Source organism: Coffea arabica, chromosome 6c (genome assembly GCF_036785885.1).
Source record: "Coffea arabica cultivar ET-39 chromosome 6c, Coffea Arabica ET-39 HiFi, whole genome shotgun sequence".
NCBI classification, from domain to species: Eukaryota; Viridiplantae; Streptophyta; class Magnoliopsida; order Gentianales; family Rubiaceae; genus Coffea; species Coffea arabica.
In genome coordinates this window covers 24,503,198-24,572,242 of record NC_092320.1, presented here as the reverse complement: position 1 = coordinate 24,572,242, position 69,045 = coordinate 24,503,198, and the positions used below count along the sequence as shown (strand labels likewise).

Sequence of the window (69,045 nt, the reverse complement as noted above, 5' to 3'; positions counted from 1 at the left end):
GCACGCTAGTTCTCCTTTCTAATCAAAGGGAAAATTAAAGTCACAAAGTTAGGACTCCCCGTTCCCGTTTTGATTGCATTCCTTTAGGGTTCATGCATTTCATTTATTCACTATCCTATACACTTCTACTTTATATTCTATCCCTTTTTCCACATTCTCACTTCACACTACTTTTGGACGTTTTCACTTAACTTTTCACACTTTATACCATATCACTAGCACACATGAACTTTACGTTATTTTTACATCATCATTCTTTACTCACCTTACCTTGTAAATACATTTGCACACCTCCACTTAATCCTATTATTTTTATTATTTTTCTCACTTCACACAAACTCACATTTTCACATGACATGCATTCCACTCATTCGTACGTCATTTAGGATTATGTGTGACCTCTCCAAAGGATCATTATTGGGCTTCACAATTAATGTGATTGGCACCACTCAACCTTTGAAGAGAAATTTCCCCCAATCCCTCTAGGTCTAGGGTTTGCATTCATGTAGTACATCCAAATGTAATAAATTCTTTGGTTAAAACAAGAAAATCTTTGATTAAATCACGCAACTAGCCTTGGCTAGGTCGAAGGGGTGCCTTGGATTTTTATCCTTGCCTTCCCCTTCGTCAAATGTGACTCCCGAACCTTTTTCGTTGGTTTACGTGGACTAGGAGTCGTTTAAAAGGGGTTTCTTACTACTTTTTCCTATTTTTCTTTAAAAATTCATTTTTAGGTGACTTGGTACACCTTAACTCATTACCAAGTGGCGACTCCGATTTTTTATTTCAAAAACCCTTTTTAAACTATAATTTTGGGTCAAATCGTCGCATTCTCAAACCCTATTTAGACCCATTTTTCTTTTTAAATCACAATTCATTTTTCAATCACAAATTGAATCAAAAAATACATTTTTAAACCTATTTATTTATTTATTCAAAAAATGGGACGCGACAACAGTACCTTCCAGGTTTTCACCTACCTAAGCAAAGCTGAGCAATATGGTGGCAATCTGGAAAGCCATATTTTCACTTCCATCTTCAACTCCTCAGCTAAAAGTTGACATGTACCAAGAATTTCACAACTTAGTCCAGTGACAAACTCCAACTCAAGTACTTCATAGATAGAATAAACGACATATACAATACCATGTACAACTTCTGATATGGATGATAAAGCAACTGTTGATTTCTTAACTGAGACAGTAATAAGATGGAATAACCCCTGTATTAACTACTTCTATAAGAATATTGCTAACATTGAAAATGTAGCAAAATGCCTAGGTACACCACTGTGGTCTATGATCAAGCACTTCCTGTAGGCTTTAGACCATTAGTTTTCTGCAGCCTGTGTATAAACTTGGCATTTTACCGTCTGTAACTCCATCCTTCACTGGATCATTATCTCCAAGAGGATATTAACATGATCTATATCTTCTTCTTTCTTTAAGTTCTTTATTGACTGGATGGTACAAAAGCAAAGAATGAGAATCTTACAAATTGATTGCCTATTTTCTTCGCAATTTTGACTTACTAGCAATTGTGATAGAGTAAAACAAAAGCATGCATGTTCTTAAGTTAATGCAATCAGCAATAGGTATGTTCCTCCCTTGCTCCAGAACTGTAAGGCCAATCCTTCATTAGGTACTTCCCACTCCAAAAAATACAAAGCAAATGGACTCCAAATGCAGAAGAGAGTACCCACGTTAAAGAATATAAAGGAAAGCACAGAAGTACCTAAAGCAGAAACAATCATCAAAAGGTTTGCAAAAGTTCCACCTTGCCCTTCCTTTCGCTGGCACAATTCCATCATTTACTGAATACTTCCTCTCCTATTCTCAGTCTCAAGAAGAAAAGCTGAATTAGATAACTAGTAGTATGGAGAAACAAGTTTCTATTTCTTGAATTAAGCTGAATTAGATAAGACAGAAACATAAGCACAAACAGGATGTCCCACTGATAGACTCATTTCTCAAGGTCCCAACCTTTAACAGGCTCACAGGAAATATGTTAACAATTCATGTAAAATGTTACAATTATAGACCTTTTTTAATCCAATCTTGAGAAAGAAGCCTAGTAAGCAAATAGTCATAAAGGAAAATTTTGTTTCTACAGATATGATATATTGACACAAAGGTGATTGTGGCAACAGTCAAGTGAAAGAAATTCTCCAAATGCAAACCAATGCAACCCAAAAAAAAGGTGCTATCAAGTATAAAACCATCTATTTCCAAGAATATAAGCTTCAAAACAATATGTCCAGCGCGCCCAGAACTGGAAAACAATCCTATTTATAAATACAGTTTGCCACAATGAATTGACCCAAACAAAGAAGCAAAAGTTCGCATTTTCAGCAATTTGATCAGTGATAGTTCCAAAGTTCAGTCTAAATATCTCGCTCCAAGACATGAATGTAACAAATTGTCTTTTATCTGGCACTGCTACTGTCATAGAACACAATAATTAGTTTTCAGTTCAAAAATTAAGTTGAAGTTTCATCAAATCCTAAACCTCAGGTATATCGACTGAAGAAAATGCAGAAGACAAACTTGCATGCCAATGGAAAAGGTTGGACCATTGCAATCTTTAAAGCAAACATACTTTGCCTGAGGTAATGCAACACAATCATAGTCTGAAATGATAAGGAAGCCGGCCAGATCCGCTTTGCAGTCGCAAAATCTCTCTAGCAAATTCTTGATTACCTGTAAGCAAAAGCCCATTCAGAATGCGGTTGAAAGTAAACCTTCAAGGCAGAAATCCTCTGTCAATCATTTCTATCAACAACTTTCCTGCTACCACCAAATCATCGGATTTCTTTCTGACAAACATTGCACTGATCAAGATGTTATAAGTATCTAAGTTAGGTAAGCAATGCCCACTACCCATTTTCTCAAACAATTCGAAGGCCTTCTCAAATTCTCCATCATCACAATAATATCGAATTACAAGATTGTATGTCTGAACATTAGGCTCACACTCATCTTCTTTCATCTTGTCCATATACTCAACTGCCCTGTCCATTTTACCGACACGAAACAAACCTCTAATGAACACATTATAAGTAGTGACATTAGGTAAATAGCCCCTCCGCAACATCTCATCAAACACCAAAATTGCATTTTCCACATTGTCTTTCTTACATAAAACTTGAATAAGAGCATTGTAAGTTGCTACTGAGGGAAGCACTCCAGCTCCAACCATCTCATCAAACAGCTTACGGGACCTCTCAACCTCACCTGCAACACCAAAACCGTGAACCATAGTAGTATAAGTCACCACATCAATCTCACATTTTCTCCTCTTCATTTGCAAGAAAAACTCCCAAGCTTCCTTCGTTTGCCCTGCTCTAAAGAAACCTTTAAGAATTATATTATAAGTCATCACATTTGGCTCCAATCCTCTCTCCACCATTTCCTTCAAATTTTCCAATGCCTTTGGCGTTCGCTTCATTATACAATACCCATTAGCGAGAATGTTATAACTAATCATATCAACTCTAAACTTCCTCCTAAACACCTTAAACAGATTATAGGCTATTTCAGCCTGCTTCGCCTTACAGAGCACATCAAGAAAAGAATTGAATGAAGTCAAATCCTAAGGACAACCATGTTTATGCATTGACAAGGAAAGGTCAACCGCCTTATCAGCTTTTCCAGAAGCCACATACCTTTCGAGGATGATGGCGAAGGTTTTCGGGCCAGGACCGAGCTTTATAGCCCGTATTTGAGCCACAAGGGCCCATAGGGTCTTGCAATCCCGCATTCTGGCAGCAATGTCGATTGCGTCGTCGAATTTGGTGGCGGAGTGGGTGTAAGAGAGATGGGAGTCGAGGGCTTTGAAGAACTGGAGAGCTTTCGGGCCATGGTTCCACAGGCGTTTGAGAATCGTGTGGACAAGCTCAGGGGCCCATTGCACAAGGGTGGGCCAATTTTGAGTCAAAATTTCTGGGTTTGTCTTGAGAACGAGGTTGGTTATGGAGGTAACGTCCACCTTCGCCGCTGCTGGTGGTGGCGGAGGGGCTATGTGCGGTTTCAGAGGGGTTTTTGCAAAGGAGAAATCGGGGAACTTGGGGCCTATCGCTGTTTTGTGTAGTTTTGACATAATTTAAATAAGCAAGATGGTGGCAGAAGAGACCGCAAAACCCCACCGTTCTATCATGCTGCTAAAGGAAATGGACGACGGTGGCGACACTGGCCGGTGGTGGCAAGCGGGGAGCTTCCGCGGGGCTTCAAATTCTCTCTCCCAAATAGTCTTTGTGCCTCTGTCCGTTATTTGTACAGCTGGCACATGTCTTTTAACCTTTTGGTTAACCTAAACTCAAATAAACCGATAATAATCGGTTGATAAGTTTAGTCAAAATCAATTAAAATAGATAATTCAAAACTTTTTTTTATTTTCATTTTAACAAAAAAAAGTCTTGTTGATCATAAACATAGAAATCAACTGAAACTCTTTTTTATTTTGTTTGAGTTTGGATTGACAAAATTTGTAAACCGATTATTATCGATTTATTTGAGTTTGGGTTAACAAAAAGGCTAAAGACACGTGACAGTTGTACAAATAAGGAACAGAGGAGACATAGACTACTTTGGGGACAGAAGATTTGAAACCCTTCCACTGGTGGCAGAAGATATAAACATAAAATGAAGAGCGGAAAAGAAGCAAGAAAATGGAAAAAAGTATTGGAAAGATTTCATACAAAGTCCTTCACATTTTCAAATTATCCATGTTTAGCCCTTATATTTTGAAAGTAGTGCATTTCAATCCCCGAGCTGCATATATTTTTTCACACGATAACAATTTATTTGTTGAAAAGGAAAATGATCAACATAAATTTTGAATTTCAACACAAGCATTTCATCAAACATCAGCAGCCCGCGCTTCACTTTCCCCCCAAACCCACCTACCCTTCCTCCGCCACCCTTCGCCCCTCATGTGAGAATCTGAAATTTTTTTATTTTTACCTTATTTTACTAGTTTATTTAATTATTTATTCAACCGTTTTCCTCGAATAATTTATTTCAACCATTTTAAATTCATTTACATGAAACAATGTCTTACTCATATTTTTAAAACGTCCCGTTAGCAAAATTAATTTTCTGCGACTCATTTAGTAAAAGAATAGTGAATACACGTTTTTCGAGATAATATTCGATCCGAGAGTACAATTACCATAAAGAATAAAGGATGGTCAATAGTAGACTAAGAAAATTTAATTGAGAATTAGAGGTGAGTGAGTTCAAATTTTCGCTTTATCGCGCGCGTGTCGCAAATTTCTCGAAAGTCACACCACGCGACTAATTAGATATTTGAGAAATTAATATTAGACTAGTAAGAGTGAATAATTATAGTGTTAAAGGAAGTACCTTGGAGAATTAGTGCATGAGTGTATCAAACCCGAGAGAAAACGGTGATACGAAACCCTCGCGCGACAACTATTCAAAGTTGACTTTTTGCACTCAATATACTAGGAGGCACAAACGCGCTTCGCGCGATGGAAATCGAAAATGCCCTGGCCAGTTTTATATTGACCAAAAAACATAATATATGAGGTATTAAAAATAGTAATTTATCTAGAAATCATTATTTGGCTGTAGTTTAACACATAAACCACTAATTGCAAGTCAAGATTTTGGCTGTTACAAATGATCACCCACAAAACAGATTAACATAGAATGCAAAAAAAAAAAAAATTGTACATAAATACTTATAAAAAATTAAGCCACGTACAAACTAAAATGGCATTTGAGCCATATTAATCAACAACCTAACTACTACAAAATATTTGTGGTTGAATTCTTTATAAGAATGATATCTACACATTAACTAAAAACATCTACTAAACTGTTCTCTAGAAAAAGACTAAACAGATTAAAAAATTACAATAATCAATTTAACATTGAGTCGCACTCCTAATCAGACTACATGAATGCCTAACACAGCACAACAGATTCCTCCTTCTTAGCTGCTCTACCATATGATCCCGCACTTCAACATTCTGAAGCAAAAAATCACAAGGATAATCATAAACAGCATAAGAAGAAATAGCCAATATACCCAACAATGTAAATTAGTCCCTCGACTCCATTGCAAAAGATCAGCCCCACAATGTAAGGTATGCATAAGATCATGACAACCATTAAGAACGTCATTTTTAATGATCCAAATTCTATTCCTTCAATAGAAAAATAGACACACAAAGAATTTCAGTTTCATACAAAATCAATAGACAACAAGCACAAAATTTCCTCCATATGTCACAATGTCAAATACCAAAAGCAATTCAACTCAAATATTTGAGGTACAAACTCAAACAAAATTCAAAACTGCATTGAAAATTGGATTCTTATCAACAAGAACTTATTTTATTGAAAATCTGGTTTTTTTCTCAAGGACGAAGTTCAAACATACTCAAAACATTGACCGTGATTTTAGAAAAAATTTCATTATTTATAGCCATATGAAAACACAACCATTAACCTTTGACAGTTAACTTTCTTTGAATCTAGGGAAAAAATTGCATTTTTGTTGGCAATATATATATTCTATCAGTTTCCACAAGATCAACCAAATTAAACTAAAATTCATGAGAAAACAGAAGATTTAAGGCTGTCAGCAGGTGCAACTTCACTAGTAATAATCGCAACACACCAAACATCTAAAACAAAGCAAAAAAATAGACATTAGGAATGACTCAGCATGCACCCAACACAAAACTGACTGTAATTTCTCTCTTGCGATCAGTCCATTATATATAAAAAGAACAAAAGTAAGTCAAACTTTTGGCATTCCATTTGGAATGACTCAACAAGCAACCAAAACAAAGAAAACTGACTATAATTTTAATCTTGCGATTGGTCCATAATATATAAAAAAGAACAAAAGTCATTAACTTTTTGGCATTTTATTCACATTTCATGGTGGAAACTAACCTCAGCAATCATTAGTAACTATTCTCTGGCAGTTTGGCAGAGTGATTGCATGCAAATATACATCATAAGAGTAATGAATATGATGGGGAAAAAATCTGTACACAAATCATAGCATGTACTACAATATTTTCCACTCCCTAATGAGACCAATAGTTGTATATTGATATAATACCCTCCTATAACAGTTCTATCATGACATTCAAGCTACATTATAGAAGAAAAATAGTAAAAAACAAATAGAACAGGTGATAGAGGGGCTCTAATTACTCAATTGCAAATCTATGTTAATACAGGTGCTGCTTTGATATTGACCTAACAGATGATACTAACATGTTCATTGCATCAGTCTTTGGTGACTTATCAGGGATTGCCCAAATTCACTACACTTCAGGCAAGCAAATCCCGTAACATAAAAGGGCTAAACTTCGCTGCAGCACAACCTCTGTTGAGCACAGAAAAATAACCTACATAATCAACAGAAAGATGAGTATAACAATTACTGAACTTTGTGGCACAAAACAATCGCAGAATAAGCCAAAAAATAAACAAAACAAAAGAAATGGCACAAAAATTAGGAAAAGAAAACAAACACAATTAAAAGATGACTAAAACAGGTAGTTCTACATCATTTGTACCAATTGTAATCATCATTCATCCCTTGATGTACATACCATAAAGAATTCATTAGCTATGAGCAAAGGATTCATTAGCTCAAATGAATGCTGCATTTTGAGAATGCACAAGAACATACCTTGGATTTGCATATTCTGGTAAGTATTGCAATAGGAAATGAAGAGCAGTATCTCTCTACAGCAACAAAATCATAACATATTTATTAGGCATATTATTTGAAAAGCCAAAAACTCAAGGATGGGAAAAAAAAAGAAAATGTCTATTCCTTTTGGTTCCTTTGTTTCGAAAAATTATGGACACAGGGAGAGAAATATCATTATCAGAACAGTGCTTGGCCAAACAAGAGGAGGGTTTCTTTTTTCTAGGAGGTGAAAAACCTATTATGTTTACTTCTGATCTCTTCATTTCTAACTGCTAAAAATACACCAAAACAGAAAATGAGAATACAAAAAATCTGAAATTATCTATATAAAACATCAAGACAGGGGAATAGGATTCAGCTAGACCCAAAAATTATGCAAAAAGTAGCTACCATTTTGACAGTTAAGATCTTGAAGTTTTAGTTCTTCCAGTGCTAATAAAGGTGATGGCAAAATTATGGATGAGCTTTAAGGGAAGATTATTAATTTCTTGTGTCAGGCAAAGAGAGAGGCTAACCAAGCAATTGAGTTGCAAAGCTATTCCACATTAAATGGGAAAGTCTAGGAAGAAGAGTTACAGCAACATTTCCTCTTCCCCCACCCGGCAAACTGCCTCAGTCCTACCCTCTCTAATCTTGCTGTCATGGTGTAGTACTTTTGAAAGTTTATACTTGTAATCATCCTTCTAGGACCACTTATCAATTAAGTATTTTATGTTTATTGAGTGCGATTTTTACTACATGTTTGAAGCTAGATGAAACCCTTGGCAACTCAATTTCAGTTAACATACTGAAGCACATTACATATACTTTTGCACAGTACTATACTGAAGCAATGGGTAAGTTATGATCTAGGCTATCTGATCAATGAGATTATCATAGCCAACAGGTATTATGAAGGAACTTTAGTCAAAGAAAAGAAAATGGATGGTCAGCTTGTTCATTCAGACCCAAACTTTTTCGGATGAAAGAAACAAGAAATGAATAAATGTATAACTATGAGCTGGACCTTACACAAAGGTATAATTAGGCTTTCTAACTCTGGGCATCAAAATCAAAGCTTCCTTGCCACCTGAACTCTAGGCAAATCGAGCATTTTAAATCTGCAATATCAAACTTTCAAAAAATCAACTTTCAGTTTATTCACCATTAACAGGAAAAAATACAAAGAGGAAAAAAAACTAATCAAAAAAATGCATAAAAATAGTAACAAAAATCAAAGAACATAAAAATTTAAAAATATATATATAACAAGAAGAAATACAAAGAGAAAAAAACGAAGCACAAAAATACATAAAAATTGTAAGAAGACTCAAAGAACATAAAACTTTTTAAAATTACAAAAAATAAACGATACCTCTAATCCATGGCTGCAGTAACAGTTGTTGATTCTCTGAAACTAAAATTCCTAAAAAACTTAGAGATATATACAGAACACTGTGAAATTATATCGATCTATTGAATGTAAGGCTTTTCGGCAACTGCAAGCAAATCTGTGGCAGATAAAAGAGCCATAGATTTTGCAGTCCCGGAGAGCCCAAAAATTTTCTAAAATTTAAGGGAGAATCGGGGAAACATTAGCTTTGCAGTTGGTCGGAGAATGAGAGAGAAGGGACTGACAACTTCTTTTTAGAGGAGAGGGTATAAGTGGGCTTACAAACACACCAAAACCAACTATAGTCAAAGCGACGCCTCTGTGAAGCATTCCATCCAACACCTTACGGGCATCCTTTAGGTAGCTAATAGAGGATAGGGAGATGATATGGTGGCAGAGGAGGGAATGAAGAGAGTCTGAGGAGATGAAAGGCGAGGGAGTGGAGATCTAGGAAGGAAGGCAGTGAAAGATGCTGATGATGGCGAGGATTTAGTGGAGGGATTGGAAGTCCTAGAATCCCAGGGCTGGTGGGAGATGGGGTGCTTGTGATGTTGGGTGTCATAGAGGGAGATGATGTGGCGGCGAAGGAGGAGGGAACGGAGAGAGTCTGAGGAAAAAATACAGACAGGAGAGAGGAAGAGGAAGGAACGGGAAAAAAAAAGAGAAGAGAAAAGGAAGAAGAGAAGAGAGGCGGCGCACAAGCCAAACAACATACCTTTTCTAGTCCAGATAGCGGAACCACAAGACCATAAGGGAAAGACACGGTTCCCAAGCTAACCATATAATTAGCTCTCATTTTTCTCCTCCGGCACCAATAAGCACAGCAGTAACAGAGGCCTAGCTCCATCAAAATCAACAATCTACGTGAACAATCTATTGTTGCCACCAGCAGTAGTGAAACTGCATCACCGTGTGAGTAATCTGTTGGTGTTGGGATGGATTTAGCTTCTGAGGATGAGGATAAAGGTGAGGCGAAGGAGAGAAGGGGAGAAGAGAGAGCGGCGGCAACGGAGGAAATTTACGAAAACCCTAGAGAGGAAGTATATGCAGACGGCTGGCGCATTGCGCGGAAAAAAAAAGGCTGGTAACTCACATGCTTGGCACGTGAGAGGACGACGAAAACCATCCAGGTCATCAGAGCTCTTCGCTCTTTATCTACTTATGTTGAAAACTACTTTCTTTCATTCTTTCTCTCCAAGTTTCATCACACAAAACCTCATCTCTCTCACCTCATTCAGCCGACCAACCAAGAGGAAAAAGGAAGAAGAAAAACTCCATTTCTTTGGCTCCAATTCACTTGCAAATCTTCATCCAACTTTCTAGTTTCTTGGAGATTCATCCCAGCTTGGAGTAAGAAGCAATCTAGTGGAATTTCTTGGAGGAAATTTCGGTGAAAAATCTGGTTTTCTTCAAGGGTTTTAAGGGTAACCACTCCACCTCTTTTATCTTTCAAATTACAAGAAATTTAACGGTTAATCTTCATGGGTTTACAATCCTAAGCAAGAAAATAGGCTAGCAGACTTCAGGAACCAATTATTTCGCTTTAAATCATAGGCTAGCGGACTTGATGAGGTTTCTAGGTAGCTGGCTTGAGGCTTAATTGTGTGGTTGTGGTTGTTTATGTGATATATAGCTTAATTACGGTTAGAAAGTGGAGAGAAATCGAAGGAAAACTTAGAAAGCAAGCTGGCTGAAAATTCTGTGCATGTTGTTCTGATTTAGTTTTGAAACTTTGATGCTTGGTTGACTGTGAAATTAATGGTTATATGTTGTATATTGTGTGTACAAAGTGTCTTTCAAAAATCGTTTCATTTGGTTGCACAAAACTTGAGTTTTGGCAAGGTTCAAATCTGGAAAAACGTATAGTAGGGGTTCTCGAATAGTGCTCTTTGTTCGAACGTAACTCTCTGTACAAAATTCGAAATTGAGTGTCATTTGCGGCATTCAAAACTAGACATTCATAGCTTTCAAATGATATAAAATTCTCCTGCTGGTTCATTTTTAGTGAACCGCAGTGAGTCGACAAAGTTGGCTGTTCTATTTTGACTGTTCATACGAATGAAACTGGAAGCTGCACCTTGTGGCTTGATTTTGTCTCATTTGTGAAAAGATTTTCAAAATGATGTCTTCTGATAAATTGTAGCCTTTGGAACCTAGTTTCCAATGCCACTAACCATTCTCAATTTGAGTTTTGTATAGAGTTAGATATAGCTTGATTTCGAAAATGCGACAAAGCTAGAAACTGGAAACTTTTCCCTTTCTTGCTGACCGAATGGTCAAATCTATTTTGGGATGTTATATTTCAAAAATTTTTGTGTCAATTGCTTATTAAATGTTTTTGGAACTTTGGTTTCAAAATTTGAGCTAATTGGGGCTAGTTGTGTTGGATAAAACGTTTGAAAAAGAAAGAGAACTACGGTTGGCAGATTAGCCTTGAAAATTTTCCCAAATTTTGGTCGTTTCGTTAACTGCCTTCCCGTACAAGTCTTTACCTAAACTTTGCTAGAGAAATAGCCCATATATGGAAGTTTAAGTGTACCAAAGTTGGTATGATTTCAATACCATTTCGATACTTAAATAATACCCCAAAAATTGATCTTCAAATCTGGAAATTCACTGGTCAGATTACAAAAATCAACTGACTTTAAATTGTTATATCTTGATGCTCAAAACTCTGAATTTAGTTCCATTTATTGTGTTTGAAACCTTGTTTGGAACTCTTATTGTGTTACGAATTTCAAAGACTGGTTCACTTTCTATGAATTTTGTCAAATTTCCAAATATCGCCGAAACCAAGACTGGTTCTGTCTTGCTTGTTTAAATCAGCAACTTCGAGCTGAAAAAAATGAATGCTTTCCATTTAGAATCTTGGAAAGGTATCTTCTAAGAACTTCTAGTACTTCGAACCTAATTTCCGAAGGTATAAATTTTTCCATTTTTGGACATGCCAAACTCAAGATCTGATATTTCAATGATTGTCGTGCAAAATGGAAATTTTCCGAATTCTTAAGAAATGAGTTTTTGAGAACTCGTCACTCTCTCTCGATATCGATAAACCATTTTAAACTCAATTTCATGGAGGATGCAAGTTTCTCTTGTGACTTTAAATTCTGACTTTTGAATCTCGATTTTCGAGATATTAAAACTCTTTTAAGACATTGTCTTAGTATTAAACAAGTGTACATTCTTTCTTGTTTGGCAAGGAGTTTGTAAGTATTTGTGGGTGATAGTTAATCGTTATTTCTTCAGGCGCTCAAGAGGATCTTCAAGAGCATCTCAGAACGAACGCCTAAGAGCTCATTTGCTCGCTTACTCACTTTTTGTTGACCTTGGTCCCTAGCTTTTGATGAATACAAAACAAATGGATGTTGCTAACATCTCATCAAAAGCTTTTTCAGAAATGAATCAAATCAGATTCAAAGATTAAGCACATTTGAAAAAGACAGAGTATGTTGAACCTGTCGGACGCTCAAGAAGATAGTACCAGACGTCCAATAATCATTGCACAACTTCGGACACATGCTTCGGACGTCCGATAGGATCCTTCGAAGTCGACGAAACTATCGGACGCTGAATATGTCTCTATCGGACGTCCGATAGAAACAAGATAATTTCTCAAATCTCTTTGTTTGCTGTCGGACGCACAAAAAGCTTGCACCGGACGTCCGAAAGAATTGAAGAAAATCTCTTCAACTCACTGCCTGCTGTCGGACGCATAACACAGGGCTATCGGACGTCCGACACTCCAACGGCTAGCTGACTCTTCAGCTACTTTCTATCCGTTGGAAGCATTAATGAGGCACTTTCTTAATCCTATATAAATAGTGGTTGGTCAGATATTTCAAACAACTTTTGCACACTGAAGATACAAAAGATCTAGAGAGATTTTAGCGAGAAAATACTCTTCAAGGAAGATTTGTAGTCTTAGTGGTGTGAGATTCATTGTAAGCTTTTCATTTGTGAGTGAATATTTCATGAGTGTAGCTTTGTGAGGGTTGTCCTGAGGGATAGTAAAACATCTTGGCTTGATTGAGTGGAGTTCGGGGCAAGAAAGAAATGAACTTTCCTTTGTACACAAGAGTGATTGTAATTCATCAACTTGAAGTAACTTGTTTGAATTAACCTATAAGCTCAAGAGGAGTTGGGTAGTTAATTGGTTTGCTATTCTTTCCTTTTTATTTACTTATTGTTATGTTTGAAATCTGTACTTTGTTTATTTCTTCTACTCACAAGCACTTGTGCCTTCTCATCAACTGCTCCATTGTGTGGTGCCTAGAAAAGAGGGTTATTTTCGGGCCTTACAATTGGTATCAGAGCTTGGTCTCCTAGAGATTAAGTTCAATTGGCTTTGGAGTAAAGATGACAACCAACAATGTTATGTTTTTTGAAGGACATTCTGTCATTAGACCACCTATGTTTAATGGGTCAAATTATGTAAGTTGGAAAGAAAGAAAGATTATTTTTTTGCAATCTATTGATATTGAATTGTGATTTATTATTAGTGAATGTCCATATGATACCTCTCTTATAGATGAAAATACTCAGAGATTTAAACCAAAAATAAAAAGTGAACTGACTGTTGCGGATAGAGCTCATGTCACATTAAATGCAAAAGTCATGAATGTATTATATTGTGCTTTAGACTCAAATGAATCTATTAGAGTCAAAGGCTACAAGTCAGCCAAAAAAATTTGGGATAAATTGAGAGAAATTCATGAATGTAGTGAGAATGTTAGAGAACAAAAGAGGTCCATTCTAGTTACAAAGTATGAATCCTTCAAGATGCAACCTCATGAAAATATTGATGAGATGTATTGTAGATTCAATGACCTCATTAAGGATTTGGAGGTGCTGGTGAAAGAATACTCTCTAGGTGAGAATAATAGAAAAATTCTGAATGCTTTATCGAAGGATTGGGAGAGTAAAGTGACTGCCATTGAAGAAGCCAAAGATCTAAATACCTTGCCTATTGAATCTCTCATTAATTCATTGATTTCTTATGAGCTAAAACTCAAGTTCAAGGTGCCAGAAGAAGAAGATACAAAAGTGAGAAAGAATATTGCTCTGAAAGCTTCACAAGATGAAGATGATACAGCCTCCGTGAGTGAAGATGACATGGAAGGTGATGATAGTGATATTGCACTCATCACACGATACTTCAAAAGAATACTCAACAAGAGAAGATTCAGAAAAGGTGGACCTAGCAACTCCTTCCCGAATCAATCCAACAACTTGAGAAACAAAGGGAAACTAGAGTTCAACAAAAAGCAAACTGATAAGTGCTTTGAATGTGGCCAACCTGGACACTATGCAAGTGAGTGTCCAGTGATGAAGAAGAAAGAAGGAAGAAAACCAAGATTCAACAAATTTCAATTCACATGGAATGAGTGCAACTCCGATGGTGAAATTGAAGAGGATGAAGAATCTGCTCAATTGGATTTTATGGTCATTGGAGATGATGAGATAACATCTTGTAACTCTCAATTTGAAAGTGATGATGAAACTGATGATGATCTTGAATCTTTCATTATAAAATTGCATGATAGTTTGAAAGAATCATATGCTAGAAACAAGGAGTTAAAACAGAAAATTAAATTTTTTCTTCGAGATAATGTAAATCTTTTTCAACAAAATAAAATGTTGAAAGCTGAAAATGATTACTTCAAAAAGAGTGAGACTGCTTTACTCCTTGAAATTGATAGAAAAACAAAGCTTTGTGAATTGTTCAAAAAGGAACAAGGTGATTTGAAAAGAAGAATGGGTGGTATAAATGAGTTGCTTAAACACAAGAAACAAGTCTGTTTTCAAAAGAATATGTTGAATTCAAATTCCAACGAATTTGCTATTTATAAGAGAAGACAAGTAAGATTTATTAAACCTGTTCATATAAATAACTCTTTGGTTATGTGTAATTTCAGTTGTCAAAAAGGTCACATGAAAAGTGATTGTTATGTGAAAAAAAATATGAAAAAAGGCATGAAATATATGTGGATAATTAGACATGATACTAACTCTAACAAGTAGGAGATATTGGTAAGATTGATGAGATTTTTGTTCATAATGCTTTTTTTGTAATTCTCTTTTGATGTTTCTGATGTTTTGAACTGAGTTTTTATTAAATTTTTTCTGAATTTGTATGATGTCAAAAAGAGTGAAAAAAGAATAATGCTGATCTCATGATGATTTGCTGTGATTGCTGTCATTTCTCTGTTTTTATTTGAATTATTAGATTCTCTGTTATTGTTGCTGGTTTTTAGTAGCTGGTTTTTACTCTCATCTTATGATGACAAAAAGGGGGAGAAATGGATACTATGTGTAAGGGGGAGTTATTCTAAATTCATAAGTTTAGATGCATTGTGTGAGGGGAAGCTTATGCTTATATGCTCAATTTTTTTCTTTCTTCCATCCATTGTTTTGTCATCATCAAAAAGAGGGAGAATGTTGACCTTGGTCCCTAGCTTTTGATGATTACAAAACAAATGGATGTTGCTAATATCTCCTCAAAGGCTTTTTCAGAAATGAATCAAATCAGGTTCAAAGATTAAGCACATTTGAAAAAGACAGAGTATGCTGAACCTGTCGGACGCTCAAGAAGACAGTACCGGACGTTCGATAATCATTGCACAACTTCGGACGCATGTTTCGGACGTCCGATAGGATCCTTCGAAATCGATGAAACTATCGGACGCTGAATATGTCTCTATCGGACGTCCGATAGAAACAAGATAATTTCTCAAATCTCTTTGTTTGCTGTCAGACGCACAAAAAGCTTGCACCGGACGTCCGAAAGAATTGAAGAAAATCTCTTCAACTCACTGCCTGCTGTCGGACGCATAACATAGGGCTATCGGACGTCCGACACTCCAACGGCTAGCTGACTCTTCAGCTACTTTCTATCCGTTGGAAGCATTAATGAGGCACTTTCTTAATCCTATATAAATAGTGGTTGGTTAGATATTTCAAACAACTTTTGCACACTGAAGATACAAAAGATCTAGAGAGATTTTAGCGAGAAAATACTCTTCAAGGAAGATTTGTAGTCTTAGTGGTGTGAGATTCATTGTAAGCTTTTCATTTGTTAGTGAATATTTCATGAGTGTAGTTTTGTGAGGGTTGTCTTGAGGGATAGTAAAACGTCCTAGCTTGACCGAGTGAAGTTTGGGGCAAGGGGGAGGTGAACCTTCCTTTGTACACAAGAGTGATTGTAATTCATCAACTTGAAATAACTTGTTTGAATTAACCTACAAGCTCAAGAGGAGTTGGGTAGTTAATTGGTTTGCTATTCTTTCCTTTTTATTTACTTATTGTTACGTTTGAAATCTGTACTTTGTTTATCTCTTTTACTCACAAGCACTTGTGCCTTCTCATCAACTGCTCCATTGTGTGGTGCCTAGAAAAGAGGGTTATTTTCGGGCCTTACACTTTTTGAATTGGTGAGTGTCAAGTGTATGATTTGTTGTTAAGTATGTGAATTGCTTCTTGCCAATTATGTGATTTGGATCGTCGAGACGAGTGTGTACTTTATCGCACTTGTTCTCTTTCAAATAAAATTATAATCGAATTTTGTTATGTGAATCAATATTCGACTTGTGTGAAGTGTTGCTGTTGTGAATCGTATTTGAAATCATCGATTGAAGCATTGTCTCATCGACTCATATTTATATTTGGGGGACGCCCAAACTCATTGGCTAATTGTGCGAATCGAGCTAGCATGGGTTTGGTCGAGAAGCTTAGTAAACCATGAACAAATGCGAAGTTTGATTTATCGGAGAAATCTTGCTTGGCATACTCACGTAGTATTGCCACGATATACTCGAGTAATATCAAAATCTTGATGAGCGGGTCCGGTAAGGGGGTGTAATGATGACGGGAATCTGGGGAAAATGGAGATCCTACGGATTTGATACTTACTTGGTTGATAGAGTGTCAACATGAAATTTGATCAAGACCTTGACATTGCTACGTGAAATTTAGCTCTTGAGAGCTACAGTATTCTTGAATGGTTTCTGCTTACTTTTTCTACTTGAAATATTAATTACTCGAACTTTACAGTTCTACTTACTATATAAATATTGTTGTTATTTGAGCCATGTGTTTGCATATGTGTTTCTTGGCTTCCACTGAACGTTCGTTTACCCCATTAGTTTGTTTTCCTTAATAGGAGCTCGGAATGGAAAGAATTTTGGGGTAAGCCAACTTGATTACTTTTGATTAAAATCTTGGGATGTAATGGATTAGTCGACTTCTAGTGATTGTATTTTAGGAAAAGTTGATGTATATTTGGTAACTTGTGATGTAAGATTTGAATATTCATATAAGGAAGTGACTTTTCTTTAATTTGGTTTCTATTATTGGTGGTGTATTGTTAAATTTAAATTTGATTTGTATCAAGTCCTGACGAGAGTTAGGCAGGCGTTCTGCGGATACCCTTGGATTCGCTCTAGGGAGAAGTGAGGGTGTCACACCTCATCCCTTTAAAACCACCCCATCCCTATGCCAGAAGTACGTGCATTCCACACTGACTATGTGTGAGAGCATGAAAGTATAGAAACTTGTAAAAAAGATACATTGGGAAAATGGCGAGCAAAGAGACTTGTTGATAAGAGCTTCGCATAACAATCTGCCAACTCAGTGACCACTGCCTCTACTTTGCCTCCAAATAGTACCCGCATTTGCCCTCTGGGAACCCAGAAAATACTTTTATTTTCATTTAATTTCTGTGACGGGTTTTCTCATTTTTCTTATTTTCTGATAATTGTTTTCGAAATTTCAACCTTTTTAAGGGTAGCGGAGTAGTTGGTGGGGATTGAACAAGACCCAGCAAAGTACACCCCATCACATACGAGATTCTAGCACGGCAGCTCCAGCATTCGCCGGCGGTTTCGCACTGACAGCACCGGGGATGTTGTGGTAGCCTTTAACTCCACTCCCGTTGCCAGCGTGTCATTTATATTGATCCCACCAGCTTTTGAGGAGGAAAACGACGCCATGGAGAGTGATTTTTATTTGTTCGCGAAATCTTATTTCGATTGCAGGGAGTATCAGAAGCAGCCCATGTGCTTCGCGAGCAGACTAGCAAGAAAGTTGTGTTCTTGTGATGCGAAGAACAGTAGAGATCACAGGGAAATACTCTCAAACAGGAGTTGCAGATTGGGAAAGGCAACTCGAGAGAGAGAGATAGTATTATTGCAGAGAAGAGAATGGAGAATTAAATGAATACAATTTGAAAAGAATGATCAGACTAGCCTTCCTCCCATTCCCCTAGCTCCTTTTATACAGTCACTTGCCAACCGACTTCTATTTCAGTACTACTTCTAATTCTGTAACAGGCTTCCTGTACAAGATTTCCATTTCTGCACGAGCTTTCCCTTTCAAGCTACTAACTAACTAACAAAATGGCTGATGTGGCGTAACTAACTCAACCACCTGTCTGATGTGGCATAACAGATTCCTAGCAGTAACGAACTCCAGCTGGCATTATTTATTAGAATTATTCCAGACATAACAATACTCCTCTCCTCAAACAGTTCTTGTCCTCAAGAACTGAAGTGAGGATATTGCTGGTGAAGATCAAACCAGTACTCCCATATCGCATCTTCTGGGAAACTGTTCCTCCATTGTACCAACCTGTGTAGCAGCCGCTCGTCCCCTGCGTACCAATCTCCTATCCAGGATAGCAACTGGTTCCTTGAGCAATTTACCTTGATCAGTGACACGAGTAGGAATGTGTTGCTGCACTGGATGATCCCCTACATGTTTCTTCAAAAGGGAAACATGGAAGGTGGGATGTATCTTGACCTCCGAGGGAAGGTGTAGTTTATAGGCAACAGAACCAATTTTTGCAATGATTTGAAAAGGTCCAAAATACTGTGGAGACAATTTTTGACAAGAATGATTCCGGAGCGAGTGCTGTCTATACGGGTGGAGCTTAACATAAATGCAATCCCTCGCTCAAAAGTTCTTTCAGATCTGTGCTGATTAGCCTGCTGAGCCTTTTGCAAGTTATGCTTCAGGAGGTGTAGAGTGGCCTCTCTTATAGTCAGGCTCCTATCCACACTATCAACAGTAGAGCTGCCTGGCATGTAAGGGATGTGTAAGGGGGGTGACTGGCCATAGAGAACCTCATAGGGAGTGCTCCTAATAGCTGAGTGAAAATTTGTGTTGTACCAAAATTCTGCCAATAGCAACCAAAAACACCATTGCTTGGGATGATCACTGCACATGCATCTTAGATAGTTCTCCAAGCATCGATTGACAACCTCAGTCTGGCCATCTGACTGAGGATGATAAGCAGTAGATAAACATAACTGCACCTTCAACAGATGAAACAATTCCTTCCAGAAGTGACTAATGAAAGTTGTATCCCTATCACTGACTATAGTCTGAGGGAGGCCATGGAGCCTATAGATATTATCCAAAAATGCCTTGCAACTGAGAATGCAGTGTAGGGGTGTTTGAGAGTAATGAAATGAGCATACTTACTGAGCCTATCCACCACCACAAGAATAGTATCCTTTCCATGAGATTGAGACAGTCCCTTCACAAAGTCCATGGATATGTCAGACCACACATATTCTAGAATGCTCAATGGTTGTAGCAGGCCTGGATATGCTACATTCTCCCCCTTATGCCTCTGACAAACATCACAGGAAGCCACATATTGTTCGACATCTCTCTGCATATTCCTCCAGTACACCAACTCCTTAAGTTTCTTAGAGGTCACCTGCATACCTAAGTGCCCCCGAATGGGGGTATCATGCCACAATCTAATGAGTTTCTACCTTAAGTCTGGATTATTTCCTACCACCAACTTCCTTTTCCTCCTCAGTTGCTGATGCTGATAGGTGTAGTGCACATGTTGAGAGTTACTAGTAGGGTCCTGCAATTGCTGGATGATGTCCTGCAACAAGGGATCTTGAACACAATTTTGTTGAATCTCAGTAAGCAATGTAGATCGAATGATTGAGATGGGAGCTAATAGTCCTGAACTGATAGAAGACTGCCTTGACAATGCATCAGCTACCAAATTATCAACCCCCTTCCTATAGTGCAGCTCATAGTTATACCCTATAAGTTTAGCTACCCACTTCTGCTGCATAGGTGTGGATACCCTTTGCTCAATCAGATATTTAAGACTCTGGTGGTCAGTCTTAATGACAAAGTGCATACCTAACAGATACGACCTCCATTTTTGAACTGCACTCACTATAGCTAGCATTTCCCTTTCATACACAGAATGACCTTTATGCTTGGTGGCCAGAGCTTGCTAAAGTAAGCCAAGGGTCTTCCCTTTTGACTCAGAACTGCTCTAATACCATCACCTGAGGCATCTGTCTCTACTTCAAAGATTTGAGAAAAATCTGGTAAAGCCAGCACAGGAGGTGAACTCATAGCCACCTTTAGTGCTGAAAATGCTATTGTAGCCTGTCCTATCCACACAAAACTGTTCTTTTTGAGCAAATCTATCAAAGGTTTGGCTAGCTTCCCAAAATCTTTTATAAACCTCCTATAGTACCCTGCTAATTCCAAAAACCCTTAACTTCTTCAGGTTGAGGGTATAGGCCACTGCTGAATAGCTTGCACCTTATGAGGGTCTGTCTGCACTCCTTCTCTTGAAATTACATGCCCCAAGTATGCCACTATTGTTTGAGCAAAAGAGCACTTGCTCTTCTTCACCTTCAAACTGTGCTGCCTCAGAGTTTCTAAGGTGATCTGCAAGTGCCTGATGTGGTCAAGCCAAGTTGGACTAAGCACAAGAATGTCATCAAAGAAAACCAATATGCCTTCCTCAAATAAGGTCTGAATACAGTGTTCATCAAACTTTGAAAGGTAGAGGGTGTATTGATCAGCCTAAAGGGCATTACGACAAACTCATAATGCCCTTCATGAGTTCTGAAGGCAGTTTTTGCAATATCATCAGCACACATTCTTATCTGATAGTAACCAGATCTAAGATCCAGTTTAGTGAAGAAATGAGAACCAAACAACTCATCAATCAGTTCTTTCACCACTGGTATGGGGAACTTGTTCTTCACAGTAGCTGCATTTAGTTCCCTATAGTCAATACACATCCTCCATGTTCCATCCTTCTTCTTGACCAATACCACTGGGGAAGAGAAATGACTTGTACTGTGCCTGATGACCCCAGATTGTAGCATTTCCTGAATCAGCTTTTCAATCTCATTTTTCTGGAAGACAGGGTATCTGTAAGGCCTTACATTCACAGGCACTGTCCCTTTCTTGAGTATAATTTGGTGATCATGGCCTCTGTGTGGGGGGAGTTTAGAAGGTTCTTTGAAAATATCCTCAAACTTCATTAACAGTTCATTCAGCTCTTTTGCTTCAGGACCATAGCTAGGGTCTACTACCTGTAAATTCTCCTCTAACTGACAAAAACTGCCTGTCTGTTCATTTGCTGGTGCCTACACAGGTATAATGAAGCACAACTGTGCAGAAGCAATCTGCTCAGGCTTCTGTAGGATCTTCTGCATGGTTCTCTTTTGCACCAGTTGAATGGCCTGCTGACCTTTCCCTCTCAACACCACCTTCCTCTTTCCCTTCAGGAATTCCATTTTCAACTTTCCAAAGTTCCACTTTATATCCCCCAATGTTGAGAGCCATTGCACCCCCAGTACTAACTCACAACCTCCCACAGGTAACACCACAACATCAGCCTTGAACGTCTGGTTCTGCATTTTCCAAGTGAAATCAGGACACAATCTGTTGGTGGTGATTTTGTTGCCATCTGCTACTTCCACCACAAGTGACGGTACTCCTTGCACTTTCAGTCACAGTTTGTATTCTAAATTTGGATGGACAAAGTTGTGAGAACTTCCACAGTCAATGAAAATATTTACTGAGGTCTTCCCTACATGACTAGTCACTCTCATTGTTCTAAACTTAGGGACAACAGTAAGAGTCATGGCATTGAAGGAAATATGAGCCAAATTACCCTGTGATGCTTCTCCCTCCTCCTCAGATTCTACTTCCAGTTCCTCACCCTCCTCCTCTGCACACACTTCCAATCAAAAGCTGTCTATTCCTGCACCTGTGGCCAACTCCAAACTTTTCATCACAGCAGAAACAAAGACCTTTTGCTCTCTTTTCATCCATTTCACTGGAGGTTAGTCTTTTGAATGGTCTCCTGGTGTAGCTTTTTGGAACCTTCTCACTCCTTTCCTGGTTAAGGGTGGGCAACAGCGCCTTCGATCAAGATTGTTCTCCTTCTTCCAAGATCCTTCAAAGTTCCTTTCTCTCCTCCACCTGTCATCCATATTAGAGTGGAAGGCAGTTTTAATCACTTCTTTCTTCTGTTGAGTCAAAATTTTGGCTTCCTCTAGTTTAGCTAGTGATCTGGCATGCTGCAGAGTTTTAGGCATGAACATCCTCACTGCTAGCTGTATCTCTGTTTTCAATCCACTGAGGAAGCAGCTTGTGGCATAATCTTTAGGGAGGTCCACTCTATTTAGCAGTTCTTCGAACTGCTCTTGATATTCCAAGACTGATCCTTCTTGCTTCAAGGCCTTTAATTCTCCTATTGGATCATCATACAAGCATCCTCCAAATCTTGACGCCATCTCCTTAATATATTCTTCCCAAGCAGGTAAATCTCTGGTGACGCGTGATCTCAGAAAGATCTGATGCCATTGGAGAGCCTTCCCCTCCAAGTTCATCGCAACCATCTTTACCCTCACATGAATTGGTGTCTCATCCACCTCGAAGAACTGTTCGATCTTGAACAACCACCCTTGGAAGTCCTCTCCATGGAATCTGGGAAATTCTAGACGAGAAAAACGTGTAGGGGCTTGGTAATTCCTCCCCTGAGACACCTCATTTTTAGAAGGTGAATTCCTTGCAGATTGTCCTCTTTGAGAGTGCAGTTCCAGCACCAAGTTCCTGAGAGCTGCCATCTCTTGCTCAAACTGCTCCTTCTGCTCCTTCATCATAGCCTTCACGCTCTCTTCTAATCTTCAGTTATCCTGAGATCTAGTACCCTCCGCCATTGTTATATGAGCTGGTCTGTCCCTAGCTCTGATACCACTGATACGAAGGACAGTAGAGATCACAGGAAAATACTCTCAAACAGGAGTTGTAGATTGGAGAAGACAACTCGAGAGAGACAGATAGTATTATTGCAGAGAAGAGAATGGAGAATTGAAATGAATACAATTTGAAAAGACTGATCAGACTAGCCTTCCTCCCATCCCCCTAGTTCCTTTTATATAGTGACCTGCCAACCGACTTCTATTTCAATACTATTTCTATTTCTGTAACAGGCTTCCTGTACAAGCTTCCATTTCTGCACGAGCTTTCCCTTTCCAGCTACTAACTAACTAACAGAATGGCTGATGTGGTGTAACTAACTCAACCACCTATCTGAAGTGGCATAACAAATTCCTAGCAGTAACGAACTCCAGCTGGCATCATTTATTAGAATTATTCCAAACATAACATCTTGCGCTGCTATGCGCTATATTTGGTTATTTTCTTTGCTCATCCTTTACATTTGCTTCTGTCTAGTATTTTGAGTTTTCTCCCTTTTTTGTTGTTTTCAATGGTAAAGTAGTTTATTGAATTTGATTTCAGGAGCACTCAAGTTGAGCTTTCGGTCTTAAGTGATGTGTTAAATTATATAGATACTGACGGCCACAAAATACACATTTTCCACGTATAAGTTCTTTAGTTGCGTTAGGTAGTCTTAAGTGTGGGACTTTCACAAAAAGAAATGATTCTGCTACCTTGTTGGTTTATACATAACCCATCCATAATAAAATAGGTAGCAACAATGAAAAGTTGAATAACTTTGTATCAGTTGCACAGGCATTAATTGCATCGCCTGCAGTGGAGTGACAAGTTGAAATTTGAGCTATTTGATTAACTTGGGATATTAGCATTAGGTTTAGGAAATGTACCATTTGTTATGCCGATTGAACATTAAACGCTGCCTTGCATTCCAGTTTCAGGAAAGTGTTTGTATATGTGTGAGTTTAGGAGCAAGCTTTCATGCATTGGTACTTTCGTTTGAGTCTTTTGGTCTTTTCTACATTCAAAGTTGATGTGGTGCAAATAGTGGAAGTTGGAGGTGACATGGAATTCTCACAGAAGGCAACCTAAAGTTTCCCATGAAGCAGTTAGAAGCCTGATATGAATGAAAAAAAGTACTAGACTAAGACAAATGGCAAGTTCAATTAAACAGTGGACTATAATAAGAATAACAAAGCTAATAGTGGCCTAAATATAAGTTTCACCTGACACTGCTATATAGTTTACATTTTGGGTTTGGGAGTGACAATGATTTGGCTTGCTGGATCTGTCACAGTACCATCTTGTATATATCAAGTTTTCTCATACACAAACTCTTACCTTTTCTACTAGAAATCATTAGTAATAACTACTCCCTCTATCCCATTGATAATCTCATACTTTCCTTCGTGGTTAGTCCTCAAAATTTGTGCCACTTTCCAAATAATGCACAAAGTTTCCGTTTGCAGGCCCACCAACTTTGTTTTTGACTGTCGCTAGGTAATGATGTGAACTTTCATATTAGTGTGTGAATTCCATGAGCTACAGCTGAGCGTTTATGTACCTTTAGGGGATCGCTGACTGACCTGCAAATATCCTTGGCAACCCAAAATGATTATTCTGTAATTTTGAAATATAAAAACACCGGCAGTTTAGCCCCAAACACATGTTTCAGATTTTTATACGCCCGGGGAATGATGGGAAGAAGAGCTGAAGTTTACAAAAGCTTTTCACCATTGATAGATGGAGTAACAAATGGAATTTAGATATTCATTTGATCAGCTAGCTATTGTTATGCTTTATTTCTTTTCGTGTTGTTTTTTATCATGTTGAACTCAAAATTTCAAAACAAGAACTAATTAAGAAAGAAAATGGGTCCTATTCTGTGACCTCAAGACACAGAGTAAAGGGCAGGCTGCATGTCATTTTTTCCATGAAAAAATAAGTTTTTCGTTGGGAAAGCCTGTGCAAGTTAGGGGATTGGGGGTAATTTAGTTTTTATAGTGGCCCACCCTCTCTTTTTGGTGTATTATCCTAAGGGCACAATTAGAAAAATGGAAAGAAATTAAAGGAGAAGAATACTTGTGGCTGTATATCCTGTAAAATATTGAGATTGAGTTGCTGGTGAAGCATGAAGAGAAGCGTCATTCTGTGGTTCAAATTGTATTTGCAAGAGCCTGAGATTGGTTTTGTGGTTAAGTACAATGATGTTCCTTTGTCCTAATCATAATGTACTTGCAAGAAGGTTCTATCGCTATTATGCATTACCTGTAATGCTTAAAGCATTGAATGGGTAGAGTGTACTTGCAAGTCTATTATGCATTACCTGTAATGCTTAATGTGCAAGAAGGTTCTATGTCTATTATGCTCTAAAATTCTAGCAATGGGGATTTTGGATGTCATCACTTTAGTACTTTCCTTTGGCTTCTTAACAATTGAACCACCTTTGGAGTTGGAAGGCTAATTTTCAATCATGGGTTCCAATTTGGGCTGGCTGTAAAAGTTTCAAGCTGTTGAAATGTCTAAGTTTGTGTGAAGTGCGAAGTTATAGAAATTAATAGAAGATTGACAAATCTGGTTGACCAGTAATGATCATAGCCAATACTTTATTTTAGAAGCTTGGAGGATGATATAATGAAATATGAGGACTGTATGATAACATTCTTGTGTTTTGAGTTCCAATGCCATCCTTCAACTACACCCCCCCCCCCCAAACCCCAAAAATTTAAAGAATCAATCTGGTCCAAGTTGTAATTATGCTTCTTGTTGGAAAGTAAATTTGAGTAGTTTGGTTCCATGCTTATTTTTCAAGTTAGTTCTTAGATTTAGTAGTGCTTGGTCATACTTACTATGGCCTCACTTTTTTTGTATGATAACAAGCTTATCCTTGAGTTCCAATGCCAACCTTCAACTCCACCTGCTATAATTTAAAGTTTAAATCTGGGATGGCATAGTGATTGTGCTTGTTATTGAAAAGTTAACTTTAGTAGTTTGCTTGTTGTAGGCGAAGTTGGTTTCTTAGATTCCTGTACAGTTTGGTCATACTTTTCTACTTTTCCTTCAATAGGCTGGCCGCTGGTGAAAAGCACAAGGAAGAGGAGACGAAGGAACTATAGGGATGCTGTAGATAAAGAACTAATTCCACTTGAGAGGGAGTTGTCAGGACTTCGCAAGTGTGGAACAATTGACTCGTTTTGTCTTTTTCTGTATGGTCTCGTTCTCAAGGAAAAAGGCAATGAGGGTCTTGCCTCTGGTTGTTCTTGTAGAGTCCGTAAACAATTACCCTTGGAACTGGAGTGCTTGGTCTGAGCTGCAGTCACTGTGCACTACAGTTGAAATACTGAATGGTCTTCATCTCGTTAACCATTGGATGAAAGACTTCTTTCTTGCCAACGCGTATCAGGAACTTCGTTTGCATAACGAGTCATTGGCAAAATATGAATATATAGAAGGAACTTTCAGTTTCAGCAATTACGTACAGGCTCAAATTGCTAAAGCTCAGTATAGTCTGAGGGAATTTGAACAAGTTGAAGTTATATTTGAGGAACTTCTGAGGAATGACCCGTACAGAGTTGAAGACATGGATATGTATTCCAATGTGCTTTATGCAAAGGAGTGTTTCTCAGCTTTGAGTTACCTTGCACATAGAGTGTTATTGACGGATAAATACAAACCAGAATCTTGTTGTATAATTGGAAACTATTACAGTCTCAAGGGGCAGCATGAGAAGTCAGTTATGTATTTTAGAAGGGCGCTTAAATTAAATAAGAATTATTTATCAGCTTGGACATTAATGGGTCACGAATATGTTGAGATGTAAAACACCCCAGCAGCTGTTGATGCCTATCGGAGGGCTGTAGATATTAATCCGTGTGATTATCGGGCCTGGTATGGTTTGGGCCAGACATATGAGATGATGGGAATGCCCTTTTATGCACTGCATTACTTTAAGAAGTCAGTGTTCTTGCAGCCAAATGATTCTCGGTTGTGGATTGCCATGGCTCAGTGTTACAAATCAGAAGAGCTTCACATGCTTGAGGAGGTAATTAAGTGTTACAAAAGGGCTGTGAATTGTAATGACGGGGAAGCGATTGCACTTCATCAGCTAGCCAAGTTGCACCGAGAACTTGGTCGTTTTGAAGAGGCAGCATTTTACTACAAGAAGGATTTGGAGAGGATGGAAGCTGAAGAAAGGGAAGGGCCAAACATGGTTGAAGCTCTGTCTTTTTTGGCCAGATATTGCAAAGATCAGAAGAGATTTGACGAAGTAGAGGTGTATTGTACCCGTCTTCTAGATTATACTGGCCCGGTAAGTCCTGAACCTGTTTTCCTTAATCTAATCTCAGATTAGTTTCATACTCATTGGTTTTGATTTACTGAGTGACACTTCTTTGACCCTGATGCAGGAAAAGGAAGAAGCAAAAAGTCTTCTTCGAGGGATAAGATCTGCAAAGGATGTTGAGCTCTTCCCGCCTTAAATTCTCTCCTTCATACCTTGCATGCAAATAGAAATCATGAAAGAGTTATGGAAATTGGGTTTCAGATAATTGATTGACGTGAAAAAAAGGTTGAAGAGCTCACGTGAAACAGCATGTATTTAGGTGGCAGAACTTCTATTGCTGTTGTTTACTTGTTAATGTACTGACAGTTTCCTGTCAGAAATTTGTTGCAGTCTTGTCACAATCTATTATTTGTTTATCCTTATTCTTTACAAGAAGTAGTCACTCTTATTGGGACCGTATTATTATTTACTGGAAGATGGTAACTTGTATGTGCTGAAGCATTACACCTTCTGGGAAGTGGGAGTTTTGTACTGGAATAATACTTGCATTCGCCTTCAGTAAAGTGAATGCATTCTCTTTTTCCCATATCCCCCCTTCCCCAACAGAAAAACCATCATCTCATCAAGGTAGCTTTCAAAGAGAATCGGATCGGTGAAACTTTTCTAATGCTTGGTTGTTGCTATGGCATGTCTCATCTCTCGTATGAAGTAAGCTGTGCTTCATGTGAAATCTTCCATGAGATTAATTGAAGTGGAGTGGGTAGCTGAAACCAGTTTGAGGGAGTTGTTTTGTGTAGCATCATTTGGTGCCTCTTGCAAGAGTCTCAGCTAGCTATTGTCCTCAGTTATGGTTTTCGCTATCTAAATAGGTAGTCCCAAACTATCTATTTAATAGCTACTAATTAATGGGTTTAATTAGGTTATCCATTTGAAACTAATAAAATTGCATACCCATATTCATTTGTTGAAGAACAAGTTAAAAAATTGGTAACTATTTATAACTATCAATGGATGGAAAGAATGGTGGAATAGGAGGTAAATAAGTTGCGAAATTGGATAAAAGATCGCACAATTTGATAGAAGTAGGGAAAGGTGAAAAGAATGTAGAGTTCATGGGAGGGAGAACAATTGGAGGAATGTAAGAAGAGTAGGAGAATGTTGAGAGAAAAATGGCACAAAAAGAGAGAGAGCGTGAAGAAGAGGGATAATAATGTTATATTTGGTGTGCTTTTAATATTTCTTTAGGTATTTTTGTGATCTTTATTTATATTTTTTAATATACTTTAACGTTTTAGACAAGATACATAAAATATAATATAACTTAGATACTACAAAAATAGCATTCTTTTGATTTTTTTTAAGCCCTTTTTTCATGCAACTAATATAAATAATTTATTTACTATTATAATTGTATTAGACGTAAATCCGTACATAGCACGGGTTACAACACTAGTATCAAGAAAAAGCCTGGACGGATGATTAATTCAAAACTTGAACTTAGAACTGTGGTGCAAGCTGAGATAATAATAATAGAAGCGTCTGTCTACTGTGATATAGCTGTGGCCCAAAGTATTAGGAGTCTCCTCAGAATTAGGAATGTACTCAAAACTACATAACAAAACGTTTTCCCCTAACGGTCATGCAGTTGAAAGAAACATCCCCAGCATTTTCGGTTCCCCCTCTCTCAATCTGTTATCTTACCAAGTCTTGCAGCAAAATCCGCATATATCAGCAGACTAGTTCAGTTGAGATCAATGTTGCCATTTGGCTTCTGTCTTCCTTCCTTTGAACACCAGCACTAACACTCCTTATCTTATCTAAGTAGAGCAATCCCTTTCCTTTTTTTTTTTTGCCATCTCTTTTGGCTCAGTCCACCTCCAATATTTTTTACATGAATACTCTTTTATTTTTGTCACACATTTCTTTGAGATGACCCTCAAAGGTGGCACCAGCCAAGCCTGCGCTGCCTGCAAGTATCAGAGGAGGAGGTGCACGGCTGACTGTCCACTCGCACCATACTTCCCGGCTGATCAGCCTAAGATGTTCCAGAATGCTCACAAGCTTTTTGGCGTGAGCAACATCTTGAAGGTTCTGAGACAGCTAGACCCCAGCCAGAAGTTGGTTGCCATGAAGTCCATCATCTATCAAGCAAATATACGCGATAAGTATCCTGTCCACGGATGTTTAGGAATCATACAACAATTGTGGTACCAAATTCAACTAGCCGAGGAGGAACTTCAAGCTATTCATGCACAATTGGCTTTCTATCGACAACATCAGCAACAAGAGGTGTCAACTGGATTGAGTGATTCTATATCGCAATTGCAATTGGGAATGGCAACTCCAAGCAATGCCCTGTCGCTTTTTCACCAGGATGCTCCTCAAAATTATGACAATACCGTATCTGCACTGCCCATTGGATCACACCCCACTTACTCCTCCAATAGTGCCAACGCTGCCAATTACAATGCAACTTACATGGATTCCAAGGAAAACAATGCTGTAAACTCTTTATGGGTTCAACAGCCGCCCTACAACAATAGCAGTAGTAATATTAATAGCAATCCAATGGTTATGCAATCTCAGTTGATAAACTCGCAGCCCTTAATAATCCAACAAGATTGTGGCACACAAGATTATGATGAAATGCACCCATTCTTTGATACAATTGATGATAGACAGTCTTATATCGCTTCCAAGGAAGCATATGAGTCGAGGTAAATAAACACAATGAATCGCTATGTCGTTTTATCAATTTTGAGAGCATGATTCAGATTTTACAACAAGAAAGAACATTTCTATTTGGTCTCATCATGAGGTGTCTATGAATTTGCAGCTCTGAATCATCATTGAAGGATACAACACAATCTGTTGAGCATGTAGCTGAGAATGAGTTGAAGAGTGCTGCAGCGTGTTTCAGTCTTACCAGCGTTAATTAATACTGCAGAACACCATGGAAAGTGTGGAGTAGCTGGTACCAGAGAGTAGACTTGTGACTACGGTGCCTGTATTCTGCACATGTTATTTCACATATTCACAGAGTACGTTATGTTAAATTTGCATCATTTCTCTTTTACTTCAACTTCTTTCTTTTGAATACTTAGTAGTTGTTTCAGTAGGAAATGATTTGGTCATTCATTCTGTAAACCTGCACTTTCAGAACAGAGGAGTATTTGTGTCCTCCCCTCAACTAGGAATGTGATCAACTCTGTGCAGATTACTTTGCAAATGATGAGCGAAGCCATTATTCATGACGATGTATATTTGAACTCTTGAATGGACAAAACCACCTTTCTGGTTTTAAACCACCACCCCAAATCCAAATGAATCACTTTAGTAGCTCTGATAAAGACTAAAGAGCTTCAATGTTTTAGTTCGTACACTATCTAGGTCTTTTCTGAATTGCAAGTGGATCTCTTTCTTTTCAACTCCTGATGGTCAAAGCAAAATTAAACAGAAAAACAAACAAACGGAAAAAAGTCAACAAAATACAGATTTGAGTTTCAGATAAAGGTATGAACCTTCTCAGAATCCAACGTTTGTGAAAGCTAGGACATGTGATCGCTGCTCTTTGTTAGTTTAGTGTTTCTTCAAGATTAGTTACAGCTAAAAGCTTTCAGTGCCTATCATGAAGCCTTCACATAATAGCTGATATCGGGTAGAATGTCATCAAAATGTACTGTGAAAAATGTTGTCTAGAGCAGCAAAAACCTACCAACTACAGATAATTCTGTAAGATGGCTATAGCTGACAAAGCTACGGAAAGTAACTGGACCAAAAATGTTGAAAATAACCTAAGATTCTAAGACTATTCAATTACAGTGTCAGCTAAGCCTTAATCTGAAGGGTCTTAATCCCCATACAGGATCCAAGAATCTATAACAAATCATTTTGAATTGAAAATAATCCAATTTATTAAATTTTAAGAGGTTTACTGGTTTAGGTTGAATCATTAACCCTCTAAATTATCTTAGGAATAGAAGATTTAACTGAGATAGATTGACGTAGTCAAAGAATACCAGTGACACAAATTAAGAATGGGTAAATGGGGAAGATCATACTACGGTTTAAAGTATTATGGGGAACTTAAAATATAAGAAGGTGATTATTACCTTGGGATTACTTTTGTGTAAGGTAGTTGCTATACATTAAACCTGCATCTCTCGCTTGAGGTCAATCAAATGATGACCCTTACCTCAAAAAACACTCAAAAAGTTCTAGATTTTAACTTGCCCCGCCTACCAAGTCCTTGAAGGAGAGCAGCACACACAAGTAGATTAATAGGAAGGTCATTTCTTCACTGTTCCAATTATATCTTTCCTTTGTTTGTTTCTCCTAGAATTGCATTTTAAATTGCTGAATATATCAGGTTCACCTACTTTTGTGACGTAAAATATTTGAAGGTTTACTGATCTACTTAGCATCCCCCTGTTACACGTACTTTGTTGGCTGTTTGATAACTTAAAAAGTACATAAAAATCCCTGCCAGTGATTAAAAGTGCAGCCAGCGAATGCATTTGATCTGAGTTTGTATTGCAAAAGAAAACCCGAAAAGAAGTTTCTCATTATAGTTCTTAGAAGTTATGAGCTTGGTGGATTAAAACTGTTTCCTTCTTTTACAATGTCATTTAATTTGTTTTCCAGAAGGGGAGGGGATTGGGGTAACAGAAGCGGGAAGAGAGTATGGACATGGTGAGAATCAAACTATTGTTCTGAGATGATGATACAAGACAGTTTTCTGAGTTAGTTACTTTTATGCTTTCTCTTAAGAATCTGAAGATTGACACAAGTAACAGCCAAATGACTTCAAATCAAGAAAACTAGACCATGGTGTAATGCAACTTTTATTACCTCCCCCAGCATAAAATGTCTTTTCTATTCTTTTATCTCTGATGTACTTCGTTTTCTCCAGTCAATTCATAGACCAAAAATAAAACAAAAAAAAAATACTTGGAACAAAATTACTTATCAATATCAGATTCTACAAGTAGCTATTTAACTTTTACTTTTTGTGAAGATCATACATGTTTAGTGCATCTCAATTGATTAATACATTTCATTTTCCTACAAGTATTTCATTATTAAACTTTTCTATTTTGTTATCGATAAAATGTGTATAAACACATAAATATACATTAGATTAGCTTTGTCCCCAGTGAAAACATATCTTTGCTCCCCCTGCCCCTGCTCATACTGTTTTTAGCAAAACATTCAGCTTAGAGCAGTAATGAGGTGTATGGGCAGAAAAGCATCACGAATGGAGTTTGACAGGTGTCGAACCTATGCAATAATAAATACCTACTCAAGAAAATTACAAATTTTGTATATAGCAGTGAGTAGGGTCGAATCCACAGGGACTGGGAATAATTCGTTTCTTCTAGAGTTCAGAGTATGGGGGGTTTTTGATGGGAGGAAAATAAAAATAAAAATAAAACCAACAAAATTCAAAACTAATTCACAAAGCACAATTTACTAAAAATAGCAATTAATAAAAGTTCTACCCAAAGGATTAACTGTTCAGGCACGGTCCAATTAAATGATCATCGATGCACAGATATTTTATCCATTCGTTATTAGATTGGTTATAGTTATCAATAAGCTCTGACAACCAATTCTTCCTTACCTTTTCGACAGTTAAGGTACGACCATTGACTGCTTCCCTAACCAGATAACAACCCTAGGTACGACCGTAGGAATTTAATTACCCAATTGCATTAAAGCTAGAAGAACCCAACCCTAACCAATAAACACGCTAAGAGAGTTTATTTAAGTTAGATCTTACGTTTCCCCAACATGGTGGTCGCCACTAGGTATCAACTAAATGAACAATTACGGATTCAATTTAGTCAATGTGACAGTAGGCTATTAAATTAAATCAAATACCCGGCCGTTGATATTCAATTAATAAAATATCCACGAACAATTAATTCAGGAAACGCACGAATAGCAATAAAATGGAAGAAATAATGAAGATTCGATTAGATCACACAGATATTATGGACCGCACCTTCGCGTCGACCTTTGGGTAGGGTAGAGATTTAGCCGCACCTCATCGTATCAATCATGCGTGGGTTGATTGATTTCATCCACGCAATTGCCAAAGAATTAATTGCTAAGGAATTGGGAAAGATGAATTAATGAAGTAACGAAAGAGAAAATCCCTGAATTTCTTTTCTTGTTCTTGCGTTTGTCTTCGAGCAAAGTCCAGAAAAAGGCTAAAAGCTAATGGAATAATTGTACAGAATGGAAGCCGCAAGTCAAAAACGGCTACAGGGAAGAATCAAAGAAATCCTCTCCTACGCCTACGTGATTCTGGCTCTTCCTATTTGCTACCAAAGAAAACAAAAGGAAAAAACCCCTGACACTCAAAAGCAAAAGCTAATCTAATACCTCCTGTGACGACCCCACTTCCCCCTAAGGCGAACCAGAGGGTTGGCGGGCCGTCTGCCTAACTCTCGCCAGGACTCACGCAAGCAAGCTAGCAAAAATCCTTCCGAAGTATAACCTAATCTATTACAACATCGTTTCCCTCCAAATAGGCCGGTTTCTAAAATCACATTAACTTCAGAGATAACAGTGCCTAAGATAGCCAACGTCGATTCTTAAAATACCTTCCCGAATACAACCCAAGAAACAAAACATCAATTCAAATACATCCATACAAGCCAAGTAACAAATTTATACCAGCCACATACAAATCCAGGGTTTACACTTTTCCAGCTTCAAGTGGCAACCTAAGGCAAAACTACAATGTTTAACTCGAATTATATTCATGAAAGTAAACAATCTAGTACTACTTCCGAGCACATTTGAGACAGCTACATTGTTTAATTCAAACTACATGCTTAAAGTACAAGTAGATCTCAAGTCTTCCTCAGTTGTCAGAACCTGTAAAAGAAAACCACAACGTGGGATGAGCTACACAGCCCAGTGAGGTTCCAAGACGCTCTAACAGTTCAAATAGGTCAAGTAAGTTGTGCATATCATATGCATGATTCGAGGTTACACAATGGCATGTTACCATGAGGTGATAATCATTACACGGGTAATTGTTACTTTGAAAACACATGTAGAACTAGTACTTTTGGAATGAATGGCCATATAAATATATTTTCATAAATTTTCAGTCAAACAAATAGTGGCTCGTCCGACTAGAAGAACATTACAAGGATTGCTTCATCTCAGAGGTTAATGTTCATGAGGAGTCTTACCCGCGAATGCCAACTAGGAGAGCAATATTATTATTAATAGTAACGCAAGCACGAAAGGATACGGTGTTCTAGTGGAACTTTGTCGGTCATCTGCACCTTATAACTCCCGGATCTCCACGGTTGACTAGCCATCACCTTATCCCTCCAGTGGTAATACTCGAGTATACCGAAACGGTTGTCCAGGGTTCCAACCTACCCGACCGAGCCCAGTCCTGGCTCGAGTAGGTCAGTAACCGAGGCAGGGCCCAAGTTCAGCGTATAGCTTACAACGTGCACAGGTAACCAAGTAATACGACAAAAAGTAAAATTCATCATTTGAATAGGTCGAGGGAGGTAAAGTACACACTCGCCTAACAATGATGGACAACTTCATATAACATGTGATTCATGATAATCAAGTAATCAAGTGGATACTTAGCACGTAAGCACGTAAGCAATACAAGTTGAGTTCATGAGAGCTTGTAATTCACGGATATCGAATAATCATATCGATTAGAAATCATGTGAGCAAATAGTCAGGTAATCAAGTAGTCATATGGGTTGGTAAACGGTTCACGGTTAACGGTTAACGGTTAACGGTTAACGGTTGACGGTTGAGTAATGACGGTTATTTGGCAGGCATTTGCCATATTAATAGGCCATCATTGGCCATTATCCCATTTTTACCATGTGAGAGTCGAGGAGATTCACTCCAACGACGTATGCAACTATAGCATACCAAGTCATGTTATTCGAGCATTTTCAAGCATGGTATGGTAAATATTTAACACATAGTACTTAACACTTAGAAATCATGAAATGAGCATGTCCTAGACTTATTCCATTACATATTCCTATATGGAACACTCACCTAGTCAAACAAGCGCAATAGGTCTCAAACAAGCGTTTTAGGCGTCCGCTCCGAGTTCCTCTTGGAGATCTCCTCGATTGCCTGAGCAAACAATAATTCAAGTACCACTCAATATCGCTACGAATTCTCTAGTTTTCGATGAAGATTGTACGCTAGTGCAATCTAAGAAATTAACGCGGAGACGAGCCTAGAATTCGTGTAACTCGAGGTTCAAAAGTGGGGTTTTAAAATACAAGACAAATCTGATTTCCATCTCTGGATTCAAATGTAAAACAATCAAATGATATTGACAGAAATGAAGAGTTCGAAACCCCTTAGTTTCCTTTAAGTTAGAAAATTCCAGATTTAACAAGTAATCTTTGAAAAATCATATCTTACTCTCTACAAGCCCAAAATTGAAAAACTTTGTACTATTGGAAACCTCTTTGAAAGTACTAAAAGTTCCTAGAATACACTTTTCCATGATTCTAAATGGAAGATAGTCAAAAAATGGCTCAAAGTTACTGTTTTGGTTCATAAGGCAGATTAAAGTTGGTTTTTGGCCAACTTTGGAATTTCGGCAAAATTCACTTGTTTGGAACTAGCTTTTGAAATTTTCAACTCTATTAGTGTTGTAATCCAAGAGTATAACAAAACAAACGTAACGAGAAACGGGGTTTTGAGCACCAAGATACGGTAGCTCAAAGTTACTAAAAGTTTCTTGTTAAACAAGGGTTTTCCAAAATCAAGTCTCGAACTTTGGTAATTTATTTGACCCATGAAACGGCCTCAGAATAACACCATAATTAGCAGTATAATACTACCATATAAGGGTTGTTCCTCTACCAAATTTCATGGAAAAATAACTTCGGAAAGGTGGTCAATCAAACACCTAAAATTTCGCAAATACTAAGACAAAACTGCCTTGAACCTTTTGTTTTTCCATTTCAGACATTTGGTCAAAGGAAAATTCCTCCAAACCTGGTTCATGGTACATTTGGTAAGTGTTTAGCATCAAAATATTCAGTTAGCAAGTCTTTGCCAAACCTTGCATCAAATCTGTCTAAAAATCAGGGTTTTCAAGGACAGAGCAGGTTTCATATTTTGATCACAGATCACTCAAATTAACTCAGAATTTGGCATGGTTTAAGGCGTTGGAAAATACATTCATAGAGCTATAATTTCACAGAAGAAATCATTTTGAAATTCGGCACACAACTAGCTCGAATTCGAGTCACAAGTTGCAGCCTCAGCATTTTGTTCTTGTAAAGCAGAGAAACAGAACAGCGACTTAAAATAGTTGTTTTGGCTCACATACATGGAACCAGAATGTGCATTTTATATTGTCGGAAAGGTTGGAATGTCTAGTTTCAAATGCCGCTGACGGCACTCGATTTCGACATCGGAGTTCAAAATTATGGCCGAAATACGAAAGCTGGTCAGAGCATTTCGGAAATAGTTCCAGATTTACTAGCTTTGTTAAATCGATTTATTTGACCAACCAAACCTCAATATTTTTCAATGAAACTTTGTACACCATATATTCAACATATCAACATGATATACAAGTCATGAAACCCTCAAAATTTTGCAAAAAGGGGTGCGATTAAAACAGGGCAAATCTGAACATTTTTGAACTATGCATCTTTTGGAGTCTAGACTAGCTAGGTATCATTATCTACCTATTCAAACACTAAACTAGCATTATATCCATCATCAATCCAAGGGTGGGAGTTCATAGAGCCCACCATCAAAATTTCCGACATGAAATAAAACAAATAACATGTAATTTTGGCAGATAATCCCACCACAATAAATCTGTCATCGGCTAAACAGAATTTCCGGCAGCTAATTGGTCATAAATCCAACTTTTTACTCGGCTAATACATGATATTAAGTACTCAAATCCGACAAGCAATTACTTGACTAGCTAATCAGATCATCCAAGTCATTGTGGGAATTCATAGAGCCCACTCACCAAGTTTCCATTAAAACTCAAAAGAGCCACCATCGGCTAAGCTGGAAAAAAAATTGCAGCAGCTATGTTTCAACATTTATGGTCAATTCATCCAACGGATCAAGTACTTTACAACTGAATATCTTACAAGACTTAAGACACCTATATTTCATGCATTAACTTATCTTAACCAATTAACACTTCTAGTTCGGAATTAAATTCAAACAATGGTCATAAACCTCAAAATTTCCAGGTTCAACCTCACGGTAGTTCACAAAATTTTCCAGCGATTGTATGTTTTTATTACAACTTTTTCCTTGGCTAAAACAGAGTATTAAGGTCTCAATTCAACATGTCATCACTTAACTAGTTAATTAACATATCTAGCTCAGGAATTACTTTCGATTAACAACAAAAAATCCTCCAAAATTTCCAGAAATTTCCAGCTTCAAACCTCGGTTGTTGTGGCATGAAAACTGATTGCATTGTGATTTTATTTCGGTTTTAACCCAACTAATTAGCCACATGCAAAGCTCAATTATCTTGTTATTAGCTAGTTAGTTATGGTTATAGGCTCAAAGCAACAAGATTAAACCAAATGAAGCTACATTAATCAAGACAAACTCTCGGCAGAAATTTTCCATCGAAACAGAATTTCCTAAGCTCCTTAATTCATCAATCAGCTACATAGAATTAACATGCAAGATCCTAGACATCTTAATCATCAAGTTTTCACTCGGCTACTTACTCTTGGGTGCTCAGATTGTCGAAATTAAGCAGGTTACAACTGCATTTTTCATCTCAAGCTCACGGCAGAAATCATTTCCTCCAAACAGATTTTCCTTTTCTTCCTCAATTCATCATCCGAACATATAAACCTCACATGGAAGTCCAAAGCTTGCTTATTCAACCTCTGATCAACCATTTTCAGTCCAGAAAATTTACCTCACTGAAGGCTCACTCACACGTCAAAGTGCTGGAGACTTCCCCTCTCTCGGCTCTCGGCTCGCGCACGGCTTCTGGGTTTGGTTGGTCTGAACTGTAATGGTTGTTGCAGCTGCAGTGGTGTCGTGATTGGAAGATGGTTGCAGCTGATGAAGGTTGAAGAGAAAATGAAGAGAACTCACGCACGACTTCTTCCTTTTTTTTTTTCTTCAGCTCACGGACAAAACCAGAAAAATACTTCAGCTCGCGGTTTTCCTCCTTTTCTTTTCTTGTCGATGATACCGAAGCTACGTCCCTCTCACTCTCCTTTCCTTCGATGGTCACGAGGTGGGGTGAAGTGAAGATGATTCGTGGGTGGAGGAGGTTGAGTATATGTGTAGAGGGAAAAGATTGCACTTCGGCAGAAATGGAAATGTGGTTTGAGATGTGAAATAGAAAGAATGGTATACGGTGCCGCGGTTTGTGATATGAGATGATGAGGAAGTATTGTGGTGCCGTGGTTTTGGATGTGAAATGGGGTAATGGTATAAGGTGCTGCGGTTTTAGGAGTAGAGGTTTCGTATATTAAAATCGGTTGCGTATAGAATTGGTGATAGTTGCGGTAATTGAACTTGCGGTCAGAGGTTTTGTTTGGTTTGCATGGAAAGGTAAGAGCATTTTAGTCTTTTCACTTTGCTCCCTAACCTCAACTTAATTTTCCAATTCCGACTTAATTCTAAAAATTATCCCCAAGCGTGATTAAAACGCCTAATTATACCCTAATACACCTAAACTATTTTTATCGAATAATTATCGATTAAACTTGAATATTGAGATTCCTAGTAATTCTTATATTATTTAGCGATTAAATTAATTATTAGAATTTCCAATTATTATTTCTCAAGGAATAGAGTTAGTTTAACTCGAAATTTATCGATTTAGTAATGTAAAGTCAAGTGAAATAATAATCAAATCCAAGGATGCCAATTTGCACATAAAAATTATTTTTACGCACTTATTGTGAAAACAAAGAAAGATAAGGATATATTTATCGAATTTTCACGCCTTAAGTATGTTTAGTATATTAGAATCATATTTATCCAAAACTCATTGGTTTTCATCTTAACGCGGAAATTCTTATTAACATTTAACGTTAGCAACTAGTTGGAATTAATTATTGAAATTCAAGAAATTTTATATAATTAATCTACTCAGGTAGTATAAATTTTAACATAGAGAAGACTAAGTATTTTAGCATTTTATGTTAAGGCGATAAATTATTCTATCTCCAAAGATTTTAATTTAGTCTAACAACACCAAGAAATTTCATAACTTAGGAAAATTATATTATTTCTCACATGAAAAGTGTTTTTACGAACTTATTTAGAAACAGGTGAAAGTAACGCTAGAAATTATTAAAGAATTAAAGAAAATGCAAATGAAATATGCACAGGTTTATATATATATATTTGGGGTCCTCACACCTCCGATCTCCCTGGCCCTTTCTTTTCTTTTCTATTTGAAGCCGCCGCAAGAGAAGTCCACCAAAGGTCAGGAACAAAGCTTTTGTTTAAAGGTTTTAATCCAGTGCTTCGGGTTCATGTGGACCGGGATCCTTAGTTGGCTTTGCTGCAATTAATCCCGCGGGTCCGTCCTTTTGATGTACCTCTTTCGATTCTGGCGTGGGCATACCCTGAGACAAAAAGTCTTCTGGAAATTTATCCTGCGAGAGCACTTTTTACGCCAACCACCTACACTTTATACAAATACCAAATATGAGCAAAATCTAAATTCTTAACACCGTGAGTAGCCAAAATTATGACAAAATAACAGTGCAAAATGTGCCCAATAATTGCTCTATCAAATCTCCCCACACCTAGACAATGCTTGTTCTCAAGCATTTCGGAGCTCAGAAATACAATCAAGAAAGCACCGGTCTTGCAGTAATCTATACTAACACAAGCATCCCGCATTCCTGACAATGCCACCAAGATTAGAACATACTGGATAGGTAGGAGTCCAAAAAGAATATGAACAGTAATACTCGTTACCTCCAAGAAAGTGTACGAATACTAGAAACGCTCAAACCAACATCATAGAATGACATTACCATAAGTTTGCACATTTATCACATTTCCACCACTCGAAAGTGAACTAAATACACAAATCAAAGGGACTTTGATAGGGTTGTAATGGGATTTAGGTAAAAGGCGGGATAAGAAGGTAAAAATAGGGTGTAATGTGCCAAGAGAATGTCCAATATCCACTATATAACCACAATGCTTTATCGGAGCAATTTCTCAAGTAGGGCATTTCTATTTGCTGTTTTCATTGTACAAGTGTCGGAACTCGTTCCTCTTTTTTTTTTTTTTTTTTTTTTTTGGAGAGGACGTCTAGCAAGGCGTGAGCACGCCCTGGAAGACAGAGTCTTCTGCTCACCAGCTTTTTGCCGATTTTCCCCCCCTTTTTTCCCTTCTTTTCTTTCTTTTTTTTCTTTTTTTTTTCTTGGCTTTTCTTTCGATCTTAGATGTACAAAAACAGCACCATACAACATCTTTTTGACAACACTTGCCACCACAGATTTATTTACCTTGCACAAGTAATGAATTTCAGACATCGCTTAATGACACAAGGTTAGATAAAAGAGTCTAAAAAGATCATGGATTATCCAATACGGCTAACAAACAAAAAGAGGGATAAAAACTCAAATTGGTTCACTATTGGGAGATAAGATGAGGGCTTGGTTTTTTAGATAGGTAAAGAGGGTTAAATCCTAAATGCCCTTATCATTTCAAATGCATCCAATTCAACAAAAATGTGGTCTCGACATGTATAAACTAGCAAGTTTTAGAATGCCAATACCATGCGTGATACCCACTCAATCAAACAAAAATAAAGCAAACAAGAATAATGTGCTCATATAAGGCTCAAAAGCTCCCAAAAGTTTCAAGAATGGGTCAAGTCCAGCGTATTCAACACTCAACAACACTGCCAAGGGAAAACGAAATGCATAACTAGTATATTTACCCACATACCCACGCACCTTGATTGTGTCATTTATCACAGCAACATGCTCCAGCATTAACAAGAATAGAAATAAACAAAAAGCCGACTAACTACAATGTTTTCTTTTTTTTTTCATTTTTTTCATTTTTTTTTTGAGTAACAAAGCAAAAGGAAATAATGGAAGCCACTCCCCCACACCTAAAACCTACATTGTTCTCAATGTAGAAAAGACAAATGAAGTATTAGGAGAAAAGAAAATAAACTTCCCTGACCACCGGGGAGGGAAAGTGAGACATTAAGGCGGAGGAGGTGAGACGGCTGCGTGCACAAGGTGGTGTGGTGGCGGCGAACGCAAGGTGGAGTGGCGGCGATGGACGCAACACCAACAAGAAGGAGAAGACTGAAGCTAAAACAAAGTGAAAAGGGATTAGACAAGACAGGATAAAAAAAAAATAGAAAAAGTGGGGTTAGGAAAATTTTTTTTTTCTTTTTGACTTTCGTTTTCGGACGGGTTGGAAGGCGTGGGCACGCCTTTGAAGTTATAGCCTTCTGACCGTCAATTCCAAAACTCCATTCCTTAGGTGTGACGACCTAGCATGGGCATGTCTAACTGCCAGCTTCCTGTCACAAAATAACAACCCACTAAATGACACTAACACTTAACAAAAACTTCAAAAATATAAGAAAACTAAAACAAAAGAAGCCTTGGGTTGCCTCCCAAGCAGTGCCTTTTTCTAATGTCTTTGGCTAGACATCGTCATATTTATTCACGGAGGCTAAAATCGTGTAGCTCGTTTCAGTGCTTCATCTTCTATGTAATCCTGATAGCCCTCGTAAATAGAGTAATTCTTGAGTCCACGAGCTACGGTCTTCCATGGATTAGTAGATGGCTGTAAGCCCCGATGCAACCAAATACAACCAAAATACTCAACCAGACAAGTAGTCAAGTAAATGCAATGACAAAGAATATAAGCAATTTTAAAGCACAAAAATAGAGTAACAATAAAGTAAAAGAAATTCAAACCAATCAAATTTCCAAACTTCTTCCAAACTTGGAGTTGAATCCACCAAATAGCTTCTTCAATTGATGGTAGTGCTAACCAACTTGTACAAGTGAAGGCTCACTCCTTCCTCACCCCAAACATACTTTGGTTGAGTAAAGGAATTTTACTACTCTCCAAGTAAACCCTCAACTAGCTACAATTGAAAGCTTACCCACTCAATTAAGAACTACTTTATACAAGTGAGGCAACCTTTATCAAGATTTTACCACTCCAAGTGATAGGTTCACCTTCACCAAGGTTTTACTTCTCTTAGAGAGTAACCTTCACTTGAGCAACATCACAACCCAATTTTCCCAACCCCTTATACAACCAACAAAGAATATTTCTACTCAAAGATCTCACTTGTAAGCTTGTATATAGTGTTGGCAAAAAGTCCGTGTCTTCTCGTGCTTTGGGGTATTTATAAAAGGTGAGAAATGGCTCCAAAAGGCTTTTCAACGGTCAAATATTAAATGCTGTCGAAACTAACCGTTGGCCTGTCGGACGTCCGAACGATGCGTCCGAACCACCTATCGGACGTCCGAACCATTTGTTCTGCGTCCAAACCCTGCGTCCGATAGAAGTCAGAATGTTCAACTTTCATTCTTTTTGTGTCGGACGGCCGAAGCAATGAATGAGCGTCCGATCCAAGCGTCTGAAGAGTATCGTCGTTTGTCGGACGTCCGATCTTCTATCGAGCGTCCGATCCTCTACGTCCGAACCTTCAAAATTCTTAACTACTCTTTGATTCAAATCTTTTCGATTCTCTTTTAGATCAATGACCTGTTCTAACAAATTTCTCACATAAAAACGTTAGTCCAAAGCTACATTTTGGTTTGTTAATCATCAAAACCAAGGACTAATCAACCAAGGTCAACAATCTCCCCTTTTTGATGATGACAAACAAAATGAAGATTTCTTTGATCAAATAAGTTCAAATAAAACTCCCCCTTAGAAAATGCCAACATTCAAAGAAATTTCAATAAATCCTACTCCCCCTTTTGGCATCAATCAAAAAGCAAACTCCCCCTTTATTTTTCAAATCAAGACCATATAGAATGTCAAAACTTTCAAAAAGCCAATTGTAATTTTTTATAGGGTTCTTGGGAGTTAGTACAACATGATTTAGCAATCCACATGGATGTCATACCTTTTCTCATATTTTTCTTTACATAGCAATCATTTTGCATATGTCCAAATTGGCAACAAAAGTGACACATGATAGAAGTATTTTGCACATAAGTGGATTTAATGCAATTAATTTTCTTAGCAAACTTATTTGTGCCTTGAAAAGATTTGCTTTCTTTTGTTTGAGAAAACTTTTGTTTTTCATTTTGGAGAAACTCGTTCAAGTCATTAATTCTTTTCTTTAACAAATTTTGTTCCTCCAACATTTTTTCATAAAACTTTGTTTTCTTTTCCAACTTCCTTTTCAAATTATTTTTGCAATCAAAAACACTTTTTGATTTTTTTAAATCATTATTTTCCATTCTCAAACATTTGTTTTCTTGAAAAAGTTTGGAGTTTTCTTCCAACAAATCATTTATTTTTATTTTCAAATCTTTATTTTTAGCAAAAGATTCTCTCAAACTTTTATGCATTTTAATCATAAGAATTTGCACATCATCATCTTCATTATCTTCATCACTAGAAGAGTGATAAGAATTTACCTCATCTTCTCCAAAGGCCATTAGTGCCATTTGGGCCAACTCTTCTTTTTCTCTTTTTGAATTGCATTCATTCCATGTAATTTTGCAATCTCCTCTTGAACTTCTCTTGTTGAAGATCTTCTTGAATCTTTTGATGTGAGGAGTTATACCATTGGCCACTTTCATGTTTTCATTACCCATGAAGGATGGGTTATCCCCCACTTGAGATGCTTTAAAAGCTATGCCTCTCTTATACATTCTTGCATTTTCTTCCCCTTGCACTTTGAATTTCAGCTTTAATTCATAAGAGATTAGGGAATTCACAAGAGATTCAATGGACATAGAATTTAAATCCTTTGCCTCTTCTATAGCATTTATTTTGTTTTCCCATTCTTTTGGCAAGGCATTCAAAATTTTTCTATTTTTCTCACCCAAAGAATATTCTTTTCCAAGCAATTTAAGATCTTGAATAATGTCACAAAATCTACTACACATCTTATCAACATTTTCAAGAGGATGCATTTTGAAAAATTCATATTGAAAAACAAGCAAAGATTTCTTTTGTTCTTTAATATCTTGGTTGCCTTCATGAAATACACACAATTTATCCCAAATATCTTTAGTTGATTTACAACCTTTAATTCTATTAGATTCATTTACATCTAATGCATTGCACAATATATACATGGCCTTGGCATTCAAAGAAAGGTATCTCTTGTCTTTTTCATTCAATTCTTGTCTAGTCTTTAATCTATTCAAATTAGTGGTAGAATCAACTATTCTAGCTTCATAAGGACCATCTTCTACCACATACCATAATTCAATATAAACGGATTGTAAGAAAATCATCATTCTTTGTTTCCACATGCTAAAATGAGAACCATTAAATATAGGTGGTCTATCAATAGATTGCCCTTCTAAAAAAGAAACATTTATGGTTGTCATGATCTTTACTCTAAGCGGTTAAGCTTAATCTCAAGGAGACCAAGCTCTGATGCCAATTGTAAGTCCCGATGCAACCAAATACAACCAAAATACTCAACCTGACAAGTAGTCAAGTAAATGCAATGACAAAGAATATAAGCAATTTTAAAGCACAAAAATAGAGTAACAATAAAGTAAAAGAAATTCAAACCAATCAAATTCCCAAGCTTCTTCCAAACTTGGAGTTGAATCCACCAAATAGCTTCTTCAATTGATGGTAGTGCCAACCAACTTGTACAAGTGAAGGCTCACTCCTTCCTCACCCCAAACATACTTTGGTTGAGTAAAGAAATTTTACTACTCTCCAAGTAAACCCTCAACTAGCTACAATTGAAAGCTTACCCACTCAATTAAGAACTACTTTATACAAGTGAGGCAACCTTTATCAAGGTTTTACCACTCCAAGTGATAGGTTCACCTTCACCAAGGTTTTACTCCTCTTAGAGAGTAACCTTCACTTGAGCAACCTCACAACTCAATTTTCCCAACCCCTTATACAACCAACAAAGAATATTTCTACTCAAAGATCTCACTTGTAAGCTTGTATATAGTGTTGGCAAAAAGTCCGTGTCTTCTCGTGCTTTGGGGTATTTATAAAAGGTGAGAAATGGCTCCAAAAGGCTCTCCAACGGTCAAATATTAAATGCTGTCGAAACTAACCGTTGGCCTGTTGGACGTCCGAACCATGCGTCCGAACCACCTATCGGACGTCCGAACCATTTGTTCTGCGTCCAAACCCTGCGTCTGATAGAAGTCAGAATGTTCAACTTTCATTCTTTTTGTGTCGGACGGCCGAAGCAATGAATGAGCGTCCGATCCAAGCGTCCGAAGAGTATCGTTGTTTGTCGGACGTCCGATCCTCTATCGAGCGTCCGAACCTTCAAAATTCTTAACTACTCTTTGATTCAAATCTTTTCGATTCTCTTTTAGATCAATGACCTGTTCTAACAAATTTCTCACATAAAAACATTAGTTCAAATCTACATTTTGGTTTGTTAATCATCAAAACCAAGGACTAATCAACCAAGGTCAACAATGGCGCCAAACAAACAAGTGATGACCTTAAATCTTCACTCACTCCTCCATCACGAGCACTTATTGGTTTGAGATATTTTGCCATCGCAACTCTTAACTTATTCCTGTCATGAAATTTAAAATCTTCTGGTATAATAAAATCAATTTCACTAACAGGAATTGAAGAATAAGAGTTAGAAAAATATTGATTAAGAAATGGAGGAGATGTCACCGCATTTGGAGATTGTTCACTGGATTCATCCACTTGAACGCTTTGATAGTGGGGTTCCATTTCTTGCACTTCAATTTTCTTTTCAAATGCATCTTCAGATTCTTCTTCTTGAGACTCTTGCAGTTCCTTGTTACTTGTCAGAATAATTATGCCCTCATCTTCTTCAAGGTCGATGTTACTCTATGAGAGCAATTCTTCATGAATTGGAGAAATCAATTTGCTCATTGTAGATGCCCATTCACGTCTTCCTTCTTCCATCTTTTTAATCATCCTTTGCGTCTCCTGTTGAAATTGACGTACCTCCTGTTGAAATTGATGTGTCTCCTGTTGAAGTAGATGTGCCTCCTGTTGAAGTAGATATGTGTTAGTAGCTAGTGATTCAACTATTTTTTCAAGAGACATACCTGACATGGGTGACAGTTCTTGAGACTCTAGCTGTTGAAAATCTATTGGCCTTTGTTCATAATTAAAATTGGAATCATCCCACCATCCTTGATCACACCCGTTTGAATAAGGGTCATACCACGTTTGATATTGAGGCGAAAAATTTCCAAAAGTATCTATTGGAGCATTTAGACCATCTTGAAATGCAGGGTATATGTCGGTTGAGTGATTTGAGGCAAAATAAGTTCCGCAATTTGCAACAGCCTATTGATCATTAGAAAAAGCATGAGTCTCATAACCCCTTCTAGAAATAAAATCCTGTCTATTACTAAAATACGGAATGTTAGCAGCCATAAACTATATATAAAAAAAATAAGAGAAAATAAAAAAATCAAAATAAAAATAAAAACAAGATGAACTCAAAAACAAACAAATTAATCGAACAACAGTCCCCGGCAACGGCGCCAAAAATTGACAGGTGCCGAACCTGTGCAATAATAAATACCTACTCAAGAAAATTACAAATTTTGTATATAGCGGTGAGTAGAGTCGAATCCACAGGGACTGGGAATAATTCGTTTCTTCTAGAGTTCAGAGTATGTGGGGTTTTTGATGGGAGGAAAATAAAAATAAAAATAAAACCAACAAAATTCAAAACTAATTCACAAAGCACAATTTACTAAAAATAGCAATTAATAAAAGTTCTACCCAAAGGATTAACTGTTCAGGCACGGTCCAATTAAATGATCATCGATGCACAGATATTTCATCCATTCGTTACTAGATTAGTTATAGTTATCAATAAACTCTGACAACCAATTCTTCCTTACCTTTTCGACAGTTAAGGTACGACCATTGACTGCTTCCCTAACCAAATAACAACCCTAGGTACGACCGTAGGAATTTAATTACCCAATTGCATTAAAGTTAGAAGAACCCAACCCTAACCAATAAACACGCTAAGAGGGTTTATTTAAGTTAGATCTTACGTTTCCCTAACATGCCAATTATGGTGGTCGCCACTAGGTATCAACTAAACGAACAATTACGGATTCAATTTAGTCAATGTGACAGTAGGCTATTAAATTAAATCAAATATCCGGCCGTTGATATTCAATTAATAAAATACCCATGAACAATTAATTCAGGAAACGCACGAATAGCAATAAAATGGAAGAAATAATGAAGATTCGATTAGATCTCACAGATATTATGGACCGCACCTTCGCGTCGACCTTTGGGTAGGGTAAAGATTTAGCCGCGCCTCATCGTATCAATCACGCGTGGGTTGATTGATTTCATCCACGCAATTGCCAAAGAATTAATTGCTAAGGAATTGGGAAAGATGAATTAATGAAGTAACGAAAGAGAAAATCCCTGAATTTCTTTTCTTGTTCTTGCGTCTGTCCTGGAGCAAAGTCCAGAAAAAGGCTAAAAGCTAATGGAATAATTGTACAGAATGGAAGCCGCAAGTCAAAAACGGCTACAGGGAAGAATCAAAGAAATCCTCTCCTAAGCCTACGTGATTCTGGCTCTTCCTATTTGCTACCGAAGAAAACAAAAGGAAAAAGCGCCTGACACTCAAAAGCAAAAGCTAATCTAATACCTCCGACCTCCCTGGCCCTTTCTTTTCTTTTCTATTTGAAGCCGCCGCAGGAGAAGTCCACCAATGGTCAGGAACAAAGCTTTTGTTTAAAGGTTTTAATCCAGTGCTTCGGGTTCATGTGGACCGGGATCCTTAGTTGGCTTTGCTGCAATTAATCCTGCGGGTCCGTCCTTTTGATGTACCTCTTTCGATCTCTGGCGTGGGCACGCCCGGAGAAAAAAAGTCTTCTGGAAATTTATCCTGCGAGAGCACTTTTTACGCCAACCACCTACACTTTACACAAATATCAAATATGAGCAAAATCTAAATTCTTAACACCGTGAGTAGCCAAAATTATGACAAAATAACAGTACAAAATGTGCCCAATAATTGCTCTATCAGAATTGACGCCTTGCTATTGGTAGCTTCACAGAATAAGGAATTTCAAACTTAAAATATTACTTATTGTTTATGAAATGATGATGATGCAAAGTCTAGGACAGTATCAAATTTCTTCAGGAAAATGAGAAGACAGAGTATGTGCCAATTCCTAGTTTCTTCAAGCCATTAAAATAATGCATGGCAAGTAGTAATTTCTTATCTGTATAAAACGGACTAAATTGTATTACAGCTTTGTCAGATCAGTTGTCACACACTCACTGTGTATTTGGCTTATAGAAGCCTGGTATTGTATGAACCACAATGAGGGCACTTGTGATACAGCCAGTGGAAGGAAGCATTTCCTTTCCTTTCACAGTCATTGCATAGAATAACCTGTGAATCATAACAAATTTCAATATCAGGACTTACTAACCTGGCAACGGTTGGATGATAAACTAGCATCTTGAATAAGATAATAGATGATCAACCTGAATTCGACTTGAATACTCCTGCGGAACTTTCTCTTCAGCTAATAGTGCGTCTAACATTCCAAAATACACCTGAGTGCAAACAAATAAACGTTGTTTCCTGATTCTTCACTTGTAATTCATTTAAATAAAAGTCATAGGTTGATCATTCTGGTGCTTAAGGCTGGCATACAAGGGCTGTGATAACTGACAGTCAATCACTTCTAAATTATTAACTAACAGTGACCGAAAGATGCATAAGAGAAGAGACACTCAGAAGGTAAAATATTCACCTAATGTAGATTGGAGATGGAACAAGCAGATAGGTAAGTGTTCCAAAGCGGTATGATGAGCCCCCTTGGCTCCATCATTGGAGACAGTGCTGCTGGTCTAGATGGTTTTAAACTTTTAATGGGAAATTTTTTACTACTACATGGGAGATTATAGCATCGGATTTATATAATGCTATTATTAGTTTTTTTCTGTGGTTCAGAGTTGCCAATGAGCTTCATGACTGCTTCTAGGATATTAATTCCTAAAGTTCGGCAGCCTCAATATTTCTCCCAATTTCAACCCAGAAATCTTTTTAACTTTGTTAATGAAGTTGTCTCAAGAGTATTATCTAATCGGCCAGCAAAGATTTTGCCCAAGTTGATCTCCCCACAGTAAAGTGGTTTTGTGGGTAGTAGAACAATCACTGATAAATTTCTCCTAGATCAAGAGTTAGTGGCTAGTATGGGCAAGAAGAATAGGGGGAAATGTGGCAATTAAGTTAGATATGGCCCAAGCGTACAATAGAGTCTTTTGACCTTTTTTACTTCAAGTGCTTAGCAGGTTTGGATTTGGTGAATGATGGGTGGATGTAATATGGCGTTTGATTTCAAACTATTGGTTTTCTATAATTGTTAATGAGGTTCCACAGGGAATTTTCAACTCGACAAGGGGCTTGCGACAAGGTGACCCATTTCACCTGCATTGTTTGTTATAGGAGCTGAGGTGTTCTCCCGAAGTCTTAATTCTTTATTGTTTAAGCCTGGATTTATGCCATATAAAGTTCCAGTGAGGTGCTGGCCATTAACGCACTTAGCATTTGCGGACGATATTATTATTTTTTCCAGTGCCTCGCATCGTTCATTGTAACTAGTGATGAATGTTATTCATGGCTATGAATCTGTTTCAGGTCAAATGGCGAATATCTAGAGAGCTGTTATATGTGTCATTCAAAGCTGCCTTCGGTTCATCATTCTTTAATTACTCTTGTTACTGGTTTCCAGTGAGGTACTTGGGAGATCCTTTGTATTGTGGAAGGAGGAAGGTATAGTATTTTAGTGATATGTGCCAGTCTATAGTGAAACGAGTTTTATCTTGGAAGCATCGATTGTTATCATCAGGAGTTAAGTTGGTTTTCATCAAACATGTCTTGCCTTCCATCCCTTTGCATGTCTTGGCAAGTGCAAATCCCCCGAAAGCTATTTTCCGCCTAATAGAAAAAGTATTTGCTGATTTTTTATGGGGTGCAAACGATGAAGGACATAAACATCACTAGTTGAAATGGCACGACTGTGCTTGCCTGGTGTAGAAGATGGGGTAGGAATTCATTTCTTGCATGATATTTTTCGAGCTTTGTCGTTGAAGCTATGGTGGAATTTTTCAAAGCAAAAGTCTCTCTGATTGTTTTTATGTTGCCAAAATATTTTGGGGGGAATCATCCATGTAGTGTCAGTTTTACTTCTTCTAGCTCATCTAGTTGAAAAAGGATGCTATTGCATCGACATGTTGCTAAAGAACATATCACATGGATTCTTAGTGATGGATCTTCTCATTTTTGGCATGACAACTCGATGGGCATTATGCTTTATGTCGACATACAAAAATCAGTGCACATCATCAAGTCAGTGATTTTGTTTTGGATGGGTAATGGCATCATTTATTGTTACAAGAATGGCCGCCAGAGTCAATTATTTCTGAGGTCTCAAGAATTCAGCCTCCTTCATCTTTAGTAGCAGACCGTATGGTTTGGGATTTGACATGAGAATTTTCAGCCAAGTCAGCTTTTTAGCTGGTTAGATATACACTCAATCCTTCATTTATGTTTTCTAAGATATGACATTCTGCTTTGATGGACCCAAATAAATAAATACATATAAATCCACAGGAGCAATCAAGAAAAATGATATTGAGGCAAAGGAATTTACTTCTTGTATTGACAAAAAACTGCGGCTACACTACTCATAATAAACGACGACCACAAGGCTATTCTGAGGCTACTAACTCTTATGCCCAAGATATCCAAGACAAAGACAAATTCGGACGCCAACTACTACTACTAAAACTAACATAGGAATTAATCCAATGCTTCACACAACAAAACACAATCAATGCACCTATCTAGTCAACCAATTAAACAAAGACATGTGACCATTAATTATTGATGCTTCGTTTAATATTGTTACATTGCCTCCCTTAAACCAAGCTCCTCTAATTTGGACATACCCAACATCATTTTCAACTTGACAAAAGTTTACGTCTTCAATGCCTTGAAAAAAATGTCAACCATTTGCTCTTCAGTTCTGTAATAATCAACTTCAATATCTCTCTTTCGAACCAACTCACGTATGAAGTGATATTTAATATTAATATGCTTGCTACGCCCATGGAGTACTGGATTCTTGGATAATTCAATCGTTGATTTACTATCACAATAAATCTTCGTAGGATCAACCTGTTTCGTAGAATCAACCACAAAGCTTGAGTGGCACTGTTAATTGCTGCAATATATTCTGCTTCTACTGTAGACAATGCAATCACTTGCTACTTCTTAGAACTCCAAGAAAATACTCCTAAATCAATGAAAAATGCAAAACCTGATGTACTCTTCCTCTTGACTGTATTACCTGTCCAATCACTGTGTAGCCAAACAACTCAACTATATCATTTTCTGAATAAAAAATGCCATCACTGCGAGTATCTCTAATATACCTAAAAATCCTCTTAGCTGCCTGCAAATGTGACTGATGTGAATTTTTCATGAACCTGCTAATCAAACCAACAATAAAATTGATATCTGGCCTTGTAGATTTTAGATACCTTAAATTTCCTACCAAACTTTTAAAGTGTGTAAGATTTACAGCACCCTTCTTGATCAAACTCAATTTTTCTTCAACTAGTGTCATAATCGATTTCGTTGTATCCATCTTGAACTTCTTTAAAATATCACCTGCACATTTATTTTGAGATATAAAAATTTCATTGTCAGACTAAAAGACTTCAACTTCCAAAAAATATGACATGAGTCTCATATCTGTCATCTGAAACTGTTTAATCATAACCTTTCTAAACTCTGCAATTATCTCTGGACTATTTTCTGTAAAAATTAAATCATTTACTTATAAGCATACAATAAGAATATCACCACGAGCAGAAAATTTAATATATAAAGTGTGCTTATATGGACACCTCTAAAAATCACGAGTCAGAAAATATGAATCAATTCTTGTATACCACACCCTTGGAGTTTGTTTCAATCAGTATAAGGCTCTTTTCAATTTATACACCTTATTTTCCTGATCTCTTCTGACAAATCCTGTTGGCTGCTTCACATTCAACTTTTCATTAAGAAATCTATTCAAAAATGTTGATTTCACATCCATTTGAAAAATTCTTCAATTATTTTGGCGGGTAGAGAAATTATCATACGGATAGTGTCAACCCTAGCAACAGGTTCAAATACGTCAAAATAATGAATCCTGGATTTCTACTTGTATCCCTTCACCACTAATCTCGCCTTGTATTTATCAATTTCTCCACTGAATTAAATTTTTTTTTTTTTGTATATCCACTTCACTCTAATGACTTTTTTACCAGTTGGAAGAGAGGTAAGCTCCCAGGTATCATTCGTCTCTATTGCATGAATTTCTTCCTCCATTGCTTTCACCTAACGATCATCACAAGCTGCCTCCTCATACATAATTGGGTCACAATCTGCAAACAAAGCAAAATTAATAATATTTTTGTCAGAAAGAACATCATCTGGTGTAATAACATAATCTTGTAGACGAGTTGGCATCTGTCGTTGACGCTGTGGATGTCCAGTTAACTCAGTCTGTGGACCCTAAACAACTGGTGATAGTTGAACATCATCATTAACATCCTTTTGCTGATAATTTGGAATCACCTCTCCTGCTTTAGGATCTCCAATAGACCAGTTTCAAATATTTCTTTCATTAAAAGTCACATTTCTACTCACTATCACCTTTTTTGTCACAGGATTATACAACTTGTAAGTCTAAGAGACTTCACTAAAACCAATACATACACACTTCTCGCCCTTGTCATCAAGTTTCTTTCTTAATTGATCAGAAACATGGAAATAAGTGATACACCCAAAAAACTCTGAGATGACCAACAAATGGTCTTTTACCATTCCAAACTTCTTCATGGGTTCTTTCACAAACACTTTGGTAGGACATCTATTTAACAAATAAATTACACAAGAAATTGCCTCTACCCAAAAAGATTTTGGTATATCTTTTAGTTTCAACATACACCTCACCATATCCATTACTGTCTTATTCTTCCCCTGTTAGGGTGGTTATCTAAATCTAACCACTGGTGAAAACCATCACCTTTAAACCCAAGATCTGTATGGCGATTATTAAGAAATAAATTAACTGTAAAATAGCGGAAGCGTACCTGAATCCATATTGATAAACTTGATACTTTAATCCCTTAGATATTTGGGGTGGCCTTCCAGGTCAACAGGTATTCACTGATCCTTTGAGAGAGGCCTTTAGTTTCTCTCTGATATCTTTCCTGACGATGAGATATCAGGGAAGAGATATTTTGTGGTATTAGGAAATACGACAACTAAAACGATACCTGTGACCTGGGGACCATAACCTTATTTATAGGTAACATTCCTGTTACCCTTTGGAGCCCTATTTCAGCCCATCATTGAAATAGGAGCCCATAAGTTTCTACACATTAAAGGGCCCACATCCTATTAGATACATTAAACCCAAACTATATTTGATCATTTTAATTGGGTTAAACCTTAATCGACAGTTTGCAATACATAATTATTCACATATAAGTCAAATGTTAGATTAAGGATCCAACATCCCCTCCATTTTGTTGGAGAGTATACCTGATAGTCAATTGATACTGTATCCTATTTTTTTTTTTTTCAAAAAAATCATCACACACCAAATATATTTGACCCCTATCTATTCTCAAAATTTTAATTTGACAACCACTTTATCTCTCAACAAAAGTCTTACAAATTTTAAAAGTGTCACACGCATCAGATTTTTGTTTCAAAAAATACACCTAGGCTTTTCTACTAAAATCATTAATAAAAGTAATAAAATACCTATGACCACCATTAGAAGAAACCTCCACAGCGGATAAATTTGAATGAATAATTTCTAATGGCCTTCTGGCCCTTCATGATTTGCCAGTCTGAAAACCATTCCTGTGTTGTTTTTCCAAAATACACATATCACAAAATTTACCACAATTTCTAATAGTAGGCAACCCACCAACCATTTTTCTACTATCCAAAAATCTCAAACTGTCAAAATTCAAATGACCAAATAACATATGTCACAATCAATTACTGTTATCTATCACCGTAAACAAACAAGAAAAATTGGCAGAACTCAAATTCAGTGAAAATAAGCGACTTGAAGTCATTGGTACACTGACAATCATTCCAATATTTTTTTTTTATCAAAAATGGTACAAGTACCATTCCTGATACGAATATCATATTTTTTTCTCAGACTTTTAGCCCATACTCAACAAATTATGATGCAATCCAGGAACATAGAAAACATCAAAAATAAAATCAGAAAACCCATTTTTCAGGCTAATAGGAATTTTTTCCTTGCCAAACACTGGTAAAACAATGTTATTTTCAAATTTAACTTCCCCACAGACAGATTCATCAAGTTCAACAAATAATTCTTTTTTGCGAGACATATGATTGCTGCAACCCGTATCCACATACCATTTATTTTTATCAATCACATCAACAATATTACAGACTAATAATAGAATTTCAGATTTTTTATTATTATCCTATACCTGATTGTCAGCAACATTAGTCTGAAAATTTCTGTCTATATTTTCTCCAAATCTACATTCAAATTGTTTATGGCCAAATTTTTCACAATTATAATATTGAATTTTTTTGTCCAAAATTATTCTAATTAAAATTAGGGATAATTTCAGAAACCTCCCTTGAGGTTTCTGACATTTACACTTACCTCCCCTGTGGTTTGAACAATTACACTGACCTCCCCTGAGGTTACTAATCCTTTACAAATTCAGTCCAAATGATTAAAATATTATTTTAGAGAATGAAATTAGAATTTTGTACCTGATTTGTCCTTTGTGCCACATGTCCAATGAATGGCAAAGTATTACAAATTAATTAACAATTGATAAACTTTAACGAGCGTAGTTTATAGACAAATACGTATTGCCTATTTAAAGTACCAGCTCTTTACATGTATTTTACTTTCAAACATTTATTTTATCACAAATATTTATTCTCAAATACAGATTTGTATTTACTCTCAAATATTTAATTTTTGTTAAACACAAAACCTACCAGTTTTTCTTCCGTAGAAATATTAATATAACACTTTTTCAATTTTAGTTATAAATATTTATGTATTTAATATAAATTAAATGATTCAGGATAAAATATCCATCAAGAGTCAATACTTTACTCATGTAATTGATGAAAGTCATAAAAAATTAATAGTTTATGAGGCCATTTGTTTTTTAAAAAATATTTAATTTATATGAAATAGATAACCTACTGATTTTTTTTGCAAGAATATTACTTTAGCACTTTTTAATTTTTAATTACAAATGTTAATATATTAATCATAAATTAAATATTTGAAAATAAAATATCTGTAAAGAGCCGATACTTTAAATAGGATATACGTATTTGCCTATAAACTACACTATTTAAAGTAAGGAGTATAGTTTATTGATTTAAGTTAAGGAGTGTAGTTTATTGATTTAAGTAAGGAGTGTAGTTTATAGGCAAACACGCATAACTTATTTAAAGTACCGGCTCTTTACAGGTATTTTATTTTTAAATATTTAATTTACAATAAATATATCAATATTTGTAATTAAAAATTAAAAGGTGTTACAATAATATTCTTGTAAAAAGAAAATCGATAGGTTATCTATTTAATATAAATTAAAATTTTAAAAAAAAAAGGCCTATAAAATGTTAATTTTTTATGGCTTTCATCCATTAAATGAGTAAAGTATTAGTTCTTTATGAGTATTTTATTCTGAATCATTTAATTTATGTTAAATACATAAATATTTGTAATTGAAATTGAAAAAATATTATATTAATATTTCTACGAAAGAAAAACTGGTAGGTTTTATGTTTAACAAAAATTAAATATTTGAGAGTAAATACAAATATGTATTTAAGAATAAATATTTGTGATAAAGTAAATGTTTAAAAATAAAATTCATGTAAAGAGCTGGTACTTTAAATAGGCAATACGTATTTGCCTATAAACTATGCTCGTTAAAGTTTATTCATTGTTAATTAATTTGTAATATTTTGCCATTCATTGGACATGTGGCACAAAGGACAAATCAGGTACAAAATTCTAATTTCACTATCTAAAATAATATTTTAATCATTTGGACTGAATTTGTAAAGGATTAGTAACCTTAGGGGAGGTCAATGTAATTGTTCAAACCACAGGGGAGGTAAGTGTAAATGTCAGAAACCTCAGGGGAGATTTCTGAAATTATCCCTTAAAATTATTTTCTCTGTCAAAATTACCACATCTGCCTCTACCAGGACCACCTCTAAAATTAAAACTTATTACCTTTACCGCGTCCAGGATTTGATGTACCTCCTTTGCCTCTATTATTGTTGCCACGACCATATCTGTTATTGTAATCACCTCTGTTCTTCTAATTGGATTCACCTCACTCCCTGATATCATTATTCTCTGTTCCTCTGTTTCATTAATACTTTGTTCATGCAGAATTAATGACCCATGCAAAATTTCAATACTCAAATCCTCCAAATCTTTCATTTCCTGGATCACAACTACCACATGATCAAATTTTATAGGTAGGGTATTAAGAATTTTCTCAATAAATGTTCTATCAGAAATGTTATATTGATTGAGTTTCATTTCATTTTTAATATCTGACAAGCGAGAAAAATATGACTCAATAGATTCAGATTTTTTCATCGTCGCATGTTCAAATTTTCTCTTTAATATCATCAAATTATTTTGTTGGACCTTGTCGATCTCTTTGTATGTTTTCTCCAATATATCTCAAGCCTCCTTTGCCGTATCAGCCGTAGTAATTTTTTTAAAAATTGACATGTCAATTGCCTGATGAATCTGTGACAAAGCCAAGTTATCTTTCGTTTTATCTTCCTCACTAGCATCTTGAGCAAGTGCAGATTCAAGAAATCGATGTAATTTACATACCTTGAGATGAGTTATTATTTGTTTCTGCTAAAAACTGAACTCGCCTTTGTTTTGAGTTTTTCGATAGAAGAAACAATATTAGGGATAGGGTTTGCCATACTTTAATCTACCGTAACTCTAATACCACTCTAATGGACACAAACAAATAAACACACATAAACGTACAGGAACAATCAAGAAAAATGATATAGAGGCAAAGGAATTTATTTCTTGTATTGACAAAAAACTGCGGCTACACTACTCACAATAAACGACAACCACAAGGCAATTCCGAGGCTACTAACTCTTATACCCAAGATATCCAAGACAAAGACAACTTCGAACTCCAACTACAACTACTAATACTAACATAGGAATTAATCCTATGCTTCACGCTACAAAACACAATCAATGCACCTATCTAGTCAACCAATTAAACAAAGACGGTGGTCATTAATTATTGATTGCTTGGTTTAATATTGCTACATTCTGCAATTCCACTTAAATTGCCCTTTTTCACGATGCGTCTATTGAGTTATCGTTTGCCAATTCCTGATGCGTTGTTAAGAATGGGTTTTCCTGGTCCATCAAAATGTGTTTGGTGTTCCACTTCGCAAGCTGAATCACTGGATCATTTGTTTTGTGAATGAGACTTAGCTAATCAGATTTGGAAGTTCTTTGCAGCTGAATTGGGATTTTTGATAGATGATTCTTGTGTCCATCCAGTGGTATTGAAGCCACCATTGAAGTGGTGGCTTCGTCCTTCTATAAATGTTCAGCTTTCTTTACTTTTGCAAATTTTGCCGAGTCTCATTTGCTGGCATATATGGAAATTCAGAAATAAGGCAGTTTATGAAGGTTCTATTGGGTCTTTTCAAGGGGTATGCAAGTTCATTTTTTTCAGATTTGAAGCTAATTTTTAGCTTGTACTTCTAGGTGCGCTTTGATTCTGTGACATGGGCTGAGTTTGCGGCTTCGATTGTTTCATTTGTACGACTTCCACGTATTACTATGGTGCATTGGTCTTCTCCATCTCTTTCAGTTGTTAAACTAAATTCCGATGGGTGTTCGAAATGGAACCCGGGGCCTAGTGGTGGGGATGCTGTACTCAGGGATTCGTCTGGTGCATTCATCTTTACTTATTCATGTTACTTTGGAATTGTTACAAGCTTGGCAGCTGAAGTTAGAGCTTTGCTATGGGAGTTAAGTTGTGCATTTCAAGAGGTTATAATTTTCTCCATATTGAGTCAGATTCCGAGGTTTTAATACAGGTATTGGAAGGCCATTGTCGATGTCCTTGGATGCTTCAGAAGGGTATTGATGCATTGCTACACTTCCGTGAATCTTTAGTTAAAATGTCTCCTTGTTATCGTGAAGTAAGCCGGCAGATCATCTTTCCAACTTAGGAGTTTTATATCCATCTGGTAAAATTTATGATTCATTTTCTACACCGCCTAGGCCATGTTAGAGGAGATTTGAAACTCGATGAGATAGGTCAATACTCTGTTAGAAGACGCTAGTTTTGAGAACATTGTCTTTGTTTGTTTAATTTTCTTTCATTCCAAATAGTCATGTAATCTTGGAGGTAAGATTCATGTTCCTCTTTATAAGTTTTTTTTAATCTCATTAATAAAATTCGAGTTGACATCCCTTCCCCATATACGGGGTTTGCCACTTAAAAAAAAAAAAAAACTCATCTTTCGCCCTTGGATCTAGCAGTGATATGTACATAGAATCTTGCATGTTTTCGTTCTCATTATTTTATCTTTCTTGTCACAGAAAAGAAGTGATAGGAATCACTTAAGATGATCAGTTTATGGAGCTCATAGTTGCTAAATCCGTGTTTTATTTTTTTTTAATTGGAAATCACATTTCATGGTAGGCACAACCACTCCTAAAAAATTGTCTTTTATATCGAGTATAAATGCTTAAATAGGAACATTACCTTTATGAATTTCTTTTTCAATATAACATATTTTTTATCTGTTCAACATCATTATTTTATGTTTACTCTCCATATTTTCCTTTTAAGGTAACTCTTTATGTGGTTTATTGGTCATGTTTACTGTTTGTGTTCCTGTTTTAAGGTAACCTTCATACAGTTATGCATTTAACATTGAGATGCATAATCTTGTATCGAGGTAATTTTCATACAGTCATCTCATTCTTTAGTTCAAATATTAAAAATTATTGTAATTTACAAAAAAAGGAAAGCAACAACATAAGTCTGTCGACAAGTGCATCTAGTGATTCTTCACTCTTTTCTCAATAAAATGAGTACACCCCCATATTTCGTGGCATAGAAATTGACATGCTTAAATTGTAAAAATATGACTGAAATCAAGGTAATTTCATAAATGCAGTTTGTGGTATCTTCGACAATGTTGTAACTTAAGAATAGATCATAATTGTTTATTGAAGAACAAGAAATTAGAAGGCGAAGAAGACAAAATCATAATTCTTTATTCATTTTTAAGTATACGCAATCCTTACTGTTTCTGTGCTTTTGTTATTTGTAATAGAACAACTAACCTACATAAGCAATGACAATTTGAAACATAAATTTAGATTGCAACTCATGATAAGATTATAATTACTATAAATTTCATCTAATTAATTATATATTTAAGGTGGTGATTTACATTCTCATTGGAAAAAATTTTATGCAGTCATTTAAAGCCTTTAGGCTTACTTAATGATTTTTTTGTAATACAATGGTAGATTATATCCAATCCATAAATAGTTAGTGATATATTATTATATAGTAAGACTACACACATTATTGTTTCAAGTCTTGTAACCATTTTTTTGACTATGATGTCTTAAGTTTTATTTGTTTCACCATCAAACCAAGATGGTAACCTTTCAAATATTATAAACAAACCCTCTTTGCTCCTATACAATTTCTAAAATAGCTCTATTTTCTCCTTTAAAAATGTACTTTTAAACTTTGTTTTCAAATTCTTATGCATTCATGTTCACCAGTGCTACTGGTTTTGTACATTTTATTTTATTGCTTAAAGACAAGGAAATTGCAGAATTGGAAATCTGTATGCATATCTTTAGGAGTCTTTTCTAATTGACGTTTGTGTGTTTAAATTTTAGTGCGGATAGGTTCTTGATAGTGTACAATATTAAATTGTATTTCTAAATGTAGTTATATTTAATTAGCTTTAACCTTGATTTGATAATTTTTTTTCTTGTTCCTTTTGTATTTTTTATATTTTGGGCAAACGATAAGGACAAGAGTGTGATAATCAAAGATTAGTTGATAATTTCTTCTTGTTTAATTTATCGATCAAAAGTAGTGTCTAAGTAATATTGGATAAATCTTTCTTTTCTTGGATGAGGAAGTATTAGAAGAAGAAATAGAGCTTTTAGTTTTTTGTTTTTTTGGCAAACCCCGTCCTCAGGGTGGGGATGCCAACCCCGAATTTATTAATAAAAAGCCAAGTTACAAAGATCTAGTGAAATCTAGAAATAAGAAAAATTATGCCGTTACAACTTGCATACAAACAAAAGAAAATTCTCTACTATCCAAAAGTATAGCCACTTTAACGACCCCAAGAAGTTGTTGAATTGTAGTACAGAGGAAATCATCCCGAGTCTCCATACTTGCTAACTTGTCTGTCGCATTATTTGCTTCCCTAAAAATGTGAGTGACTGTAGAGTGCAAGTTCCGAAGCAAATCCCGAATCCTTTGCAAAGAGTTACATAACAGCCACTTTGACAGTATCCCTGCATTCAATAGACAAGCCAAGCTCTCCGAATCCAATTTTACAAAAAGACCCTCAACTCGAGCATTTTTACACAATTGTAGGCCATGCAACAATGACAAACTTTCAGCAGTCAGTGCATCAACCTCCCCAAATTCCTTATAAAATGTAAAGATCAACCGCCTCTCATGGTCCCTAAGCAACCCTCCTCCGGAGGCTTTCCCATTTGAGACACTGGCATCAGTATTTAGCTTGACAAAATCATACGGGGTTTTTGCCAAGAGACCATGAACCGTCTAGTTACTTGAGGCAATTTAGTAACAAAGCTCGCCCAAAGGATCATCTGAGTCGCCCTTAAAGTGACATGGAGAAAAAACCTTTGCCCACATAATTGCTCAACAAAACTTCCTACCATCGCAATTACCTTCTGTGCCTCAAAATGAACCCCCTCCAATTGTGATTAATTCTGAGCTTTCCATAAGAACCATAAGATTAAACACGGAATGGCAGTCCTTATATGATCCGCCGAAACAAATGAAGTAGATAAAAACCAAGATAGACACATTGGAGAGAGTGACTGAGGACTAGATTGAAGAATACCAAACTGTGTCCGAAAAAATCTCCAGACTTGCTCCGCTACTGCTCCAGTAAGGAACAAGTGAGTCAAGGATTCTTCATGCAATGAACAGCAAGAACAACGAGAAGCCAAGACGAAACCCTGCTTTTTTAGATTTAAATCCAAAGGAACCAGATTCTGTAACACTTTCCAAGCAAAGAATGGTATTTTAATGGTAGTATACTATTCCCTAGAAACCTATCAACCAAGGATAAATTCCTTATTTGCCGCAGAGACTCCCAAACCGATTTAATAGAGAAACCCCATGTTGAAGAGTCTAGCCAAACCATGACATCATCTTGGTTCGGAAACAAGTGAATCTCCTGAACTTGTTGAACCAACACCATTGGCAACCAAGCCTTTAACAACTCAACATTCCAGCCATCTCCGTAAAATTTCGCCACTAGCATATGAGGAGGATCAACGATAGATACCATATCTGCCAAGGGCACCTCCAATAACTACCGATCATACCAAAAATCAACAAAACCCTTGCCGAAGCACCACTTAATCCTGGACTCAATGAATTCTCGAATATGCTCAAGTCGTCTCCATGCCAAAAGGGGCCTATGGACCTACACCCTAGATGGATGAAGTCCCTTAATGTATTTCAAGTGCATAAATTCTGCCCATATTGAGTCATTCTTGTGTAAATGCCACCACAATTTACAAGCAAAAGCCTTACTCCATTTAGTTATGTTGAAATATCGGTCATATGTATGACTAAAATTGTTAACTTGACCTTTTGCTCTTGTAAAATGCATCACCTATAATCCTCGTGATGCTTTAGTAAAAATTGTGATCATTTTTGGGGCTTGAGATCAAATTGATGCATTTTACTTTTTGAGGGACATAAATTATATGAAAAGTTTTGGATGCACAAAGTCAGAACATGAAATGTTCGAAGCATTTTCTACACTTTTTCCTAATATATTGTTTTTTTTCCTAATATATTGTTTTTGGCATCTTTTCAATTTGTATTTGTGAATGCATTCTTCACAATGTTTGTGCACTGAGTAGGTCGTATTATTCTCATGCATTGCAGGGGTTTGCATGGAATCATATGTAGAAAAGCATTAAGTTGGAAAAGGAATATATTCAAACCCAGTGGCTGGGCACAAGTGGTAAGCGGCTTGTGAATGCTACACGAGGTCGCCCGTTCGACTCTCGTTGTGAGCGTCAAGTTCAAGCAGCGGGGGCCAGGCCTTACTCCCGAGCAAGAGTCAGACTCTGTGGGCTCAAGAATCGGGTGGTCTGACAAAAAAGAAAAGAAAAGAAAAGAAATATATTCCATAATTAATAGATACATGATTTTTTTATAACATTGCAACAAATAAAATATGGGCCACTTCTATTTTAAGTCTAGTTCTTAGAAAAAATAAAAATAAAAAGTCGAGTCCTTACTCGTTATCTTCAAAATGGTGCTATCAACTTTATTTGTTAACAGAAAGCTCATATTTTTTTTTTCCTCGTATTAGTGTCTAAGAGTCTGCTTAGAGTCCTTTTTTTTTTAAAGATAATTTTTTATTAAAAAAATTTTGGCAGAGTTTCCCCTTATAACTGCTTAGACTCCTTTCTTCATTGTCTTTAGCTATCATTGCAACAAATCAATCAACGTTTTTTCCGTTGGCAATAGCATTAGCAAGTGGTTTTTAAATATCAATTTGATACTAATCCTCATGAATAAGGCATTTTATTTCAATTCTACTAATCTTGGATTTAGAGGTATTTTACATATATAGCAAGCATGACGTCAGGTGATGACTTTATAGAGTTCAATAGTTGTTAATGCTGTGCTTCTTTTTATAGGTAGTGACATTTTATGATAGGCATTACTGGTTCAAAAAAATTTGTTTTTGCTACTTGTTAGTTTATTTTAATCGTAACATTACCTTTAATATAATCGTTCACTCAATTTTACAATTTAGATTCTCTTGTCAAGTTAACTTTTTATATGGTTATGACCATGAATGATTCAAAATCTCATATCAAAGTAACTTTGCATAGTCTTTTTGTTTTCCCTATGTTAATGACCAACATTTACATTACTCCAATACTAACTTATACTAACTGAGAATCTAGCTAAACCAAGGGAGCTCGAGGGAGAGAAAATTGATAGGGTCTTTCCACTCACTACAAATTTTAAAACCTTATTACCATATTTTCACAAATGCACGGTTCGTTTCTTGAGTATATAGATAATAGGTATCGATCCTACAGGGACTTAGCCAATCACTTGAATTTAATTACTTACTTTATTATCTAGATAATCAAAGTGAAGAAATTAAAAACAAAGAAAATTCACTAGGCAGTACAACCAGCCATAGAAAATGTTAGCTTAGGCGATACAATTGGCCATATGACATAAGTAATAAATATAAAACCGGCCATTAGGTGGTAAAACCAACCATATAGGTGGTATATTGCAAGAAAGTAAATAAAAGTAAAAACAAATTAAATAAAATTACTTAAAGATTAAGGGAGGGGATATTAGGGATTAGAATCCCTTGTTATGTCAAGATTAGAAGTTAATTAAGGTAATTATACTTATGTTTCCATGAATTCTCATAGAACAACTTCCAAATGGATGTCCTCACTTTAGCCAATGGACATTCTTAAGAGAAACCACCTTGGCTAATTCCTCTAACAATTGCTTTCATCAATTTCTTTAACTCTTAGAACCATCTTTCACCTATGTTCATAGAGAACAAGTAAGAAACAAGTTAAATAAGTTCAATGAAGTTATTGTATGAATCCGATCAATCATTATTTCGTGAGAATAGGCTAATGTTTAAGAACTTAGATCTATTTGAAGGCAACTTTCATTGCTCAATAATCATCAAATCATTCATAATTGATGGCCAAACAACTATAAAGTATAAGAAAAGTTCTCAAACTAAAAAATCTTGAAACAACATAATCATTCCCTAACTACTTCAAATCAAAACTATAACAAGTTCATCTTCACCCTAGGATATGAAAAAGTTCAGTTAGACATCATATTAAGAACATTTAAGCACGAATGAAACTTGTAATAAAGTATGACAAATAAAAACAAGAGACAAAGTTTAGGAAGAAGAATTCTTATTCAATGTTTTAAAGGTTGAATCCTTGAATTTCTTCACAAATTGATCTCTCAAATAAATTCGTACAAGAGTGTTTTCACCTTTCTCTCAAAGCTCTTAATCTAAGAAAGAAACTCTCAATATGAAACTAGGCCTACTTATACTTCTACTCTATTCTACTTCTTACTACAAGATGCTACAAGATGCTAAAAAATTATAAAAGATGATCAAATAAATGAGACACAAAGGGTATTTATAGATGTTTTTTTATGAGAAAATATGCTTGTAATGTGGTCATAAGTTGTTCTTCACTTTTTCAACTCAAGTTTAGCTGGTTCCATCCACATTTTAGTCCACAAAGTAGTGTAAAATGAGTGCAAGTTTCAGAATCAACTTGCAAAAGCTTCTGAGGGATACCTGGTGTATTGCCTCGCGGTTCTTCATGTTCTTCAGTTTTGCACTTTCTGGTCAAATTTCAACTTTGTTCTATTTTTGGACCAACTTCAACTGAAATTTTCTTGATGATGGAAGCCAAATTAGCTCTTGGATATCAAAGTTGTAATTCTTTGAGTTAGCTTTCCAATGCATCAAGAATCATCTCATTTAGATCTATGTAGTCTGATAAATGACCAAAATACCCCTGAATGGTTGATGCTTTGTTTCAGGTTTTGACAGAAATTTTCCCGATCGTATTTTGGCCTTTTGACTAGGAAAATCAATGAGCTGGATTTTGACATCTTCATAAGAATTATAGAGATATTTCTTAGCTTCAAAATGGATAAAAAATCATCTCAATCCAATACTTGTAACTCAAGATATAACTAAAATATAAAGGTGTGTCAAAGTTGTCAAACTCTTCTTGACTTGAATCAATTCAAAGGATACCAAAACCTACAAAAATAACACAAATTTGCATATTAACCAACACTTTTGCATATTTTGGTTAAGAAACACTACTTGTATGAAAAGTAGCCTATAAAGTAATTCAATTCTTCCATTTTAACTTAAAACACATTAAAAACTTACCCTAAAATCTAACTAAAAATCGGCAAAATACATGCTAATAAAAAATCAACTCTAAAACAAGAGGAATGCATCTTCTAGATTTAATTAAAGTTGCCAGGGTTTGAACTCCTAACTTGCAATTAGGATTGCATGATATATGCATTGACTTTTGATTGGTTGTATTTTAAAGGTCTTGTTATTATAACCCGAATTTAATAGTGGCAACCTTTCTCTGTTATTTTTGTTATTGAGTCTTTTAAGAGATCAATTTTTTTCTTGAAAGTCTTGAATTCTTTAGTTTCTTAATTTAGTTTTGCTTTTTGAATCTTTGTTTTAGTTTTTGTTTCATAGGCCGTCTTAATTTCTCTAAAGTTTGAGGATAGAAAAGTTAAACCTATCTCATTATAAGTCAACCTGCAACTGTGGAAGATGATGTACATGTTAGAAAAATTTGCTTTGATCTTCTTGTATTTTGATTACTTGGACTACAAAATCAAATCAGATTATGCAGTAAAGTAATGAAAGATTCATCAATAACAATATAACAAAGTTAGCATAAACGCACCATACAAAGTAAATCATTAACATAAACTGTTCCTACAACAAGCAATTATGGAGGATTTTATATATGAAATATTGAGTGCTAAACGATTCATTGATTTAGAAAATTGATTGGCTCAAAGGTCATTAGTTCAACTGTTGGGCTAACCATTATCAATTCGCATCATAAATATTATTAATAACTAATGTGCCAATAATTGTAGAACTTTGTTTATGATGTAGAGGATAATTACTTCATCATCATTCTAATCTTTTAAGTATTACTTAACTGACACACAAAATTCATTTTTATAAATAAAAGGTCAAAGAATTGTAGATAGCAATATTTCTTACCATTTAATTTTTTACACTTTTCGTAGGGCCCAAAGATAATCTAAGAGGGGGGGTGAATTAGGTTGTTTACAATTTTTCCAAATTCAAAAGTAACTTTACCCAAATGAAAAATTCTTTCAAATAAGTATTGAACAAACAATGATATAAGCATATAACAATTAAACTCAATCAACCAATCATGCAAAAAACAACAAAATAAATAAATAAGCAAAGTAAAGATAAAGGGACAAGATACTCAAATCAATTTATAGTGGTTCAATCACCCTCAGTGCCTATGTCCATTTATAGTGGTTCAATCACCCTCAAAGCTTCAATGTTTCAATGAAACAAAGATGTTCATTTGATCAAGTAAATTCAAGCATAAGGCTCGTGGAAATCATCATTTAGAGTGAGGTGAAATGATTTTTGATGATTTGAAATTGATTCCAAGAAACTTGAACTGCAAAAGATTCAAGAAATGAAATGCAATCAAGAAACAATGAAGAATGAGAGTGGTTGAGATAATACATTTCAGTATGTTGACATGAGCTATGAGTACCAAATTGAAATGATTCTTAAAACATTGCAAAACTAAGAGGAAGCACTACAATTCTTAAGTGGCCATCAAAGTCTAGTTCTCATGTTTTCTTATCTGAAAACCCGAATTTTAGGAGTATTTTTCTGTGGCTATGATTTGAAGCAATGTTCTAACCAGTTAGGGGTAATTTGGTTAGAACTTCTCTAGATCTCTAAATAACTTTCTTCTTAATCCATTGGAAAGCTAACTCATTTGGCTATAACTTTTGTGTTTTGCATAAGAATTGAATCGAAGTCCTTAGTTGAGATATTTGAGTTGCAAGTTGGCCGACTTGATTGCAGCGGCTATTGTAGCAATGGACTATCAGACATCCAAACCAAGGAAGCTACATCCCAATCAACTGTACAAACCCCTATTAGAGCTCTATTTTTTAACAACTAGTTTTCTGACCATTGAAGCTCCATTTTCAGCCCTTCTTTTACTTATATATAGCCCAGGAACATCCGTATGAAGTAGTTTTTGGCTTGTGATTGTCCTAATTCATAGAGAAACTAGTTTAGAAACTCATTGTAATATTGAGATTTGAGATTGCAAGTGTTAAGTGTTCTTCAAGTGTGACTGTGGAGAGATAGCAATTGTAACAAAGGAAGGGTGTACCTTTGACTCAACTAGAGTAGAGAGACTAAGTGTGAGCAAGGGTGATCCTCATTTGTGTACAAGAAAGGTTATTGTCTAACCCACATTGAAGAGACATTTAGTGGAGAAATACCAAGGCTTAGAGAAGCTTGCGAGTGGACTTAGACATTGAGGGTGGTCAAACCACTATAAATTAGTTTGAATATCTTATCTTTTTATCTTTACTTTGCCTTTTATTTATTTTGTTGTCTTTATCTTTACTTTGCTTTTTAATTATTTTGTTGTTTTTTTGCATAATTGGTTTAATTGATTTATGCTTATATCATTATTTGCTGAATACTTGTTTATAATCACCCGCCCTCTTAGGTTGTCTCTTTGCCTTACACTTTCAATGCTCCTAAATTATATGAATAGTAATTTATAAGATAGGTATGAAAAGAATAGAAGGCAATGACAAAGAGATTATATGCATCAAAAAGTTAAAAAATTAAGTGTACTCTATAGGTTGTAAATGTTAGATAATAGTTAAGATGTAATTGTGGAAGAGAGACAAAGAGAAGCAGAATAAGGCAAGAGTTATTATTGTTTGAAGACAATTATGCACTTGTAATTGGTAATGCTCAAGCTTAATTTGTAAGATGCTTTATCTATAACCGATAGGTCACTTGAGTTATCAAAATGGGTAAGTGGAGAACTATTGTTGATCCTCTAGAGAGGAAAAAAGAAAAAAAAAGGGTAATGTTTAAATTTGGGGGAGATTTACAATAACTCTTGGGTATCATACTCTTCAAATCAATTCACCGCGAGATGCTAAAATTAGTGTTTTGGACCCTTGAATCATAAAAGTTTCAAATATTTAACCTATAAACTAAGATAATTGTTTAAAGAATGGTTCTCTAAAACGACCAATTTTTTTTTAAAATTTGGAATGTAATTTAATCTGATTAATTGACCAAATTTAAAATTTTTGGCTTAATTAAAGTTGGGAATGAATGGTCAGCTCACTCAAAACCATTTTTGATTCAATAGTTTAATGGTTAAACTAAAAAAATTTTCATGTTTGACACAAT

The 69,045-nt window shown here is 36.2% G+C and overlaps 1 protein-coding gene, 1 long non-coding RNA gene and 2 pseudogenes across 4 annotated transcripts; 2 read left to right on the top strand and 2 right to left on the bottom strand.

Annotated features, from left to right (window-relative positions):
• Positions 1–2,194: 2,194 nt before the first annotated feature.
• On the bottom strand, positions 2,195–4,246 carry LOC113692316 (pentatricopeptide repeat-containing protein At1g74900, mitochondrial-like; annotated as a pseudogene).
• A 13,406-nt stretch (positions 4,247–17,652) lies between these two features.
• LOC113694124 (anaphase-promoting complex subunit 8-like) lies at positions 17,653–27,825 on the top strand (annotated as a pseudogene).
• Positions 27,826–28,871: 1,046 nt separating this feature from the next.
• Positions 28,872–38,836, bottom strand: LOC113694110 (uncharacterized). 3 transcript variants are annotated; one of them, XR_003449256.2, is made up of 4 exons: positions 38,126–38,834; positions 35,442–35,522; positions 30,307–34,268; positions 28,872–29,911 (listed from the first exon to the last, which is right to left on the bottom strand). It is a non-coding gene; the product is annotated as an uncharacterized lncRNA (long non-coding RNA). The 3 variants fall into 3 exon arrangements; XR_011816070.1 differs by having other exon boundaries at positions 35,442–38,836; XR_003449255.2 differs by having other exon boundaries at positions 30,307–35,522.
• LOC140008571 (LOB domain-containing protein 27-like) lies at positions 29,310–30,413 on the top strand. Its single transcript, XM_072053339.1, has 2 exons — positions 29,310–30,097; positions 30,217–30,413. Exons 1-2 carry the CDS (start codon positions 29,310–29,312, stop codon positions 30,317–30,319), a joined length of 891 nt encoding a protein of 296 aa, XP_071909440.1. The 3' UTR covers positions 30,320–30,413.
• Positions 38,837–69,045: the final 30,209 nt, after the last annotated feature.

What these genes read in the sequence shown, in the direction of transcription:
- LOC140008571 (XM_072053339.1), top strand. Translation starts at nt 29,310, where the DNA reads ATGACCCTCAAAGGTGGCACCAGCCAAGCCTGCGCTGCCTGCAAGTAT. An exon ending in AAGGAAGCATATGAGTCGAG is followed by an intron (nt 30,098 to 30,216) that starts GTAAATAAACAC and finishes ATGAATTTGCAG; the next exon opens with CTCTGAATCATCATTGAAGG.